The sequence below is a fragment of the Prinia subflava genome, chromosome 5, assembly GCF_021018805.1.
Source record: "Prinia subflava isolate CZ2003 ecotype Zambia chromosome 5, Cam_Psub_1.2, whole genome shotgun sequence".
Taxonomy (NCBI): Eukaryota; Metazoa; Chordata; class Aves; order Passeriformes; family Cisticolidae; genus Prinia; species Prinia subflava.
Genome location: NC_086251.1, coordinates 25,589,766 through 25,645,762, shown reverse-complemented (window position 1 = coordinate 25,645,762; position 55,997 = coordinate 25,589,766). Strand labels below are relative to the sequence as shown.

The window sequence follows — 55,997 nt, the reverse complement described above, 5'->3', positions numbered from 1 at the left end:
ATGTGGTGTGGCAGCTCCCTGGGCAGGCTGGAGGGCTCTGGGAACAGCTGAATAAAGAGGTGTGACAGCAGCTGGAGGGACAGATGTCCCAGTGTCCTGGCACCCTGCAATCACAGCCAGTCTGATTTCTGTTCCTCTGAACACAACAGCAATGTGTACTTCTCACACATATCCTTGTAAACAGTATAGGCCAATAATGCTGCAGACCTTTAACCAGCTGGGAAGGAACTGCAAACCAGGCACTGATAATATACAGTCTGATAGCCATTTATGATGCCTCAGCAGGTGAGCCTGTTTACCATGAATACTTTTCTGTGGGAAGGAGATGGTGCTGTATCCCTAGTGACGTCTTCCTCTGCAGTGCCATCACATCAAATACTGTACTTTTTGCTTATTATGAGCACAGATATTTTCTTTTATCCCAGAATTTCTTTGCTCAAATAATTTCAGATTCATGTCACTAGGATTTATACAGAATTTTTTGAGAGAGCTGGAGCTAACTTAGAGAATATAGAACAAAAATTGGAACTGTTGAGCCCAACTTTGGGCTGCAGTGTCATTTCCTGACCTACTGCTGTAAAATAATGGATGAGCTGCCTGTTTCTAGACCACCTCTTATCTGTGCTGGGTCCAGTGCTTTAGCTGGTAAATGCCAAACAGACCATCTCAAAGGGAGCTAACCCTGTAGCTGCAGGCAGTTTACCGAGTATGAACTGCAGCGGGATTCAATGCATTATGTATGGATCAGCCCTCTGGAATTGCACATGCATGTAAGTAATGCCTGTAGGAAAACAGTAATTTAAAACCTCCTTCTTCCCCACCTCTTGGAGCTGACTTGTGTTAAATATTAACAAACATGGTTCATCAATTCCCTGGTTCACTTGGCTTCTTTTAACAACAGATGTTATTACAACAGCTCTGCCTGCCTCCCTGCTCCTGTCAGCACATCTGATGGTGAAACCCAAGCGTCTGCAGCTGTAACTCTGCCTGCAGAGCCTGGCTGTTGCCCCAGCCCTGTGGCCACCCCTAACTCTCTCCCTAGGAGCACCAATGCCTCCCACCTTTGGTGCCTGTAACTAGCTTGTGCTGGGAGACACTGGTTGCAGAGAGGCTTTGGTTAAAGGAGGCAGAGAAGGTGTGAATGAGCCCAGAGGAAGGCGAGCTCCTGCTGTCAGAGGAGGAGGTGGTGAGGATGGCCAGCAACTCCAGTGCGCTGCCGCGGGTGACCTTCCAGACGCCAGAGAAACCTGGGGAGGAATCATCACACAGGAAACTGGGCAAGCTGACCATAAAGTACAACCGCAAAGACCTACAGCGCTGGCTAGACCTGGAGGAATGGATCAACGCCCAGCTGCAGGAGCTCTACCAATGCCGGGTGAGTAGCTGGGGCAAATCAGCCACTTCCTTGTCGGGTGAATGGATCTAGAAGCCCTGTGTGCTGGCACAGGGGTTTGCTTGCTCTGTCTCACTGGAAATAGTTCCTTGACTTCAACTTCCAGCAGGTATCTCCATGCCCCCTCTGCAGCACTGACTGTGGTGTGTTGGCAGGCAGGGAAGCTTGCACTGATGCAATCCAACTGGCTTTGAACTGCCTGCTATTGCACCCACTGAGGGGGTGTAGCTATTGCTCAGCATGCGTAGCACAACCTAGGGAGATGTACAAACCCAGGGATGATTCTTGTTGCTGAACTCCATGTGGTGAGTGGCTTTGCAGTGAGCAGTATCCAAGCTAGCTGGGTTAGAGGCATCAGAGTATCCCTGTTCCTTTTTGACACAACAGTGTCAAACCTGCTGTTTGAATGAGACATTTCAGAACGTGCTGTGTCTGTAACTGCAGAGTCTGGACACACAGCTGGCAATGGGGAAGAATGGGAAAAAACTCTTTGCTCAAAGTTAAAGATCTTATATCTTCATCTTCAACAATCCCCAGAGCTGTCTCCCTTGCCTGAGCTTCTCTTTGCACCAGGAGCAGTCCCTCCCAAATTCTTCCTGCCTGCCTGAGAGCTGACCCATTAGGAAAGATTCAGGTGTGCCCACATCCAGCACCCAAATGGTTCAGATCATTGCTTCAGCTGTTGCATTTTTCACTGGGTTAGTGACATTCAATTTCCAGCACTGCCTGGGTATATTGAAATTTTAACCCTGTACTGTAGCTTCTGTTCATATATTGTCCTGAGATGCACGACACTTATGCTGGGTGCTTTCAGAAGCCATAGTGCTCTTCTGTTTGAGATAATCCTTTGGAGTGCAGTACAGTAAAAGATGAAAGGCTTTCTCCCATTGTACATCATGATCTCAAACCCATTTAAATAGCTTGATTAAGAGTTTTGCTTTTCTCTCTAGGGCAGTGGCTGATACAGTAAGAGAACTTTCAGACAGCTTTCTTGACCCACAGAAAATCTCCATCTTCAACAGATGACACAGACAGGTTTAACAAATTGTGTAAAACCACTTATTTATATCCTGGACGAGGACTGACTAAATGAACTGCCAGGCCCTTTCTGTCCTGTATTCTGTATTTGCAGCCTAGTGCAGTGTTAAGCACACTTTTGAGACACAAGGAAATAAGAGCTGATGATTACTTAGAGTCTTCCGCTCTGAGCATCAGCAGTTTCAAATTGCAATCAACAGTGAAGTGGACATGTTAGAACAGGCCAGGAATGGTGGTTTCATGCTACTTCCATGATGGTACAGAGAAATTTTTGCCTCCCCAGGCTGATTTCCTGGGCCTGGGAGCTATAGAATGATGTCACCTCCACAGCTGAAGACCCAGAATTCAGAAACTGCTTCTAAGTCTGTCCTTATTATTGTTGTTGCTGTTGTTTTTTATTATTACAATCATCGTTATAGTAATTTTCTGTGTGACTCTTTCCTATTTGATATTTGTGGGAATGTGCCGGATTCTCATGCCATGTTGGGAGATAAAACCAGTTAATTTCTGTTTTAATTTATGCCTTATGCAAAGAACAGGCAGAAAACAAATATGGAGAAAAAGGTCCTTTCTTCTGCTGCAAGTGCATGGCTCCTCTGAAAATGGGTATATTACTGGTTCTGTTCTGTTAACAAACTTTTTTAGATTTCCCAAACATAGCTTGCTTAGTAAAAATTACTAATCTCATCAAGTTAATTGTGAATTTCCAGTTGTTCTCAATATCTTATTGAAATGTTAGTAATAAATTCTCAGCTGTATCTTAGGTCTCTTGATAATGCATTATGAAACATTATACAGTGGGAGCAGAAGTTATCAGCTGACCCGGTCAAACAGGCAAAATTCAGAGTGTCTGCAAAGTGCTAGCTGGGCAGTCCTGTGAAGGCTGTTCAAAAGAGTTGCAGTGGCAATATTGCTTCCCAACCATGCCTGCACTGGCATTTAAGGGACTGTCCCTGGAGCTGGTAGCTCAGTTCAGAGAGTCCCTTTCCTGACTGTTGAGGTTTCCTAGAGATAAGCAAGGAGAATGGCTGCTGCTTTGATTAACAGAATATCTTGCCCTTTGGAGAATTACTGCAGTTTTAAAACATTAAATTTTGGGCACTTTTTTTTCTGAGACAGACAAGAAGCACTTGGTATGACCAGTAACATGACCCAAGATGGGGTTCTCCACGGGCTACTCTTACTTGCTGAAGTGTACAGAGATAGACCTTTACACTTGTAAAGGTGGCAGAAAAACAAATCAGTTTATGTTATCACTTCTGTTTTGCAGAGAATTAAGAGCTGTTTACTGTCATCAGAGTAGCTGCCCAAAGGGGATTCCTTTTCACTACTGCAAAATCCCAGCAGGCACAAGTGAGAAACCCAGCCATGCCCTTACAGGAACAGATTGCCAGTGGACTGTCCTTGCTAATATCTCTTCAGCACAACAGATTTCCCTGCTTTCTGATGTATTCAGGCCAGCATAAGAGATTTGCTATAAGGAAGTACATAACATAATGCTGTGCCAGGTCAGAGACTGTTAATAGAGTCTCTTCAAATACATACATGTGCCACAGTAAATTACTTGTAATCACAGAGATGTCCAGCAGGTCACCCTGCTCTCTTCTGTGTATTGTGACAAGACTATCTAGTTGCCCTGCTTCTTTGGGTTTCCTTGTATCCACGAACTTCCATTACAATTGTCTCTGTTACCTCTGACTTTGCTCCACCTGCCCTTGGCAGTGCAATGCTCCTGGTTGTCTTCCAGAGATTCAAATGTCAGCAAGGTTAGTTCAAACATCTCCTGATACAGGGAATGCTATGATGTTTACTGTCATGAGGCTTTTTTTGCAACAAAACTAAGACTTTGTGATTTTCAAGATGATTCCTTGCATATGGAAGCCAGAACAGCATCCACACTAGGACTAAAAGGCACAGGGATTTCCTACTCTATCGCCCTCCCAGCCTACTTACCTTCTTAACCAAAGTCAGACTTGATCAATACCTGTTTTCTGAAAAGTCACATGAAAACTTTTAAGAAGAAATACTGTGTGGGTCACAGTGCAATATATTTGACTTTGGTTTATTATTTATTCTTAAGTCAGCTGTGTATCAAAGCTAAACAAAGGCTTTCCACTTCCTCTCTGGCTTAGTATCAGTGACTGCTCAGGAAAAGTTTCTTTTTTTCCTGTAAGTATTGCCCTTATTGTTTAATGTTTTACATACACGTCCATAAATTGCCACAACCTGGCAATCAGGTACTGTGCTGTTCACTCAGTATCCTTATTCTACTGATTACTATGCCAAAATATCACCAGTGTTGTGCTGTGAAAGATTCATTTTGCAAATACACTGGAAAAACACAGGCTGCTTTCCTTGCAGAGATTTGTGAAGCTGGAATGTGTCTGTGATCAAGTTTATGAATGTTTCCAACTAACACCCCCATGCAGTACAAGATTATTACTCCAGCCACCAAACTGGGGTTCCTCTTACATTAAAGGAGACTATTAAATGCCTCTCCTGTATATTAGAGAAAGCTGGCAAAATATTGTTAGGTTTTTCAACAGCATAATTATTTTCTCTTCATTACTGCAAAAAGCCTTAGTATAAATACAAAGGAGGTGAGTGCAATTAGCATAAAAACCTAAAATCTCCTCCTATTACTTATGCCTCTCTAAGATTAGGCTTGTTGGAGTTCTGTTTGGTGAACTCTTCATAGAGGAAGGGTGTCACAGGCTGGTGTACATGGCACTGCAGTTTGATATCCCTGAAATGGTCTTCCAATGATGGGTGATGATCCCTGAGCAGTGTAGTGGTTGGAAAAGATGAAGAATGTGTACATCAGGATGTGTGGCTGTAAGAGACACCACAAAGGGGCTGGAATCCATGCCCTCATTATAAGAAACTCCCTTTTTTGAGATGATTTATATTTTGACCTAATTTTGCAACATAGTTTTATTATAACTCAGCTGCTTAGTTCTTTAAAGATGGCCTCTGGAGTTCTCAGAAGTTTGAAGGTTAATTAACTCTTGTGATTTTTTTCCTTTTTAGCTAAGGGAGGAAACAGAGGCAGCAGCTCCTGAACCACAAATAGATCTTGAAGATCTCCTGGAGGTCCCTAATGAAGAACAGAAATTAAAACTACAGGTCAGATTGAGGGACTTGGTGACTTTAAGGTAGTGAAGTTTTCTTCATAAAGACTAGTGGCATGTGGGATAGAGAACAGGTGTTTGTAGTGTTGCATGATGCTTTCTTGTGCCTTCCTTTTTGTAGGGAGGGGGGAATTAGATCAACTCATAAAATACTAAAATGACAACTCCTTGTTTTTTTAGGAAATCCTCCATGAGTGCTCCAGCCCCACAGAGGTGAGTAAAGCACCATATAAATTTACATGTAAACATGCCATACTATTCTGTTACAGTGTCTTTGCTGCTGCTTGGCTGAGTAGCCAAGACACTACTGTGCTGCAGATTTGTTTAATCATGATGGGAGGTGTTTGCCACTTTATTCTGATTGTAAAATTACGTATAAATGCACATGGATGAGCTGAAGGCAGAGCACTGGAGCAAATAAGGATTTATGCTTTACAATCAGGGGAAGGTCTTTCCATGTTTTGGGTATCCTAAGATGATCAGTCTGAGTTGGTATTTGATCCTCAGTGTAGAAAAGCCATAGCCAGTGACATAGCTCACATAACCATTTTTTACACTGTTAACTAAATGCATTCTTAGCTTAAACCACTGTAGGGTTATGAGAATATGAATGTAGAATGGCCCTTAAGTTGGACTGGGCAGAGAACTGCTGACCAGTGGCCATGTAGGTTAGTTTTACACATGGATTTTTTCCCCCATGTAACTTTACAAGTTTTGACTTTGAAATAGACAGTGAAATCCCACAATGTCCAGACGATTGGAGGCAATACCGTGTGCATGCACCACACAGGGATTGCCTTTGCTGCACTGCACCCCTGTGCAAAATGCAGTCCCCATCACTGCTTCAGCCACGTGCACTGCATGGGAACGTTCTGCTTGCACATCATCCATCAGACTCCACAAGCTGTCGAGCCGATGTGGCTGTGCAGTGATGCACATACAGAAAATGAGATGAATGCATGACTGAAATCCAATCACTGAATCACAATTAATATCTGAATTTATTAATTAATTAGCTGAAGTTAAACTGGGCTGTAGCAGTCATTGCAGATACTCTCCTAGCAGAGGTTTCAGCAAAGCTGGCAATATGAAATAGTTTTCAGTGTCTGAATGTCAGATCTGAGGCAAGAATCCCACATTCCCAGAGTGATAACTGAAGAGAGTTTTCTCTGCTACGTCACAAGCCATGAAAGTGTTTTGTGGACAGCACAGTACCTGCTGAATGCAGATACTGCTGCCCCATTGACAAAAACACATACTTTCACCCTGGGGATCTCGAATCCAGTCCCCTTGAAAGATCACAGCAATCTAACTGCAGAAAGCAGACAAGAAGCTGAAGGGACTGACTGAAAAGGAATGTATGATCCTAGGCATTTACTTCCAGAGCATGTTGTGGCAACCTCTGATCACCCAATTAAGGACACTAGGCTTCCACACAGCATAAATGGTAACAATACTTCCAGTGACCTTGCCTAATTACAAGAACATGTAGCTATGTCTTTGGGTAAGAAAGGCTGCACACTTCTTTGTGGTGATGTTACTTGCCATGCAGAGGGTAAAGTTTGCACTACTCACATTGTCTTCTGCTTGGAACAACCAGATAGGCCAGTTTAGTTCATAGTCCTTGGCTGTGTCAGCAAAGTAGTCAGGGTTTGTCTCCATTAACTGCTCATCTATCTGCTCTGCCTGTCCCTCAACCCCTGCTCAACGTTATCATTAGTCCTACGTGTTTTGCTCCACCTCTTCTCTGCCAGCCACTTCCTTGTAGAACTGGCACAGTTCCAGTATGGTTTGCAATTCACAACATGGAGCTTTACTGGTCCAACAAGAGAAACAGCTTGCTTTGCCCTAGATTGGGAGGGAGCAGAAGTGGGCAGGAGGTTATGGTGGCAACAGGAAACAGTGCAACCTAAAAGAGAACAACAGCATCCTGAGGTCATCTCATGGTGGGAAAAGTAGGTACCTGGGGTGAAGAGGGTCAAGCTAGCTCCTGAGGAGAAAGTAAACATGGCTGTTCCAAAGGGAGACAGGGGAAGGGAAGTAGAGGAGCTTTTAGACCCTTCTCGTCCACCACAAAGTCTCCTTTTTGTAAGCTAAAAGATAGGTTTGCTCAATATATATCAGAATTCTGGTTTCTGCTCAATGCGAGGGTGAATGTGGGAATGATGGAAACACCACAGTACTCTTTGGGCTGGTGAGAGCTGGAATTAATACAACATCCTTCTCAATCAATTCTTATCATAGGACTTCATTACAGAATTGCTCAGTCGATTGAGAGGTCTCCGGAGAGTCACCAATCCTCAGAAGAAATGACCTTGCTCACATGGAACACCCAGCTTTGGTTAAAAGGAAGCGTGTATCTTCCTCAGAAAAACCAGGATCAGCAACAGAACTCCTGAGTACAGTTAGGATTTATTATTGTTGAGAAACATCACTAAGTTTGTGAACTTTGTACCAGTGGTTTGAAGTCTCCACTCCTTCCAGATCTACACACACAGCAGGGAGCTAGACTGTAGCTGATTTTCCTGATTGTTAAAGAGTGTGTTAACCTGAGGAACAGGAGAAGATGTCCCTCTCCTTTAGATTCTTCTAGGAATATCCATGCTGGCCAAGGAGCACTGAATACAATTCTCAGGAGCTCATCAAGACTTCTTTTCTTCGTCCACTGCAAGGAAAACAAGGCATTGGTTATCACTCATTCATCAGCATGGAAAATCAGCCATTGTTAAGTTGCAATCATTTCAGTCTGGCTTGGACCCAACTGTGATCTGCCTGTTACCGCTGTACCTGACTCTACAGCATTGCACGTACTTTGTAAGTTTTATTAAGCCTCTGTTGTTTATGAAGGTTGGACAGAAAATACATGATAAGATGGAAGAAAAAATTTTGAGTGCACCTGGTCTACCTAAGGGGAAGTTTGTCAAACAGCTTCTAAGGCTAATGGCTATTTTTTTTCCTTTTTGTGGAATTTAAGACCTAAGGTTTAGATGCCTTTTCTAAAGGAACAAGGTCTGGGAATGATTTTTCTCCTAGTTGAAAATTATGTTGGAAAAATACTTATTTTATATTAAAACAGAGAAATCTAGCCATGCACTGCTTGCTCTTGCTCTCTCTTTAGATATTAAAGAAAAACTGAAGTAAAAAAAATACCTGCTCCCGACTTCCCTTCAGGGAACATCTCAGAGTTTTTGCAGACAGGTAGGTCTCACAAATGAGCACTGAAGTAGGGCACATTACCTTGCTGCACAAACTCTTCTGGCTACAACTAATGTTTGCCTGGAAAAATACAGAGGAAACTACATCCAGCCTCTCAGCAAGTCAGTAACTTGACACATGTGACTAGGAAATAAGACAGCAAACAGAGGCTGATTGCTTAGGCAGAGCACTCTCACATTATGCCCTGTCCCCACGCCGATGCCTGCCAAACACCAGAGATGAGTCTGAGTCACATCCAGAGGGGCTCCTATGGAGCAGAATGTTCCAGGCCAGCTTTTGAGTACATCTATTGCTTGTTTGGTGAGCCGGGGCAGAAGGGACCAACCGTGGAACCAGAGGGACATGCAGGTTAGCTAACAAAGGCAAACAAGAATTCCTGGGCTGGACCAGTAATATCTTAAATGCAGTAGTCTTTCCATCTTTATCAGTAGCAGAGTAATGACTATTATCTTGTTCTTCCCTCCTATTTTCCAGGTGTCAGTGAACAAACTGTGGGTTGTGTCCTCTGAGAGGACAAAATCCAAGCTGCAGTAACAACTGTGATGTAAGGGCCTGTTTCCTTTCACATGCTGTTGTTGTATCTGACTGGAAGTTGACCAGCCATGGACCTCATGCCTTGTTCTAAGGCTACTCCGAGAACGTTCTAAGCCTCACCCACTAGGCCGGAGAAATGGTCTTCCTTTATCAGGTCCAATATCTATCTGTGGGAGTCCTGGGAATGTGGCATTTTTGGCTTAGGGGCTAGTGGGCCATGCCTATCCTCATGAAATCTCAACTTTATAAGTAAAATTAAAAAAACCAAAAACAACCACACACAAAAAACCAAACAACCAACCAAAACCCCCCCAAAAAACCCAAAACAAACAAACAAACAAACCAAAACAAAAAAAAGCCCACAATAAAAACCCCCAACAAAACAAAAAATTAAATCTAGAGCCACAGTGGTTGCAGATCTGGGATTGCTTATGGATGACACCTGCTAAGACTCATGTAACAAACCCCTTGAGAAAGTAGAGCAGTATATTGACAAAAACCTCTAAGCACTGTTAAAAACAGCCTGGCATCAAACAGAAGTTCAGGTGGAAGTTCTAGGTGGACCGGTCATGAAGCAGAGTGCCCTAAACTAGAGATGCAATTAGCTACACAACAGTAGTACAGGAGTTCAGATTACTTACAATACCCCACCAACAGGCTTAGTTTTATTCTGCTGAGCTGCCACAGCACAAAGACATGCATCTCCTCTGGTCCAAGAGACATATTTTCTCCCCCTTAGCCATTGGTCTGTGTTTCCTCAATATGGAGTGATGCAAAAAGAATTTCTGTCTGTATTTTAAGGTAGACATTGTTAGAAACCAAAGTCAAAGCAGGATCTGAAGACTTTGCTTGACTGAAGTTGTCTTTATGCTTATCCTGCAAGTAGTAGGAAAGGAGTAACCTGCAGACCCCATCATGTGCAGTTGGTTCTAATACATAGGGAATTCTGATACATAATGATACATGAGAGCACTTCAGCTGAGCACAGTGAGATCAGGGGAGCAAGGCGACATGTGGCCAGTGGTAGAGCATTTCTCAGCTCACTGGTGCAAAAGAAAATGTAAGGCAACCAGAGTAACTTCTTTTTTTCTTTCTTAAACAGTAGTAAATCATACTTGGTTTGACTTATATTTTAACTTTGCTGTTTCTCAGCACCATCACCTGCCTAAGTATGTAGATACTATCTAAGAATGTTGCTTGAAAGGAACTTTGCCCTCTTGATCATACCAAGATAACTCAAGGTATTAAAATCCATCAGCTTTTCTAGTTTGAGTTCCTGTTGGAGTGGAGACTACATTTGACAATTCACACACAAAACATTTTGAGAGGGAAAGAAAATCTCATTTTCTCTCATGACTTGCTACAAAGACAAAAGCAAACAAGTTGAATCTCTTTCTGAAGATGCCGAGCTGTTTTCTGTCCTTGAACAGCTATGACTGAAGTTGATCTGGCCTGTCAGGAATTGACTGATTATCAGTATCTTTGTTTACCAGCACCTTTTCAAAGACAAGGATAGGGAGTAAGCAACACAGCTAACAGTGCACTGCCCACTTGAAGGTGATGCAGCATTCCTCTTTCACAATACAGATTCAGCTAGGTGTGCTTCCTGCAGGCAGCCCATCTGGATACCCCTCTGCCCCTCCTACAGGGAGCTCACTGAGGCAACAGCTACAGCGGGAATGGCTTCTCAGGGGAAAGTGATTGGGCTACTACTAAAATGGCCCATTACATGCAGAAAGTGCAGCAGCCACAAAAATGTCCATTAGTGGTGCAGGGAAAGCAGCAGTATGTGTCGCTATGACTGAAGAGACTCTTCCATGCATGACTAAGTTCTATTTCAGGTAATGGGTTGGGTGCATTTCTGGATTCCTTGGGATGGCCCCACAGAAACCAACCTGGGAATCTAAATAAACTGCTTCTGGCTGCAGCCTGCTCCATCACTACTGATGTGAACAGGGCAGCGCTTACAAGACAGAGGCTGCCTAACTGCAAAGGGGCTCCAAGTTTTGTTGTGGCTGATGAAGCATTCAAAATGTGGCAAGTATCATGCCAGATCATACTAAGATATTAAAAAAACCAGCAGCTGTAAACCAAGTAATAAAATTACTACTAACTGCTTGGAGAAGATACAGGCTGAAGCCCAAAGGAGTGGATCAATGCAGGAGAGAAATAATAATAGATAGTTGCACCTTCCCCTGCATATGTAAAACATGAAGGATTTAACCTCGGACAGAACCAGGCCGTCTTACTATCAGACTAATCACCCATGTCAAATAGCAATGAAAAAGTGTCACTCCTATGATAACATAAAGAAAGAAGCATTTTGGTTTTGTTTTTAAAACTGCAAGCTCCTCAGGGCGGTAACTTACTTAAATTTTGTGTAACACAGGGTTACTTGTGAACTCTTGCATCAGAACAACTCAAGTAGTTTTCCCATCTACCTGTCCTAAGGAGACAGGAACTGGTGAAGCAAGGGCTGCCAGGAGAAAGAAGATCCTCCACACAAGTCAGGTTCTTCCCGCACTTCCTAAGAAAAGGTTTTGATGGCACTGCTGGATACACTTGCCATTTTTTTGTGTTAACCTAAAGTATTACTATTCTACATTGTTTGAATCAGGTTTCTGTTGAAGAGCCTGATCCAGAGCAGCATTAGCAGAAACCCATCTTGAACAGTGGTTTAATTCATTTGCTGTCCTCTGACCAGAGGTGCGGGTAAACACCGTTTCATCACTTCACCTTGGAGGCACTGACCTTAAGCACGGGGGCAAGGCAGACAGCTGGGAGTGGCAGTGTCAAACCAGACAGGCAAGATTCATTGGAAATTCCCTGACAAGGGCAAATCCTTTATTTTGTTGCAATTGGAATTTGTCAGCCTTAGAGAGCCCTCTCAGAAGTCACACGATTTGGAAAGAGCTCATCCTGATGGAATACTAGAGTCTATTTACAGCTGATTTAGTTGGGTATTTGAAGCAATTCTGAGTGTTCTGGGCGCTGGCAAGTGTCCCTTGCATCTGGATTGTCTCCCAGGAGGGATATGGACATATGCAACTGAGCTTCTCTGATAACCAGAGAAAAGAGCATCACACAGGTAACATCTTTATCCTACCAGGGGACGAAGTAATAAACAAAGTCAAATCCTGCTTTCAGACTAACACGTTGCTCATACAGATGACATGACCTTGGCACAGCCACTGCAGGCCACAACACTGTATCAGGAGCAGATTACCTTTTCAAAGGATCCTTCCTTTCACGTCAGTGAGCAACACTGCCCTGCATCTTTTCCAGTCATGCCACAGAAACATTTTTGATGACTTCACTATTCTTCATCTTTCCCTAAGCCACTTGACACTAAGACTAGCATACCATTATAAGAAAGCAACATTTTGTAAAGGGCTATCAGGCATATTCAGGAGAGACTTTAACCACAGGCCTCTGTAGATAATTTTTATTATGCTTTAAAGTTCTCATCACACAAGTGATCACAATGCAGACATTTTTCTCAGTGCAAAGTGTTTTGCTGCCTGTTGAACCAGTGTATAAGCTGTTAGTAAAAGCAGGAAGTCATTTATCAGGCAGTCAGTACTGCCTTAAACACACATCTTTTACTGCTACCCACACTGTATTTATGGACTTGTATCCACCTCCTCACATCAAGTCCTCATTTATCCCCCAGCATGCACAGCAAACCCTGCATTCTCAGGTGAATTTGTGAAGACAAAGTCACACGCCCTCCAAGCCTCTCTCAGATTACAGCACATCCTTTAACTGTCCAAAACATCACTCGTTTTGGCTGCAAATCCACTTGGATTCTTCCATCTGGCTGGCTCCTCTGTTTTCCCATTCTCCAGCTCCTTTTCTGCCCATCACACACTCTGAAGAGTGTGATCACTTCTGTTTGCAAGGAAGATGATAGCGGGAGGTGTGGTGGTCCTTCAGGTCAAACTCCTCATGGCCTTCCCTAAGAAGCAAATACAAAGTGCAGTCAGAAGTAAATACCCAGGCCAGAACTCACCCTAAGCCACTGCACAAGATCTCACAGCAGACCTTAACCAGAACCTTATCCCCGGGGTTGGCTGTGAGGACCTGACTGACAGCCATGTGGAATAACTACTTAAGATATTTGCTCGTAACAGAAATTTCTGAGGTGCTTTATGGGAAGATCTGCTCATCCTTGTCAGCCAGATTTGAAAATGACAGCAGATCCTTCTGTTTCTTTCCCTTTTGAAGAGATTCATGTAATTAATTTTCAGCACTGTGTCTGTGATTCTAGGGGCATTAGCAACTGTGACAACAGACAAAATGACAGTCTCCTCCAGAAAACTCTGGAAAGTAACTGAAAATAATGTGGTGTATTGGCAGCTGTCTTAACCACACTCAGCAGCAGGCAGGACTGAGTAAGACACAAGCCTGCATCCACAGCGTGTGGCTGATACATTTACCTGCCAGATTGCCAAATCTGCTTTTATTGATGTTTGCTGTCACGTACTTTTGTTTGTATGCTTTGTTTTTAATAATCCAATACTACCAGTCATGTGTTTTCTGAACATTTTCATACGGTTTCCCCCCACTGCATTGGCATTTCCCTACAGATACATTTGCAGGAAATGAGAGAATATGCACAAAAGCATCTCTTGTTATCCCAACCACATTTTTAGCAACCTGCTGTCTTAATGTCATCCAGCAGTAATCTGAGAACCAAGCCAACTACCCAATGCTTTTGAGGCATGAAAACAGGTCACTCAACCTGCTAGGAATAGCTTTCAAAGGAATTAACCCTCCAAATCTGAGACATGAAAATTTTGTCAAAAATCAAGCTACATATGTTTAAGAACCAAGACTATAGCTGCTGCAAGGCCTGACTTATGAAAAAAAGCTCACACATACGTGTTTCAACAAAGAATTTTTTAATATCGTTTAGGATTGCAAAGTCTCAACCCAAGAAAACCCTCAGGAATTCATACTATCTGATCTCCCTCTTTAAGGGAATTCAGCCCACGTCATCCATCAATGGCATTAACAAGCCACAGGAGTCACTGAACAATGGTCTCATTTATCCCATCCCACGTAATGCAGCGCATCAGCTGCTCCAGAGAACACTCAGACAATGTGCCCAAACATGCACTGAAGCATTTCTGCCTAGGACCAGTTTAGTCCCTGAAGCCTGGGACAACTACTGATCACACAAAGTGTTCCTGTAACAACTAGCATTCAGCTCAAATCTGGATTCTCGGCCTCCTACTGCCTGTTTTTCTGCCCAATGAGAAAAACATTCAGAAGGGGCCCAGCTTACCTTCGAGCCAGAGGAATTGTGAGACTCACCAAAAACAGCGCTGGCAGTAGAGGTCCCCATCACAGCCATGGCAGCGCAAAGTGGCATCTTCGTTGCAGATGCAGCACCAGGGTAACTCATCCTCATCACTATCCTCTGCCCTTGCAAGAGCTGTGGTGGCTGGAGTGTGGCTCTAATTCACAAGGAAACAAGAGAGAGAGAGTTCAAACCCCAGCACAGACAATAAAGGACTTTAACTGTAATGCATGAAGGCCACAGTGACCTGTCCCATGGTCCACAGTTTCCTCTCTGTTGATCCTAAGTCTGTGAGATGAACTTGCCCAGAGCACAGGGACAGGCTCCATATGTGTCTAGATTGTTAAATAAAAACCCAAGATACTTGCTAGAATTTGGGTTTGAGTCTGTGTTGCTTGGAACATAAACAGGTATTCAGCCTCATTTAGTGTCTACAGTGACGTACACCCACATTGTGTGTGCTCTGTTAAGGGCATAAAGCCCAGATATTCTGGCAGGCACCACAACAATACCATGTGACACACAATTCCTGCTGCAAAAGCAAGAGATCAAACAGTTTTGCTGAAAGGGGCTATGTGGGAAGGGAAAGGAATGTGGAGGTGGGGTGTTGTTTTCTCCCTGTTGTAGAAAGAAAACTGTGGGACAAAGGAAGTGCTTTGCCAAAAGGCCCCTACTATTCATTTGTACCTGAGGCTGGAACAAAAAGATCTTCTGAAATCAAAACCTAAAAATATTCATACAGCCAACTGTGATCTCCTTCTCCCTTACAGAGAACTCCTGTTGAACTGAAAACACACTGAGACATAGTGCCTGGACACTGGCAAAGGCAGCTTCCTGACACAATCTTTTCCTAGTACTATCTTTTGCATCAGTAATCCCAGAAATGCAAAGTGTCATACCTGAGATGGATGTTTTTGATAATGCTTACAATTATATAATTTCTTCCACTGGGAGCAGGCCTGACAGGTGCCTGTGAGTCACAGGTGCATTTGATTCTTGTTATATTCCATAGTAGGCCAGAATCCACTCTGAGCATAGGATATCCTGCTACTAATTCCTTCCTCTTAAATTATATGAGAACATGAACAGTAGAATACTATCTAGAGGTTCTGTTCTGCACATGCTGAAAGCACTGGTACACCTCCCATTTACTCTGGTTCAGATTGTAAGGTACTAGACCATGGCCTTGTTGATCTAATAACACATATATATACATGTACAATTATCTAATGGTCATATTGTGAGGTGTCTACCAGCTTCTCTTGGTTTACATGACGTTGGAACATTCAACACAAAGCCAGCCTAAAAGGAATTGTATTTCAGGGAACAATTCCTTTTTTAAGTACAAGGATGATTCACAGCTGAGCTCAGAGCTGGTCAGCCTTGCAGAAGCTGTTTGGATTGTTTGCTCTGGAGAAACTGGTTGGTTATTTTTTTTTCTGCATCAAGCCTAGGATACAACAAACTTTTGCTGCAGAACTGTACTCTCCTGACATCCTGGAACATTTGTGATGTTAATTCAAGAGATCCTGACCGGGTCACTGACCTTTTGCTTTGCTTTCTTAAACAGGTTCTGTTGTGAGGGTCCTGGTTGGGTGGTCTGATCTGGGGGAATGTTGAATCCACTAGCTTCATCCAGGGCTGCTTCCTCTTTGAGCTGGTAACAACACAAAGCAAGAAGTCTCTTGTTTCAAACACAGCTGGGAGCCTCATTCTAGGCCCTAAACCCCCCATGCTTGTTGCTCTCGTGCAGTAACAGGAGACAAGTCTGAATGCAGCTGGTGTTACCCAGAGAGATGTAAGCTCGCTCTGCACTCAGAACACTGTGTGTCCATTGTGGACAGTCTGCAGCAGCAGGGGCCTGCAGCTCACACTCTCTGCTTTGCAGTGCAGCTAGCAGGCCCTCAGCATCATGCTAATCACATACATGTGACATATCAGACAAGCTCAGGTCTGCCTGCAAGACAATTCAGAGACATTTTAGGGAGAAATGTAGGCGTAAGCTGAGCTACACAGCACACATCTCATCATCCATGTTCTAACTGGCTGGAGGAAAACACAGAACAAGAAGTGACGAAGTACCAGCAAAGTGTGGTTATACAGGAGACACACGCAGACCACAAGAGACACTAGGCAGGAATGAGAATGACAATGTGACAGACTAGAAGTATTGTTGTCAATTGCCTGTCAAATAGTTAAACAGCCCTTGGGAGCTAGTATTGGAAAAGCACTAGGAAAGTAAGGAATGAAACTCTTCCCAGGAACAGAACACATGGTTTTTACGCTCACCAGGTAACACACACACGAGGGATAACCAAGAGGAAGGAAAACAAGGGCACAGCTGCCACTTCTGACCTGTTTCAGCACTCTGGAAATGGCCTCTTCCTCACCCACTTCCTCATCACTGTCAGGGAGCTTATAGGTTTCCAATGTAACTGTAGGAGTAAGAAATGTGAGCCTGTAACTCACACCTGCCTCAAGCCTTGTGCCCACTAATGTACCAGAGACAATTCTTTGTGGTGTGAGCTGGCTGTGGCATTCTGGCTCTGACCTTTCAAGGTGCAGATTCCTCAAAAAGTACATGACTGTTTATTTTGTAATACTTGGAAGAGAGAAGGAAAAGGTCCCCACCAAAACCAGAGGTTTGGTTTTAAATGTTTTGTTGACCTCACCAGAGCATGCTAGAATTATCCCAAAAAAGGGTGCAAGACAAAGTAGTCTGACCTTACTGTCCCAGCCTCTACCCTCAACTTAGATCTTTCATGTTGATTTCATGATAAACCAACCTGTACAACTTTACAGACAGAACCAAATCTCAGCCCGTTTCTTGCAGAACGGAGGAACTGAATAGATAAACATGAATAAAGAATTTACTCTGTCATACCAACTTGATTCCTCTCTTGGCACTGGATTCCCATCTGCTACCCACCTTTCTCTGGGTCCTCGCCTTTGAGGGCTGCCAGTCTCTTGGCAACCTGTAGGATCTTTTCCTGCCTAGTGTTCTCTTCCCGCAGCTCAGCAGCAGCCTCTGCCAGAAGTTTGTTCTTCTCTTCCTCTAGCTGTTTTGGGTCCAGGTTTGCAGGGCAAACACAATCCTCACTTTGCCGATTGAGATCATTCAAACTTTGGCTACTAACAGCTGCAGATGAACACACAGAACACACTGGTGACTCAGCAGCAGTGTCCCTTGGGCACAGAAAACATGACAAGTGATGCTATGAGAGCAGCTTGCTGCTCTCCATGGAACTGGATAACAAGAGGAATGGCATGCCAGTAGGATCTTCGCTGTACGTGAAGAGAAGAAAATGAGCTAATCTGTGGCCTATAGTGAGATTACAGAGAAAGCAATGCAGCCAGAAAGATAATGGTATGCCAGATTCTGATGTTTTGTGACAGTGCACAGGTGCATTAGGAATAGCAACAGCTCCCCCTCAGGGAGGAGTCACTTTAGAGAAACAGAAAATCTGAATAATACAACCCTGGCAGGAAGGAACCATCTCCAAGCAAGGACACCAAGACCCAGTGTGGAGCCAGATGGCTGCTCTTGGTCAGTGTGGGGGATTATAAGGGGAAGGTATGGACAAACTGGACACCCAGCTCACTTGTAAGTCACACAGGGAGGCACAAACTCTCTTCTCAGCATAGCACATACATTATTAGACATAAACAGGTCTTTAAACACCAAAACAGATACCTTGAGGCTGAATTCTTCGTCTGTAATGCTCATCAATGGCAACCTCCTCAGACAGCTGAGTTAACAGGTCATCTGTCTGCTGGACCAGACTTCGGGTATCGGGAGGTTGGTGCACCTAAGAAACCAGGGGAGTGGGATAAGGCAAATGAGAGGAAAGTGGCATGCTCCATCAGAGGAGAATTTTGGCAACCAAGACCACCCTAGATGGGAGCAGCATACAAAGATGCCTCCACTGACACTGACAATCTCAGTTTACAGTTACATGGTGTAAGATTCATAATGGTTTCCTTTTCAGAGGTGCTGCATGCACACAGCTCTAAGAGCAGTCACCCAAACAAGGCAAAGGGGTGCTGCCTGTGTAGGAATCCATGCTGCTGGGCTGGATCCCAGCCCTGCCACTGCCTCCAGGGTAAACAAAGTGCCATTCTCAACAGTGACAGCCAGCACTGACCCCACAAAGACCTGTGAGAACAGCTGGGCATGCAGCTGAAAGAACCATAAGGAAATGGAATCTTGGGGGACAAGATCATTCCTATAGGCTTTTAAGGCATATATCCAACTGATTTGTCTGCAGCCTCAGAAATCATGCTGGGCTTCCATTTCTGGAAAAATTAACAGGATTCTGCCCAGCTGATCTGCAGTAACAACTGGAAGATGTAATTAGAAGGCAGGGCTGATATGTCTCCAACACAAACAGCTCTGAAAAACTGCGACCACTCAGGTATATAAATTAATTCAGAGTAAAAAACCTTAGCATCTACTGTTAAAAATACACACATGAACTACATTTGGCATAAAGGAACACGTTGCATTCAAATTGAAGCAGTGAACTGGTAAAGGGTGGTGATTTGCTTCTGGGACAGTGACACAATCAGGAAACAGAGATTCCTGAAGGAAGCTACCTGGACACAAAAAAGCTGAAGAAGGAAGAATGGTTAGCATGCTGTGCCACCAGTTAGTGTGTCAGCTCAGAATAAATTGCTGACTAAAGGGCTGAGGGAGCTTACAGGTCTGGGAGCTTGGGAAGGAGGATCTCTCCCCTGCAGGACAGCCAACCGATCCTCCATTTCCTGTGTGGATGGAACAGGTCCTCGGCCATCCTCCTTCAGGGCTGCCAGCCTCGCTTCGATCTCAGCCTGAGTAGGGATGGACTCTGCAATTCACAGTAACCCAAGGGAGGAGATTATTCTGTTACTGAAAATGAAAAGCTACACTTTTTTTCCCCCGTTAAAATTGTGTTTCTTTCTGGAATCAGTCTCTGAACACCTGAGCAAAAACCTCAGCCCTGACATGAATGAGGGGTCATACTGCAGTGAATCAGAGACTACCCCGATGCTAACTGCTATCCCTTTCTTCCAAATCCTTGCCTCCTTCCCAGTTTATCTCCTAGCCATAACATAAGTATTAGGGTGATGTCACCTGGAAATCAGCTGACTTGGGATTCTAGGGACAGGCAGAGAAATGACTGTCATTTAGGCAGTTCAGTCCATTGGTCCCACCTCTCCTAATGCAATTCCAGCCTTATCAGACTGAAATCCTCCCCTGCCACATAATGGACAACAGGCAATGGCTGCAAGTTATTCCAGGGGAGGTTTAGACTGGATATTAGGAAAAATTGCTTCACAGAAAGGGTTGTCAAGCACTGGAAAAGGCTGCCCAGGGAAGTGGCTGAGTTACCATCCTTGGAGGTATTCAAAAGATGTGTAGATGTGGCACTCTGGGTTATGGTTATGGGATATGGGTGGTGGACTTGGCAGTGCTGGGTTAACGGTTGGACTCGATGATTCTATGATAATAAGGTAACCACTTCGAAGAGTGTTCTTTTTCTTTTAAAGACCACATATAACATTTAAAATAGTTTATTCTCATGCAAGCACCTCAAAGCAGTCCCAGCACCTGACAGCTGTGGACTGGGGTGAAAATCCTTTTCCTTCTCTCTGAGACAAGGCTGGTCAGAACATGGTCCCACACAGACTGGAACTGCTGTTGCCAAGACAATGACTCACAGGAAATCTTCTTGAAAATAGTTTGGCCAGACTTTCATTTCATTCTACTCCAACGGATTTTACACAAGTTTTTACCACAAAAAATGGAAAATGAGAAGGTGATTTGACAGGTAAGACACTGCTGCAAAACTAAGTAGTAGTTTCAAGAGAAACCCCAAGAAGCAAAATGAAATTGGAACATTGACCTAAAATCATTGTAGAAATTGGTCATTATGGCAACAGAACTTGGGTGCTCTGTCCTGTTTTAAGCCTTCATCCCCCTAATATCACAGCCTCTTAAAGCCCAGCACTTCCTTCTCCCTCCAGGCTCCTTGTTTCCCAAACAGTTGTATTCCCAGCCAAGATATTCATGGTATTCTCTAAAACTCACTCGGTTTCCTTTCCTCCCTGAGCCTCTCCAGTCTCTCTGCAATAGCTCTATCCTCTTTTGAGAGCCCCTGGTATCTGCAGCGTGCTTGACCTGGGGGTTTTGCAGCTGCCTTCTGTTGGTCTTTCAGCTGGTTTTGTTTAGCCTCAAAAGCTGCTACACGCCTGCGACAAGAATGGAAAAAATACACAACAATTGAGAACAGGCATTTTAACCTGGAGATAAGAAAACATCCTCTGTCAACCCAACAGGCTGTCTGAAGAATGCCAGTGCAGAACAGAAATGAAACCACTCTCTCCAATATCAGCACAATAAAGTATTCCTAAGAGTAAGGAAAACCTTAGCTCAAAAGAACAGCACACCTGGCAGTGCTTCCCAGGAGACAAGGAACATTGCACCTCGAGGTTCCTGTTTCCAAGCCAACTCTGATCAGCCACAGATAATTGCAGTTCAGGAGTCTATTCAAAAGAGCACAGCCCCCACCCCTCCAAACAAACAACCCAGACAGCAAAACAAAAGCTCCATCCTTAATCTAACTCTGAACAAGCAAATACCCACACCACAAGCCCCACTTTTGCTGGTTTCCATAGGGGAAGAGGAGGGTCTAAAAGGCTCATCTGCAGTATAAAGAACTGCTTTGCAAGTGCAACTCACTTTTTGTAGTTTTCTGGTGGTGACCATTTTGCTGAACTGCTTTGAGATCCTTCTCTGAAAGACAAAAACGATTTCTCTGAACTCAACATACTGAAAATACCTGACAATACTTAAAAATCACCTAGTCTCTGAACTCAAGAGGAATCAACAGATGTTTCTTGACCTCTTGGTACTGCCCCTTTCTTAACCTCATTAATACTGAGAGGAATCAGCTTATGCAAGGTATTAAGATAATATAGCTGCCCAGGAGCCTTCATCTCTGTCCTTTGGTCCAGTTGTTTTGCCTCTGGACAGAATGTGATTTAATTTGGTCACCAGTGATCTAGAGGAGGTGCGGCTGAAATTCCCTTGCCTCCCACAGCCTGCACCTCCCAGTCCAGAGAGCAGGTGGAGAGTACTTAGGTAAGACTCCCGGTGTAATTAGCTTCCATGCAGCAGGACACTCTGGAAGCAGCTGGGGCATGCAACAAACACAGTATTATATAACATACAAGTAAAACAAAGCATTACAAAAGTTATATAATACCATCTTCAGAACATTTGAACACTGCACACCACAAACACGAATAACTCTTCTACTTTGCTGTATTCAGACTGAAGGACTAAACTAGACACTTATGTAAGTCAGCATATTTTATTTGTTCTTAGAAATCACAGCTAAGGCCCATATGGTAATGACTGAATGCAGCATTGTTAGAACACTTTCCAAAGTTCTAAAGCTTCAATTCTGAAAGCTATTTGCATGAAGAACAACAACATATGCAGCCTACAGAACTGCAGCCTGCGTGTATTACCTGCAGGGCAGGATGCCATCCAGAGGGACCTGGACAAGCTCAAGAAGTGAGCCCTTGGGAATCTCATGAGATGAAGTGCAAGGTGCTGCACTTGGGTTGGGGCAACTCCTGGTATCAACACAGGCTGGAGGACAAACGGATCAAGAGCAGCCCTGCCAAAAAGGACCTGGCAGTGCTGGTGGATGAGAGGCTGGACATGACCCAGCAATGGGCACTCCCAGCCCAGAAAGCCAACTGTGTCCTGGGCTGTACCCAAAACAGCGTGGCCAGCAGGGCAAGGAGGAGGGGATTCTGCCCCTCTATTCCTCTCTCATGGGACCCCACCTGCAGTGCCGCACCCAGCTCTGGGGGCCTCGGCACAGGATGGACATGGATCTGTTGGAGCAAGCCCAGAGGAGGCAACCAAAGTGATTAGAGGGATGGAAAACCTCTCCTGTGAGGAAAGACTGACAGAATTGGGATTATTCAGCCTGGAAAAGAGATGGCTTCAGGATCACCTAACTGCAGCCTTCTAGTACCTGAAGGAAACTTCCAGGAATGACGGAGAAGGACTTTTTTAGAAGAGCACATAGTGACAGGACAAGGGGGAATGGTTTTAAACGGAAAGAGTGTAGGTTTAGATACCAGAAAAAAAATCTTTATTTGGAGAGTGGTGAAACACTGGAACAGGTTGTCCAGAGAAGCTGCGGATGCCCCATCCCTGGAAGCATTCAAGGCCAGGTTGGATGGAGCTCTGAGCAATCTGGTCTACTGGAAGGTGACCTTGCCCACAGCACAGGGGCTGGAAATAGATGATCTTTAAGGTCCCTTCCAACCCAGGCTATTCTATGATTCTATAATCTACCTGCTCATACAGTCAGGGAAGACTTTTTCTGGTGTGGCTCTCTAGTGCTGATATTAAAATGATGAGAAAAAAAGACCCAGAAGAAACGTCAAGACAGGCAGCTCTGTTTGCTTAATGGCTATGAAGTTGTGAAGGGAAATCACAAAATTTCAAAACTGAAAAGACTGAATACTGTCTTTCACTGTTTCCAGCAGCCCATGAAGATGACCTTCATTAATGAGGCTCTTCTCCTTTAGACACCTGCAGGGGCAGAAAATTCCCCCCTTGCTGGTAAAAATTCCTTGCTATAGGAGAAAAGGGAGGAAAAGGAACAAGAGAAATGCAAGAGAAAAAGGAGAACATGGAAGAATTGGTTGACAGAGGGATTCTGTTGTACACCTGGGTTCTTGTCCTCTTCAAGGAGGATTTATGTCATTGTTTGCCCACAGCAGTAATAACACTGTGAACATCTTATTGTCAGGCTATTCAACTATACACATCTGAGCAGACTGCCAGAACTGTTAAAGGGGTGTAGATTTCTGGGCAAAAACACAGTGTGGCTTAACCTCAGCCCATCTAGTTAAGCTGTCCACAGGAATTCAGTGTCCATCCATGAAGATTTAAACCTGATGCTTTCAAACTTCTTTGTCAACCACAGTGAACAAGCACAAATCCCGATTCCTATTTTAGGACTGCACAGCTCATATAACAACAAGTTCAGAGATGTCCTGTCTTGAAATTCCGGGATAGAGGCAGCATCCAGTCACATATGGACGGCAGAGCTCTCCTGCAGAAATCTGCAACACCTCACGGAATGTAAACTGAAGGGAAAAAAAAAAGCAGGAAACCATTTTTGGGTGAAGAAACACTCCCATCTTACCCAGTTAGTTTCTCATGGCACTGCTTGCACACCTTCTGCTGAGTGTTTCCACAGCGGGGAACAACAGCGCTGAAGCTCCGGCAGCCCGAGCAGAAGGACCGTCCGCAGTTCTTGCAGCCACACTGCAGAGACACAAGAGAGGGGCAGGACAGGGCTTCACCACCTCGCCACCACACACCTCACTCCTCTGCCCGGCCGCCTGCGGGCACACAGGCAGGCACACACAAAATAATGCTGGGGTTATGCTGGGGTTTTTGTGACAGAACTGTTTCACCAGCTGCTGCTGAAGATATGGAGACTCGAGAGCCTTGGAGCATCAGCACATAACTCCTGCTGGGAGCTAAGTCACCACTTCACCCCACACTATAACGAAGTGTGTGTGTGAATTGTCTGAGACCATAACAAAATACTGGATTAGAGTGATGGCATTCAATTACTTTTTTTTTTTGGTGGGGGGTATGTGTCAGTAATTTCCCATATCTGAAGACATATCGGAATTAGGCACCACGAGAGCTCAGTAGGCAAGGACCACAACGCCAGGATGCTGGCCGGGAAGCGAGTCTCGGCGCAGGGCGAAGAAGCTCCCGGTTCCCTTCTCAGCCCCTTGCACTGCGGGGAGGCACCTGCGGGACCGGCCCGCTCCTGACTCCCCGCAGCCGGACTTGCCTCTTTCTTGAAGACAGAGAACTTGGACGCGCACCCATAGCAGCGGCTATCCATGGCGCTACCGCCCGGCCCGCCCTCAGGCACGGCGCAGCACTCCCGCTATGCCCAGCTCCATGGTCTCCCCGGTGCTGAGGCTGCCTCAGGCCCACGGATCGCCGGCGAGCGGGGCTGTCACAAGCCGGGAGGCGCGGACACCACCCTCCCGTCCCCTCAACACGGGGCTGGCGACGCACGGCCTCACGGGAGTTGTAGTCCCCTACCCCGCCCTCCCCGCCTTCAGACGCCAGGCGGCTCTCCGCAGATAAACTACACTGCCCAGTGCTCCGCACGGTCCCTGCGCCGGCCCGGCTGCGCTTCCATCGCCGCGCGGTGCATTGTGGTACGTGCAGTCTGGTGCCCCTGCCCGCCCCCGCCGGGGCCGCATTACCTGTTCTTGGGTGTTAAAAAGACAAAAGGTGTATTCTCTAAGGCTAACAGTAATGCGCTCAAGCTACTCAGGTGTTTTTTTTTGGTTTTTTTTGTGTTTTTTTTTTTTTGTGTTTTTTTTTTTTTTTGTTTTTTTTTTTTTTTTTTTTTTTTTGTGTCCGAAACCTGTGGTGAGATCCCGGTTCAGAATAGCAAGGATCAGATGAACTGCAAAACTCCGGTTATTGGCAGCCCATCCTTCTGCCAGTGTTGATCCGCCTGCCCTCAGGAGAAAGTGTCCTGCAGTGTTTGTAAAAAGAGTCACGGAGTGCAAATGAGTCATCCTGGTAACCGCGTGGGTTTGCAGGTACATTGTGCATTCTTTCCAGTTTAATATATAACCCCACGTTGTAAAGACCTACACCATTAAATTAGGAAACTGACTGGTTTATTCAAGGAAGTAAAACATTATTATCTGAATAAAGCTAAATTTAAAGGGGAAAAAATGAGGGTTCTCTCTCAGTCTTTCATTTTTAGGCCTTTGCTTGTTGGGGTTTTTGTTTGGTTAGGTTTTTTAATGGTAAAAAACTTTAGAAAGACAACTGGAAGCTAACTTTTGCACCTGTGCTGCAATTGGGTTAGAGACCACCCGGACATTCCAGGTATTGTGGGCATACAGCAGGGAATCGAGACAAACATAAACTCAAAAGGCTTCATTGTCTTTGCTGTTGAGCTGCTCAATGGGAAAACAGGAACAGGAGATCTCAATCTCGATGTTACAGTGCAGCCTACTGATTGTCAGGTGGAATCTGGAGTGCAGCTCTTTAGGAGAAAACACAAGCCACACCCCAGGGAAAGCTTCCCAGCCGTGGGGCAGCGCCCGCAGAGGTGCGGGGGGATCGCGTTAGGGCTCCGAGGTCCCTGCAGAGAAGTGCCGGGGCTGCCCAGCCGCGCTCAGGGCGGGAGAGGCGCCTCCCTCTCACCTGGCTGCAGAAACGCCGCACGCTCCCGTTCCCGCTCCCGTTCCCGTTCCCGTTCCCGTTCCCTGCAGGTGTCCGCCAGAGGGGGCCCAGCCCCCGCGGTTCTCCAGCTCCTGAGCCGAAGGCTATCTGGCAGCAGGGCAGCAGCAGCTTTGCTTTATTTCTCTTTGTTGCCCGCGGATGTTTCCCGTGGTGAAAAATCCTATATGACGACTTAGCCTATAAGGTTTTCAATTTCTATTTGAAGTGCAGGAGAGATTAAGTGGGTTTTGGTTGGTGTATCTTCTTGGCAAACTCAGTTGTTGCACAGTAAGGTGTACATTCTCTGCCCTACATCGTTATAGCTACTCTGCTCTGGGGAGCTCCCGCCTGGAGTGCTGCATCCAGGTCGGGAGCCCTCAGCACAGAAAAGATAAGGCTCGGTTGGAACATGTCCAGAGGAGGGCCACAAAGATGATAAGGGAGCTGGAGCACTTTTCCCATGAGGACATGCTGAAGGAGTCGGGTTGGGTCGAGTTAAGAGACAAGAAGGCTCTGGGGAAACCTTATTGCAGCCTTTCAGTACTTACAGGGGGCTTATCTGAGATAGGAACAAGAATTTTAGCAAGGCTTGTTGTGATAGGACAAGGGACAATGGTTTTAAACTAAAAAAGGATATAAGGATAACATTTTTATGTGGGGCTGGTGAGACACTGTAACAGGTTGTTCAGAGAGATGGTGGATGCCCCACCTCTGGAAACATTCAAAGTCAGGTTGGATGGGGCTCTGAGCAACTTGGTCTAGTAGAAGATGACTGCTGATGGCAGGGTTTTGGACTAGGTGACCTTGACGTGTCCCTTTCAACCCAAACTATTCTATGATTCAATAACCGGGGTTGTGGTCATGCAAGTGTCGTCTCAGCCACAGTTATTTATTTATGTAAGGGAAATGTGTTTTAAATTAAACACAAAAATAGACCTATGAGTAGTACATTTTTGTGTGCTTCTGTAATGCTTTATTCCAGGCTGTTTTTTCTCCTGCAGCAATAATTGACAGATCTCTGTTCTGGTTCTTACAAAAGAATAGCACTCTCTGATTTGCCTCCCAGGTAGGAACCAGGACAGTCTCAAAGCAGGTGAAAAAGAAATATGTGGACACACATCCTTATTTGTTACACACAGGCTTGTGGAAGTGGGTCTCTCTTTAAAAACGTCTAGTTTTGTATGCATGTAAGGTAATATCTGTTACTGTCATGAGTTATGCACATTTATGAGAATGCATATATTCATCACTGCTAGATACCTCTGTGTTTTAAGGTTAAATTCTTACATTTTGGACTTCAAAAGTGTGTTAAGTGAGTGCTGAATTTTAATTAGAACTTCTGAAAATTCTCCTATTGTGATATTTGAATCCTAAACTTTTGACTATACTGTCCCTTGTGTCTACTAGCTGGTTACTGTTCCGTCCTATAGTTCAGAATATGAGTGTATTTATACATGGGCAATGTCCTACTTAGAACCATGTTTCTAGGGACACATTGCAAGACAAGTATTCCTGTATGTGGTATATTGCTTTTGGAATATGCTGTTCATGCTCTTCTAGCAAATATGGGTGAACATCTAAAACATTGCAGGTATTTAGAGCTCCACATCAGACCAAGGGAAGGGAACCTAAGGTAAGACTCAAGTTACAAAGCTGTTCAGCATTGTCTTTTAAAACAGGGACCCGTTCAACTTTGTTACAGAATGAGAGTTGTCACAGGGTTGTTACTTTTGCACCTCCATCAAAGTCCTCAGACTCAAGGAGAAGAATTAGCATTTTTACAGTCTGAAGCTGAGCTTAAAAATAGAAGTAGAGTTTAATTTTCTGTCATGCTGATGAAATGGTTACATTCTCCAAAAATATGTCAATCTAAATAGTGAGCCAAATTAACTGAAGGAATACTTTTTATAGCCAGAAGATTGGAGCTTGTAAGGAATACAAATATTTGCTGCCTGCTGTGCATGCACTTTCCCACCATGATGCAAGCAAGCTCTAAACTCTGATGTCCCCAACTTACCAATTATCATTCTTCTGATAATTAACCAGTGCTTTAAAGCAGAACATTACAGATCTTAAACCCCTCTCCCACACTGCTACAAAGCCATCATAATTCAAAATTTTCTTGGCTGCACCAGGAAAGCAAATTGGCAATTTCTCCACACTCTTCTTCACAAAGACATAATTTCAGCAAAACCTTTTATTATTCATTATGTTTTGGCATCTCCCAGTTTGGCATTAGCATTTAATTCTGAATATATCAAGTCAAGGCAAAGTGTTAGATGTTTATAGTGGTGATTTCTTTATCCACTCCAGCCATCTCCTCCTCCGAGGAGGATTTCTCTTTACAGGCAAGGTGCTTCACACCTAAAATGCTCTCCAAAGAGAATATTCTGTGGTCTTTTGTTTTCAGGCCTCATTTTAAAAAAATGTTTTGGTAACACCTTATGGACAATTTCAATACATGTCTTGATTAAATCTGTTCTCTGACCTGGTCCATCTCACAGAGGAGTAGTGCAAATCTTTGAGTTGAGGTACTCTATGTCATACTGTACTATGACACCACTTGTTCAGTGTCAAGTGGTGATTTCCAGGCTAAGCTCTGGTGCCTGTATGAATTGTGTGAGTGAGCTTAGCTTCAAAATGTAAATAAATGTGTCTGAAGATTTTTCTGCATGCATCCTGGAATGCACATTAAGGCTGGGTAATAGCATTTGCCAGAATGCAGATTAAAGTTGCTACATAGCCATGTTCTGATTTTTTTTTTTTTTTTTTTTTTTTTTTTTTTTTTTTTTTTTTTTTGGCACAGTTTCTACCACTAGAAGTTCTTGAAAATCTGCTTACATAGTTTCAGTTCTGCTATTGTGTTTGGCCATGCAACACCAGAAATGAGAATACTATAATAAAAAGCATACAGTCTCAGACAAAAGCATCCCATGGGCAGGAACATTTCTGTCCTTGATTCACCATTGAAATTACACCACTCTAGATGCAAGACTAAGAGGTCAAACCTCATGCTTGTTAAAGGTATTGGACTATATTTTTTTCCTGAAATTGGTGGCATCTTGACTTTTATGTGTGGCTAGCTGGACTCTTACTCTCATTCTGTGTTTTTCAAACCCCATCTATATTGTACTTACCTAGCAAATGTATAACTCATCACAAATCCAGGCAACTCCCACACTAAATCACTGTGGAATTCAACCAGCACAAAGTTCCCAGTGGAAGTAAAGTCTGCAACCTTCTCTGTCCCACAATAAGGACCAACTGCAGGTGACGTGGGGCGGCTTCCATCATGTATGAGCAAGTAGTCATAGATGCATCTGTCACTATATTCCACCTCAAAGGACAACATTTTGAGAGATATCTGGAGAAAATACAACCAAAGCACTTTGTTTCCAGGTTGCAGCCTTTTCTCTTACCCATCTTTTAACAATGACAAATACTCTAAACTCCTTGTGTGCAGGCACCATTCTTTATTCTATGTGTGCATCACATCCTGATCCCATAGGGCAATGCAAATTAGTAGCAAATTATTTGCTTATTTCATCAGTATTTGGATTGGAAGGGGAAGCAAGGGACAAGATTGATCTTCTACGCTTCACATTCTTTCCTCTTGGGAAATATAAAAACAGCACCTGTGTGATGTTTCAGTTTTCTAGTGGGAGCTCTTAACGAGGGATTATTTTGAACAAAGCCTTGTGGTACAGGCTAGATTCATAAGAGTTCACTAGCACGTATAAAGGTTTTCCCTTACTGAGCTATACCTCAGATACCAAGATCCAGCACAAATTCTTAAAATTAATTTTTGCTTCCACATTTTTACTCTGAGAATTTCTGCTGAAAAAGTGACATAACAGCTCTTATTCTTCAAGGGAAACAGAGGTTTCATCAGAGAACAGCGATGAAACCCACAAATTATTTCATCTGTGCATTACCTTGTATCCTACTGGAGAAGTGATGACCCAGAAACATGCTCGGTTTTTGGGGTATTTATTGGGGTAGTTTGGAGAGGTGATGACTCCCTTTGAATCTCTGAAAGTGGCTCCACAATTCACTGAGGAATAAAGGAGAAAACCAGATATATTAACAAGAGTGTTTTGTCAGTAGAAATGAGCTTGCTTACAACCTGTTGTATTATTTCTTCAAACCAGGAAAAAATGTGCTACCATGAAAATCTACTGCTGAAGTACTTTATTTCTTCATGTAGTATTTGTATCAGCAGCTGTACCAAAGGAACTAGAAATGCCTGATAAATGTTCTTTGGAGGACAGGGAAAAGCTGCATCTAAAGGTGTATCTGACTTTCCAATGAACTGTTCCCATATTGGCATAGCATTCTGATGGCACTAACTGCCCTTCAGAAAGAACCAGCTCAAGTATTCAAGATTGCATTATCAAGCTAGAGCTAGTGCTTTCTAGAAATTACTCCATTGAATAAAGCAAAAAGAGTAAAAATAACACTTTTCTAAGACTCCTTCAATCTATGCTCTAAAGAAGTTTGAATTTTCAGTTGAAATAAGGCAACTTTGAGCTACATGCCTTCTTGCTGAAAGCATGTCAAAGCACAACAGAATTTGGTCTGGTGGTCCAGAATGCATTTGTGTGTTTGCAAAATAGACATTCCTCACATGACTACAGGAAGCACTGTGTTTTGTGTACATAATGAAAGATTTTAATTCAGGAAGTGTAAGGTACCCAAGGTCAGTACCTCCCCTGCTCCATAAAATCCCACAAAACCTTGAATAATGTCGTGCCCAGATACTGACTTTGTATCTCATTGGTTGGGGTCTCTTGTTGATTCTGCAGTCTCTATGCTTTTTGGCTGCACTGCTCCTATGAATTTCACTCATTGCATTGTTTTTATTTAAAGACATTGTTCTGGAGATATGAAGAAGCCCAACAGAGGCTCTCAGAAGAATGTGAGTGAGATCTCAGGATAACCAACCTGAGACCCACGCAACATCCCATTTTCTGTTTCCTAGGAACCTTCAGCCCCATCCTTGCCTAGGCTTCTGCATTTCCAGTTTCTGTGAAAGTGTGAAGAATGACAGTGAAAAGAACTACTCTGTAGTGCATCGAAAAAGTTCTCAGCTCCTCTGAACAAATACTGCTAATGCTGCTCTCCAAGCTCTGTAAAGGAGTGTTCATACCCCTGTTGTAGGAGGCTCTGAATCCTGTGGCTGTAATGCTCTCATCGCTCGCAAACTCTACCAGCATTGTCGGTCCAGATGCCACTAAGGAGGGCAGGGGACCCTTCCCACAGTACTTGTCCAGCAAGACAGGGGAGCTCTTGCTGTTCCCATTGTAAATCTTTATGTAGTCAGAAGAACAGTCTGAGGAACGTTGGAGATCAAAAGCCTCAAACTGCAGGAAAATCTGGAGAAACAAAAAAGCAAAACTTGGGTTTAATGTTACACACAGGGAAAGTCTCAAACCATCCACCTGAATATGAAGTGTACCTTCATATTCATTTTACTATCCATGTATTATTGAAACCTTACTTTCTATATAAAAAGAGCACAGAATTTCAACTAGCTGTCCTATTACTGACATCCCAGAGACTGATATTTCATTAGTGCTTGTCTTTGAAAAGCTGTCCAATCTGGATAAAAATCCAGTGAAATTATCCCTCTAATAGTCTTAATTCTTATGCAAATCATTAAGACTTTCATCTACTGCATAACAAAATAAATGTCTTGATCCATGCACTGACTCCCAGGGGTTACTCATGGTAACAAAGTAATGCTGTGTAGCCTGGATACTGTGGTTCAACCCTTTTTTCTCCTAATAAAAATTACCTTACTTCGACGGATGCGGATCAGCCACAGACAGTTGGTATTGTTCGGGTATGGAGATGGGTAATTGACAGAGGAGAACGAGCCTTTGGGTTTAGGCAACACAGAGCTGCAGCAATCTGAAGAGAACCAAACAGCGTTGAAGAGAATGAAAACTGCACAAAAATATTCCCATAATGCCTGACAAGACTCTCTAACCATTTGCAGCAGTCAATCTTGTATAAATTAATTATAATGCTTACAGCTGTATTGCTGTTCCTGGTGTAAAAGTTACCGAAAACTTGCAAGTGAAATAAAGGTAGTTAAAATACTTACCTGTTTAGCTACTAATCGGATTTTTTAAAAGACAATGGGGCTTTGCTCACATATTTTAGTTTACTTAAAAAGGCCTGGATCTTTCATGAACTTCCTTAATTTCAATCACAGAAGTACTTTCAACAACAGCAGTACATCAGTTTCCATCAGCAACTGTGTGTATTCATAAGTGTGCACAAAAATCAAGTTTGAAAACAAGATTTTTGTCAAAGCAAAGAGAGGTAGTCACTGAGGGAAAACAGTAACAGAGAGCACTGAAGTCAACCTACTGACCTGGTGACTGGTAAACAAAGTCAGATCTTGTCTGTCTTTTGTTTTTCCACATCTTCATTTTTTGCATTTTATGTAACTCCCCAAATTACAAAATATGAATATATGACATCTACTCATAGGAATTTATGGCATTTTTCTCTTGGTTCCTACTTTTCCTGAGACAACCAGAGATTTTATGGGTTTTTTCAGTCCCTGAGTTTTTCTGGGTTTTTTTTTTTCTTTTAATTTAGTCCTTTTCTTCCAAAACATACAGATCTAATAATGAAATTACGTAGTAATGGTATTGAAGTGTGATTCATTCCCAGCCCCACTGTCAAGAGTAAATATCACTAAATACTTGTTATCACTATCTTTGAGACACATAAATTGTAAAGTTGTCTTATCTGCAGTTGTGAATTTGGAGGAACCACTCTCAGCAATGATTTCTGTACCTAACAATCCAACTGAAGGAATGCTGATTCCTTCTAAATTCTAATTATTTAACTGAGTTCTAACATAAGAGCAGAATTTAGTACACTAATATTTAGGTCTTGTTAAGCTTCTTGCTGTTTTGGTGGAAACTAATTGAATAACATCTCAGAAAAGTCAAATACTACATAAATCAATTAGCCTTTGTCCTAGGAGTTAAAGGAAACCCCGTGCACTGCAGGAGCATGATGTTATACCTGTTTTGTGCATCTTAGCTGAAGTGTTCCAGTTTAGAGAGGAATGCTAGGTATTTCTAGATCTTAAAATACCACAGGGATGAGTTAAGAAATGGATGTGGCCAGAAAGTAGATATCTATACAAAATTCCCATGGTTTTCTCAAAGGTGTTCTCATCAGGCTGAGTGTCACCCATACTTACAGCTCTGCAGTCATTTTGTAATTAAGAGAAATCACAAATCTGCTGGCACTACTGATGCATGTGACTCTAGGCTACACTCATGGTGAGGAGAGCTTACATGCTTTGCAACCTTCAGAACTTTCCCAAAATGAGTTTTTGACAGAGGTAGCAACCATGAGTTCTCTGGTGGATTTTGCTTATCTCAAAGAGCTGGGATTATGTGAGGATATCTCAAAATGAGAGTGAATTATTGAAAGTAAATTGCCCTTTCCAAGAAGGCAGCAGTTTGGCACAGGGACAGTCCTGTTTTCCTGTTGTAGAGTGAGACAGATGTAGTGAAAGGACTTGGGCTGCATTCCTTTGGGGGATGTCTGCCAGTGCCTGCAGACATCAGCTGTGTTCACATGCCTTCTTTCTACAGCACTTACTGCACTTGTAGAGCTTGTTGATTTTAGCTACATCCAAGTTACTCAGCCCTTCTCTCTGCCCAATAGGTATAGAGGGGTCAGGAACTGGTACAATAGTTGGTTTTCCTGGAGTGCTGGAGAAATCGTACCTGTAGAAATCATGAAATCACATTTCTAGATTGCTTTTCATAGACAGGGAAGTTCTCTTACTGCATAATCATTTTTCATGTACCACATAAACAACATTTTAATGGAAATGGATAAGAAGCTTCTCAGAGACCTGGTAGCCTTCCCTGAAGAGGACCAGCATGGCAAATATTTGGTGTTCAGCAGGTAAAAGGAAGCAAGCAGAAAAAGCTGCTCTGTCCTGAGTGAAAAGGCCTTTCAGTAATGTCCAGCAAAATGGACTGAATCCCACCTTCTTGGTTCCTGAGGCAGAGGAGCAGAAATAGTTCTGTCTCAGTTACTAATAGTCTATTTGCTATCTGCAATTTCCTGCCTTCTGCTAGTGCAGTTTTATTTCATGGTTTTGTTCAGAAATCGTTACTTGCTTGTGGAAATAAAGCAGAAGGTACATGATAGAATCTTGAACATTATGGACTAAAATGCAGCCTTAGACAGCATTTCCATGTTAACATAAGGCAGCATACATCTCAATGATATCAAAAATTCCATCATTCTTGCCTTTATACTTGAATGTTGTTGTCTATTGATCAGCTGTTATTATGTTTATGAAATACTTTAAACTTCAGAACTGGTTTAGATCAGTGATTCAGTAGAGTTAGACTTTGGGCCAAAGCCATGTGAAAGGCCTTTAGCAGGAGGCAAGAGTACATTGGAAGAAAATGTTGTCCTATGTTTTGTTTCTGTCCATATCAACTCTTGTTTTCCAGGAGTCCTGCTGACAAAGGAATTATGCTCACCCTTAATTATGTCCATGCACTCAATTTAAATGAACATCAAAAGTCACTCCCTGCATAGAGCAACAACTTCTTCCTAAATCTGAGCAGATCTGAAAGCTGTTTGCTCCTTTGAAAAGACATCTCCACAAACAACTTACGCGCCATAGTGCATCACTGAAGAGTAGTCATAGGGAAGGCCCAGGTTTTTGGAATTCATTTTTCCAAAGTTCCCTTGTTCCCCTGTAAGGTAGGAAAGCAACATTTCAGTCAGAACAATTATTACTGCTCTAAGAGTACACTGCCTGCTGTCATAATTCAGAGAGTAACATAGAATACTAATATGTGTTCTCATGAGATTTTGGATCTTGGTATCAAAACCACCACAGGTTTTTGAAATCCACGGGAACCCATTTTAACAGTCTAGTAGGTTTCAGAATATGAAGTTAATCAAATAAGTTTTGATATAATTAACTTATACATTCCACTCTTAAAGCAAAAGTATTCCTCTCCATCTTCATTAGGGTGTCTCCCAATATATTTCAGTGCATTATATTGAATACCATAAGCATCCAACCTCTGTCCCCAAAGCTGCATCCATACCTTGAGACGCAAATCTGGCTGACCACCTAGATGAAAAATTCAGAGCTATGCATGGGTGATGTCTTGCTGAGTCCTTCCACCACAGGGTTATAATGCCACAAAAGAAAGGAATACATTTTCCCTGTTACTTGCACCAGAGCCCGTGATACCAGACATGTCCTGGCTTTGTCTCTGCTCAAACACATCAGCAGTGACTAGAGTGAAGTGATACGACTCACATGAAGCAGAAAAACAAATTCTGTCAGAGCAGCTGCTCAGTATCTCATCACTTTTCATCTCTTTAGCCTTAAAAAGCCAATATGAGATAAGAAGGTGTTACACGGATACAGGGTTGTGGCCCAGGGACAGAGACTGGATTTCATGTCACCCAGCTTTATTTCTCCAAGTTAGGCATAGAAGCTATACCTCAAGTCTTCCAGGATAGTCAGAGGAGAGGGAAAGAAAGAGAGGCACAGTTGGAGGGAGTTTCATGTGAAGAAGGCCCTTCTTTTTCTCACCGACTGGAGATCATGAATATGAATTACACGCTGGGTCTCTTCTCCATGGTGAGACAGGCAAACAAGCACTGTCAGAGCAGGGAGCTGAATGCAGCCAGCCTGGCATTAGGACTAAAGCCCTAGGCACTGAGCGTTCCTTTCCAGTTCTGTACCTTCATTATTGTAACTACAAATGTGGTTTGTAAACCACAGACCATCTGGACAAGGTTATGAAGTTGGACATCCTTGAGATCTATACAACTCAGCTGGCAGCTTGCAACCAGAGCAAATCTCAGCCAGTAATGTCCTTCAGCACTGGTCCTGGGCTGAGGACTAAGAGATGCAAAAAGAAGATTTGAAATCCCAATTAATAGAAAATTTGGGGATAAACATGAAGTGGGAGCTTTTCATAGCTGTAAAACTCAGTTAAGGCTTAAACTGTTTCCCAACAGCATTGGCCTTCCTGACTGTTTCAATCTCAGTCCCTCTTATCTGCGGTACTGACTTCAGAAAGAATTATCAGTAAGTGTGCAGCTTGTTTTGAGGTAATGAACAGAGAACACAGTTCAAACGTGGTGAAACATTGAAGCATATGGCTACTGTTTGGCACAGAAGTGCTTTGCTGAATTAGTTTGCTAAATAATGGAAAAGTGACAGCATCCTGGCTGGACTGAGGTGCTGCCAGCAAACTACTACCTACCTTATCACATGCCAAAGAGATCTGGCCGTCTAGGACCTGCACATGTCTGGGGACTTACCCCATCTTTTCCACTGTTAAAAAAGAAAAAAATCTATCTCTGCTAGAATATAAGTGTGATGACTCAGAAGACCTGAAAAGGAAACGATGGCTGAAGACTCTGAATATATTCTTTTTCCCAAAAGTGTAGGGAAAACAAGCTGAGTTTCAAGTAGCTAAGTGGACAGCAACCGATCAGGCAGCATTTTGTCAAAACAAAGAAGTAGGATGGCTTCCAAGGTAAATTGCTGGATAAAAACAAAACCCAGAAAACATTCACAATATGAAAGTCCTGGCAGAAGAAAAACAGCTTGTGTGAGAGAGCTGAGATGCCGGAAAAGGTCCTGAGGTCTAGTTCTGCACCACAAAGGTCAGCAGGAGCTCTGACATCACTGTTAACAGCAGCATGTTTTAACATTACAGTGCTCATGAACATAGCTCTTTCTCCATTTCTTTTTCCCTGCATATCTTTGCATTTTTTCCCTACAGTGCTTGAGCTGCACACTCTGCATTCCAATTCCTTGCCACACCAATCACCTCATTCTCCACCCATGGCAAACACTCAAAACATTGATGATATCCCTCATCTCCTTTGGCACAGCCTTGTCCTCTTTACCTCTTCCCTGTCATTTATCATTTCACGATACTGTGTCTGAATCAGAGCTTGGTTACATCTGTATCCTTCAGGAATTAGGACATCTGAACCTGTGAACTTCCCTTTACAAAACTAGTGTAAGACTATGTGTGTTTAGTGTATATAACTTCATGTTTTCAACTTCTCTTTCCTAGCACATCCTTTGCTGACATTTCAAACGTGGTGCACCCTTGTTGTACAATGGCAAACTCACAGCAAAATTACACCTTAACACTAGAGCTGAAACCTCAATAAAGAACAACACCAATGGAATTTACTTAGGATATCATGGGAATAGCTGAAGAAAGCTTGGAGAACAGTGTGTTAGGAATTTGCAATAAAAACAATCAAGTTCCATCTGGAGAAAAAGATGGATATATTTTTAGCTGTGCATGATATTGAGTAGGTGAGTGTGTTATTTGTTGAAGAGACTTAATAGAATTTGGTATTCAATTGTTCAGCCTCATTTACTATTATTTGCTATAATAAACTAAATAGACTATTGTGTTTTTACAATTGTTATGGATTACTCAGCTCTCTAACAGCTGTCAGACAAGTGACTCCCTGAATGCATTATTCTGGTATTTTCCTTCTATTTACCACTTCCTCACTTTCCCTTGGATCTCTTGCCATTCTCTCTACCCTTTCCTCCCCAGAGCCTGGAGCTCTTGTATATTATGAGCCCATGTTCCCAGCACACAGTTCATGGGCATGTGCCCAAACTATTCATTCTGCATTCCTTTTGGTAAATAGTAACAACTTGTTTTTGCTCTACAGAATTACCACTCCTGATTGCTCCCCATGGCTCCTTCTTTTCATGTGTACATGATCCTGTCCACAAGGAGGAAATAATTTCAGTCTTCCCTCTCACATCAAGTCAGGTCCAGAATTTTGCAAATGCTAATGGTTGCATGTGTGTCCAATGCCTCTGCATTGAGCCCTGTGTTCATACACATTTTAGGATGTGTGCATTTCACTCACTGCCAAGGTGCTTACTGGCCACCTTCTCCTATTTCCATGGCTTTCATGGGATAAAATTGTTGTGTGATTCCTCAACATGATCTTCAATGTCACACTTCACCCCCCTCAGTCAAGGGTCCCATAGTCTCGCCTCCTGGCCAAGTCTTTGCAACAACATTTTGTAAGCCTGATGATCCTGGTATTTTGGGGCCTGAAAATAAGAATATTGAGCCACTTTTGGGCTGCATCTTTCACACTGCCATAGGTGTAGCCACAGAAATTCCCTTAGTACAAACACTGAACAAGAAATTCCATCACACTGAATGTGCTGTTGCTGCTGCTGCAATTCAGCCAGGATTAATCATGGTTCTTATTTGCATTCTTGTTCACAGGAGAAACATTCTCCTTTAACTGTAAGTATATATTTTCTCTTAAGATTTAGTGGACATACCTGCCATTATGTGCTCCCACATAATCTTGACAAACCTGTCCCGATCACTCCGTGCCTGTTCATGGATGAAACCCAGTGCATGGTTCATTTCATGCTGAATTGCTCCTTTATCCATGCAGCCATTTTTCACCAGGCCTACTGCTTGACGTCCTCCAATCTTTCCAAAGTAAGACCAGCAGCTAAGAATAAGCAATCAATAGGATCACATTTAGCAAATACAAATATATAGGTATTGATTCTGTCACCAAGGTTCTCTAGATATGCAGCCACAGCAGGGGACATGCAAATATTCACTGGCATGAGATATCTAGACTTCTGAAAGCTGCCAGCTGACATGGTAGGAGGGAAATAAAGCCTTTGTGATGAGGATGGCAAATTTTAAACCATCAAATTGCCTATATCAAACTAAGGCGAAGCAATATAAAGAGTTTAGTAAAGAACCTGAAACAATTATACTTATTAAATTTTTACAACAATTAAGGAAAATTTCTTATTTTGAATTACACCCAATTATCTTTAAATCCACACACACATTTATTCCCGCAGCCTGTTAGCTGATGCAACAACCAGCATCTCTAAAGAAAGATGAAAACTTACACCTTCTTTTTAAATCTTTACTTCTAGGATGAAAAAGAGACACCAATTACTTAAATCCAAAACAAACCAGGAAAGAATCTGAACGACCTTTTTAGTGCTGCCACTTTCAGGAGACAGGGAGCTTACCTCTGCCCTCGTTCAACATAAACATAGTCTTTTTCTGTAGTGCGATTTACAAATTGCACACAGGTCAGTGTGGAGATCTCTTGCAAAGCATCAGCAATCCAAGACCTCTCTGTTATTGCTAGAAAGAGAAGGGGGGTAGGAGAAATCTTGGTTAATGAAAAAGCAAGGTGTATTGATGGGGTGCATTCTTTCAAAACCTCACAGCACTCATTAGCTCTTTATCTTACAAATATAGTAAAAAAGGGGCACTAAACATTCAGAGATCTTCAAACTGATTGGACTTTTAAATGGAAGTATAACAATTACAGCTATCCCATATGCACATTATTTAGCAGACAGCTGATGGAAAGCAAAAGATTGGCATTGCTCCTTCCATTAGAACAGAAGAAATGAGGCAGTTTCAAATGAGCAAATGCAAATAGTTGAGTAAAGTATCCCAAATGAGCCAGCTGATGGTAGCTAAGCACCAAACCCCTGTTTTGTTTATCAGAAAGAGCAAATGCCTGCCCCAGCCCCCTTGGAATCACTTGAGACAGTCAGGGCTCTGAAGATCATGGTGTTTGGCACCAAACAAAGATCAGAGTGTTTATCTACTTTGGAACATTTTGGCCTAATTTGGCTTCCTCAGTTATGAATCATCTACCACTGATGTGTATCTCAATTTCCTAATATTTAAACTTTGGAGAGAGGGAGATGAGATAGGGGGAATAACCCTCAGCTACCCACAAGGGTATATACTGCAGTTCTGGAGGTGCATGGGCAGAGAAGCAGCCTAGATAACACCAAGGTTGAGCTTTTCCTCAGTTCCTTTCCCTGAGGAACAGGAATCAGGCTCAGGCTATATTTTACTTCCATGCCATTTTCACTCAAGTTAAGATCTTTGAAGAAGGGTCTGTATGGAATTCACTCCTGCAGCCTTTTGCACAGGACAGAGCTATTGACTGACTAGAGGGAATCAAAGGAAAAAATATCTCAAAGGATTTTTTCCTCCATTTTTGCCTCTACAGGGGTTCTAATGTGAGAATATTTCTACAAGACATTTGAAAGAAAATTACAGAGTTCAAAAACATGTTCCTAGTGGCAATTTTGACAAAAATTTATAATGTGAACAAATTATGCTTCTTCTAATATACTTGCTAAATATCAAAGTACATTGTAGCTAACAGGAGCAAGTTAATATTTGAAATTAATTACCTGGCTATTGGCCCAAGTAACCACATATTTTAGTGTGATCTGTTTGGAGTCTTAGCCAAACTTCCATGAGGTTAACAGGATAGAAAAAGAGACGTGTCAATAAATTCTCACTTGTGCAAAGGTTGCTTTTGGTGCATGCCAGAGAAACAGAAAATTACAGGTAGTACAGGGACTGGAAAATCAAGGCTAACTTTAGAGCATCCATTTGCATGCACTCACAGAAATCAGAAGAGATGTTAACTGGAACCTTGACCAGTCCATCTTGTGACTTGGGCCATAAACAACTCTCACAGTTAATTGCACTGCGTCGCCCTCTTCTCAAGAGGATGTCTCCTTCATACACAGCTATTTCACTACCTGGCAGGTGCAGAAAATAAAGAACATACAAGGCACTGAAAGGGCAAATACGTGTGCAGAAGGGGAGATGAGAGGTACACCCTAACCAAGATTTTGCACCTTTGGAAATTGCTTTCACTGAAGTTCATTTCCTAATAATGTGAGGAAGGATTAGTATGCTAACACTGGTTAAGTCTGCCTTGCTTCCTGGATAGAAAAGCTTAGTATTAATATAAATGTCATAATGCTGCTGTAATCAAAGTTGTGACTAAATAAACTTCAGCTTAAGAAGCTTTGGGAGCTTTTAGAGGGGAGTGCTAAGTGTTATAAGTCACTGTTCTCTTCATTAGAGCTTGTGGAATTAAAGAAAAATCATAACTGACCTCTGTAAAAATAGGATTAATCATACAAAAGAAATTATTATTTTTATCATACACGTTGAATGTATGCAAGCTATTAATTTGACACGAGACATTGTGACATGCTCCTCAGTTCTGACTCTAAAATACTGGGAATACATTTCTCACAGACTAAAACTGTTATTAGGAAAAAAAAATTATAGAAGTCTTGGGTGTAGCAGACAGGACAGTACCATATATCACATAAGAAAGAAAACAAAGTGAAAAATATTCTGATTTGCTAGGGCTACAAATGGAAAAGAACATTTCATGTAGCAGTTGTTCAATAATTCTTCTTAATTTCTTTATCTCAACAGCATAAAAAATCACACTGAATGTGACTTTAAAACACATTTGAGTTCTGTGAATTGCCTTCCACTGATGGTGGAAAAAACACATTTTCAAAGAGAAAAATATACCAGATCATGACATTGAGGTATACAGATGCAGCTCCACCAAAAACTGTAGTTATTTATATAACAATTACAATCAAACTCACCTAAGTCATTCTTTCTTGTAGCTATCTGGAAAAAAAAAGCATATATATTTTAGTACATGCTCATCTTCATAGCAGAAAACTTTTATCAAGTAGAATCACAGCAGGAGGAGTTTCTAATTAATTTTAAGGTAGAGTAACTCAGCAGCAGCAATGTAAATTCTTAACATCTCAGAGCAGGGACACACCTGGACGGGTTTACTTAGTGCAAAGCTACAGAGAAATGCTAAATGAGTTGGCAGAAGAAAGTACTTCATCTTCAAATTTCCAAGATGATCTTCTCTGCTCTGCAGCTCAGTTCTCAAAATTGTGGTTAGTTTACTTGGGGCAAGTTTTGTGGGAAAGCTGCTGCTGTTGTTAACAACCGTAACAAAATTAGATAACAAGAAGTACTTTCACAAAACAAACAAGCTGCAGGACCTCTCAAGAGAATTTCCAGGCTCTCATTTCTTATTTATCTTTGGAAAACAGAGGAAGTGGAGCAATAGGAAAGAAAATTCAGTAACCTTAAAGTGACTCATCTTTAATTCTAAGAAGAAGCCATGAGCTGCCGCAGGTCCCCTCACTGCTGACCAAGGGACAGGATATCCGGCAGCAGTCTGTTTACAGCAAAACTCCATCTCAAGGAGCTCTTTGATCCATCCACACTGACTACCTGTGATAGCAACTCCTTAGCCTGCTGCAGGAGACACCCTGCCCTGCAGAGCCCGTCTATCTGCCTGGCCCCTCTGTGCACAGCCCCCAGCCAAGCATTTCTGGCCACGAGCACTAAAAACCTGTTGGAGTCAGAGATGAACCTGATTTGACAGAAATTGTTTTTCCAACATGGTATCTTGCAATATAATCGTTGCTGACAGAAATTGTGTGTCTTTCTGGAGTCTGCAAATACATGAAACCACCAGGTCACAGTTTTCCTCCTTCCTTTGATGTGCATGAATAGAAACAAGACTAGAAAAGCAGGCTTAATCCCAGAAAACTCACACCGTAAGAGTAAGCCAAAGAATTAGAATATTCATGCTAAAGCCTCATGAACATCACCATAGGCAGGCAGATCCTGTTTTCTTCTCCCAGCTTTAGCCCCTGCAAAAATACTGAGGAGCTATAGAAAATCATAAAGATTTACTCTATCAGATCTTTAAGAAACAAGTGAGAAAACCTTTGACATTTCCCGGAAAAATTATATTTTGTGTAACCTATGTAGTCCACAGCAAATCAAGATGGCAAATGCCTTTCCAGAGAGATATATGGGCTGGTCCTTTGTTTTTAGGGAGTATTTTGCTAGGAAAATTTTAGCTGTAAAGCTTTGTTTATATGTAAAGCTTTGCTACTAATATTTTCATTTTACCCTACTGATAGTTTGCTCCTCAACTTTCTAAAACATTCCACATTTCTGTGACTTCCACAATTTATCTGCATTTATCATTTCCATGTGGAAAAATAATGAGATGCAGATAAAAAGGACCCTTTTTTCTTTGGCTGATCAGAGGATGAAATTCAGAAGTCTTCATTAGTTTGTTGTATCATTAACCAGAGTTCCTCCAGTACAGTTCCAAGCAACCTCTGTGTATTCAAGATCAGGCTCAAAAGAGAGACAGAGGGAGTCACAGGAGCATATTTCTGCTGCTACACATCACAAAATGACAGAGGAGAGAGCAGAAGTTATTAGGCAATAAAAGCAAGAGAACAAGACCAGATCACTGTGGAGAGCCTGCAGCAGGGTCACTCCAGGTGTGCAGCAAGCAGGGATGGGAGGGCCCTTTGATGTTCTGCCATGCAGTTTTGCACATTCATTGCATGGGAAAAAAAAACAAACCCTGAAATCAAGAGATTTATCCCATGGTTTAATTAGTTTTCCTGACTGCCAGAAACTACTGGGTATTTTTCAAGGCTAATTTGTAGACCAAAGTATTGTATCACCTGATAACACATTATCAGGAGTTGTCTCATAGATGCAAATTTCCTTTTTGATGCTGCTTGTCAACATTATCTGCTTTGATATTCTGCCAGAATACTGTTCAGGTCTTGGTTTCATTATCTATCCAAATAATTTGACTGCACAGCTGTAACTAGCTTTACTTCTCCCATGTGCCTTTTCTTACATTGCATTTGACAGTTCTCCTTCTTGGCCACACTGTCCTTGATCTGCCACATATTTTATCACTGCTATTTGTTAGAAAATTTAATATTATGTGTATCACCTTTTCGGGGATGCTTACTTAGTTTCACTTTTATTCCATGACAGAGAATGGGCACTTCTTCCACCATGTAATCCAAATCACTTCTGGCAAAATGTTAAAAGACAAAGTTAGAAAAAACAAATACCTCTAGGTGTTTAAGTAGAGGGTTTTGTATCAGTAACAGGTATCATCACAAGCATTAAGTATAGTATGTCCCATGTTTTTTCCATAATGAGAAAATAGAGAGGCATTTTCCCTGGCTAAAGCATCAGAGGGAATGAACCTATGAAGGCTTCCCTTCCTGTGAAGGGAAACAAAATTGAGGAGGGTGAATGCCCATCTGATTGTCTAAGCATACAGTGGAATATCACATTAAAGCTCAGCTCCTCAGCTATTCACTCAAAGGTTATGCAGGCAGTTTCTAGTGAACAGTTGGCTCACAACAAACTCAATTGTGTGTTCACCTTAGGAAGCTTATTACTTTTAAGGAGGAATCACAGATATCTCTACAAGTTTAAAGAGGCCACCTGTTCTTCCTACATTAAAAATTCTAATTTTTAAAGTAACAGTTACAGAAAGCATTGCACTTACTACATGACAATTCTTTTTAAGGCTGTTTGAGCAACTCTGCATTTAGGGAGAAGCCAGATTCTTTGGAAGGGCATTTTAAAATAACTTTGTAGCGTTAAATGAAGCTATGATACCACACTATAACAGGCTGAAAAGAGTTAAACAATAAAAACAAATACAAAACTTCTTTTGTGTTTAAAATTATGATATTTAAGAGTTAACTGTTTACAGATATTGTGTCTTTCAGGATGGTAGGATTAGTAAAAACATGCAATTCATGCCTCATTAACTGATTGAGAGAAGAAAATGAGCTTTCCTGCTTTTGAGTTGTCAGTCAGTTAATCAGTTTAGAATAATTAAATCATTGACCTTGATCAAGTGCAAAAGTGTTTTGGCTTTTGCAGAAAAGATCAGAATCACAAAAATAAAATTTTAATCTGTTCCCTGGTCCTTACTTTGTCCCATTTACCAGGCAGCAAAAGCAAACCTTTTACAGGAAAGGTTTTGAGCAAAACATACCCTTGATACAAAAAACCTTTGAATGATAGTTTTAATATAGTCATTTGAGGTGTATGTTACAGCATTTTATTCCACTGCATATATTGACATATTTCCACATTTTAAGTATGTTTTTATTTAAAAGAAAAATTTATTCTTTAAAAGAAAAAAATCACCTGTGTCAGTACTGAACTATGTAGAAATCAGTTTAAAACCAACATGTGTGAAGACTCTGTTCCTCCCAGAGCTCCTGCAGCGGTGTGAGCTCTGCTATTTTACCCCCACTTATCTTTTACCTTTCCAGTTTCAGAATATATCATCATGTTAGAGAGGAGAGGTGCAAGTCCAAAGGCTTTGCACTGGAGAGAATTCCAGGGGTCAATGAGCCTTAACCCCAGATGATGCCTAGAGACAAGGAGCATTTACAGCAGCTGTAGCCTGAAGAGAACTTTACTACAGCTTTTGAAGTTGATGCATGAGGAAAGTTGTGTTCCTAGAGACAAGCTACAAAGGTTGTTTTCAGTATTTGAGTATCTACATACCCAAGCACTGAGCCACATGGGACTGGCTGGTCTATAGCTTCCCTGGTTCTGGTAGAACCTGGCCTGAAGCCAGTATCCAACTGCAAACATCACACTAAAGCACTGGTTTATGTTCAGACATATAACAGAAGTCCTGATTTAATGCTGCTCTCTAGTGGTTTGCCATTTGTGCAAGTGGGATGCATTTCCAAAAACGGTCAGGCATGCCCCATCGCCACTCACAGCCTGTTTGCTCCTTTGGTCCCTGTCCCAGCAGGGACCACTGACTGCTTCCTGTAGAAAATGCTTAGAGGCATGAAGAGTCTGTCCTGTAACCTGTGCTGAGAAATGATGCATCAGTTTTAGCCTGAACCATCTCAAAACTTTGGTTTAGCTTCTGCAGTGTGTGACTGCAGTACACACCTGTTGGAATCCTGGAAGATGAGAATTTTGGGCTTTCTGTGCTAACAGGCACTGACCCTCAAAAGAGCACTACATTTGACCTGAGGCCGTGGAACAGGCTTCCAAAATTGAGTGATAGCACTGGGATTGTGGGTGTGTAGTTTGAATAGAGTTGTGTAATATCACAGGGTGTAAAACTTAGAATTTAAGGCTTTAGACTATAGTAATATATAAAGCAAGATGGAGGATTTAGGGTGTAGGTTAACTTCTTCTTCCTTCACCTTCTTCTTCATGGGTTTGGGTGGTGTATTGTAATTAGGTAAGAAAATCTGCATTGCAGACCACAGGTGTTTGGCTATTGGGTTAAAAGTAAAAATAATATAGGTGTCATCTTGAAATTGGACAATTTATGCTTAAAAGACCTTGGAAAGGGTTAGAGAGACAGCCATTTTCTACCCTGTTAGCTAGAACACACAACTTGTGAGACTATACTATGGATAAGAATTAATAAACATCTGAGTCCGAACATGAAAACTGCATCTCTTGAGCATTTAATCCTGGCTCTAACAGAAGAAAAGAAGATCAAAAACTCTCACACACCTCCTCCAGATACTTACAGATTATACATACAAATGTCACAATGTGTTTCTGACGTGATTTGATGGCCCATTAGGAAAATGAGCCATTTAACTGAACCATTTTCTCTAAAAGATTCTCAAATCTCAAGATTTGTTTTATTGATGAGTCCTTCTAGGAGCTTTTACAGCGGAATTCAAATAATGCTCCTACTCTTTTCTAGCTCCACCTTAACTACACAGCATAGGTCATTACTCTTTTCTTGATTTTCCTTGAAAGAAAACCAAGACAAATGGGCCAGAAGGGAACAGCCAGAAAAGGGCTGCTCTATAAGGGGGATTCCCTAGGAGGGCACAGCCTGTTTGATAGGAATTGCATCCAGAAGATGAAGGCAGACACAAGACTAAAAACAAGGACACAACATAAATCCAAGGCCCAGGAAAGAGATCGAGACTAGGTCAAAGATACAGTATGGAAGAAATGCTAGATCCTTTTTAAAGTTTGATGGCACCTTTCTGTAGCTCTGGCACTGTGGTGATTTAAGCAGCACTTACTGAGCTCACTCAGCAGCCCAACAGTTTCATATGTGAGCTGCCTCTGAACTCCTGGGTAAGCATCATCTGCTCCTAGTAAGTTGTTAGGATTTACTGCACTGATTTGTGCTAAAACCCTTTCTTGTCAGCAGTGATATTTTCTCTGAGACATTCTTCTTAAATGTGATATTTTCTCAGATCTGCTCCTGTAAGAATGCTTTATCAGGAACATCCCTGTTCTACTTTGTAGCACACCAGCCTAAGGGATACACAGCTTTGCTGAACTAACCTCATCTTCTCCTTTCCTACTTGCTTATCTACTGATTCCATCAACTTTGATTGATTTTTGTTGGTTTGGGTTTTTTGGTTTTTTTTTTTTTTTTTTTTTTTTTTTTTTTTAATTCTCATTTAACCCATGTTATATAATGCATTTGTCAGAATTTACACGGCTTTTTATTTTCACTATTCAGATCTTCCATTCTTTATTTCTGCTTCCTTTGTCTAAGCATTGTTGTATTTTTACAATGTCTAGTACACATCTTACTTCCATTTCATATAATGATATTTTCTTGCCATTTTCAAGTTTTTATTCTTTTAGTTGCTCCTTTTGTCTAACTTCTTTGCTTTTTGGGAATCTTTTAAAATCTTTTACAAATGTGCATTTTTCAGGTCTCTCTCTGCAACCAGAATTTGGACTTTATAAAAACACACAAACATATGTGTACATGCATTTCCACAGCAGCTTTCAGGGCAAGAAAGACAAATGGTTTCATACACAAGAGACTACTTTCAGATAAAATTTCTTACTAGGTAAGCATTGAGCACTGGGGGGAAAGCAAACATTTCTTTCATAAATCTGTTGGGTTGATACTTCAGAAATCAAATAGGTTCGGTTTCTCTGAGTATTTGTAGGGACAGTATATGTTTTGGGACTACACTGATAGGCTAAAAAACATCAAAAAATGTACAAGTAGATAACAGTGTTCAGAACTTTCTTAGCATATCTCATCCCATTCTTATGAAACAATATTAAAATATTACACTGAAAAATGTGGTGAGTAGCTGCATTTCATCAATAAAGAAATTCAGATGCTGACTGCTGGAAAAGCATATCCAGGATCTCTCAGTAGTAGAATAAGAACTGAGTCCCATTTCCTCACTCTCTATGAGGATAGCTACACATTCCTGACAAGCAATATTTGGCAAAAGAACAGAGCCTCCAGTTTTCAAGCATCACTTGTAAGCACTTACAAATCATCTGCATGCTATTATCTCATTTCTACAGAGAAATTAAGGTCACACCTGAAACAGGGAAATCTGAGAACCTGCTGTAGTATCGTAGTGATGGTTGATATTTAAGTCAGATAATTTAGATGCCAATGTTCTATTATGAAAAAAAAAATTCAGTTGGTCACTGTCGTTCTCCTGGAAATTAAAAGGAGCTGAAACTACTATATAAGGGTACATTGCTGTCTTTGTCAGCTCAAGAGCTGAATACCTCATGAACAGTAAAACTAAAGCAAGGAAAGAAGGAAGAGAAAAATAGGGTGACAGAATCTGAGTCCGTTGTATCGGAACCTGTGCTTTCTGACAGCTGTGGGATTGCCCCAGCATTTTATGCTGTTCTGCTATGCAAACTTAGCACTTTCCCTGCTGCAGTGGAGAACTGAGACCTTTAGCATTTTGCTTTTTAAGTAGCTCATATATTTTTCAACAGTTACTAGAATCCATATAACTTGCCTGTGCTTTTATCTCCAGGGCAATGCTGGTAGCCTATCTCCATGGTAGCTCTACAATAGGCAAACAGAAGTAATTTTTTTTCCTTTTAGAGCTATAATTATCAAGGCACAGCCCATTAGTGGAGAACAGTACGAAGGAGATGAAAGATCTCTTTCATGGCAGTAATGGTCCCACCACATTTCACTAGGCTCAGAAAAAGGATTAACTGTACGTGCTAATCCCCATAGACAGGCATGAAAGCATAAGTGCATAAAGGCAGAAGCACAGAGTTTTACATAGGGGCAGTGTCTCCTGCAAGCACCTAAGCAAACAAACACTAACAAATATTTACTCTGCAAGGGGTTTTTTAGGAGTGTATGAAATCTGTAACATGCATTTAAACAATCTGTGCAAAATACTTCTCGTCTGGTTTTGTGGTGAAGCCAAGGTATGAATGTCCCTCCCCCACCCCCTCTAACCCACTGCTGTGAATTGGGTCTGAGATGGAACTGGATTCCTGTCAAAATGATGGTTATGTATTATATTATCAGCTCTGAAGCATTGTTTTCACTCACTTTGTGTGCAACTCCAATTAAATATTCATAAATACATGAGAGTGCATCCTTTGACTAATGGACTGCCAGGCATTTTTTCAATATGTGTGCCCCCATCATTCCTGTTCATACAGCATCCCCAGTGCACGGTTTAATTCATGGTAAATTACTCCCTCTTTCATGCAGCTTTTGCTTCATGTAATTATCTGGGAGCCTCTGTTCTTACTAAAGTGAGACCAGTGCCTACAGAATGTCAGTCCTCTGGAGTTCATTTATCATCGAAAGACTGGGACTTGCTCTAACCCTCCTGTATAAGAAGAGAGTCAGTCACCTGTGGCAGCTTGCAGTGCCTGTATTGACTGTAAATTGCAGAAAGCACACATGGATTGCACATTACACCAAATAAGGGAATGTGTAACCCTATTCGTTGTTTATTACTAGTCATTCTGGGATTACTTACAGTACGTATAGTTGGTTTGAAGTGTTCAACACCCTAGACACCATTCCAGGTGCTGACATCTGCCCATGATAGGCAGCTTGAACACAGACCTGCCTCTGAGGACGCTGTCTGGGGGATTTTTTAGAATTTTTTTTTTTGCCTAGTGATTGGACTTTCCTATCAATATTAGTGTGTGTTGTCAGCTGCTCTTGGTGGAAACTTGTTTTGAGCAGAAGCTGTTGAATGTGGGTAGTTTTAAAAGCTACACAAAGTGTGCCTGTGTGAGAAGTGAAGCATCTCTGGCAGTTTGTCACCACTGTGTCAATGTGGTGGCACTGACTGTCATTTTTCTTTTTGCTATAGATTGCCAGGTAGACGGTCTCTGCCTGTGTCCAGTGTTGCAGTTCAACAACACTGTCACCATTCCAGAGGGTGTCTTGGAACATTAATATGGATCTAATGCAAGGCAGTGGATACTTTGTGAATCACTGGTCAGGTTGGAAAGATGACCTGGGAGAGGGAGTAAGAGGGCAGGACAGAGACAGCTGGCTAAAACTGCAGTCGACAAGCAGATCTGGACTTAGTTACAGCCCAAAGTATACCTGTAGATCTTAGGAAAGTTCACACAGTGCCCAGCAGAGAAACAAACCACTGATGTTAACCTCTCACCTCTAAAAGAACAGGGGAAAGGAAAATTCCACTTACTCAGTAGGAACACAGAAACTCAGCAGAAGGTTAATCAAGTCAATATTTCATTACATCTTAACACTGTGAGGTACAATTTATGCTGGAATAAAAATGTATCTCAGTTCAGTGCCACAAGCATCCTTTCTGGACCACAGATTCTAGGCTTGATGGCAGCTAGTTGATTTTTCATCCCTATTGTCAACATTGAGAAGAAACTTTACTCTGGAGAGAAGAGATCACATAATGGACGATAAATTCATTAGAAGAGGTTGGCCAGAAGCACAGGTTTTAGGAAACACCATAACTCTGCAAGCATTATTATGTCAGTGTCTCCTTCCTGTAAAATAATTTACTGTCTGTGTCGGTGGAAATAATACTTAAACTAGGCAAAAATATCCTTTAAAGAGAGAAACCATCATATGAATTTTATTGTTCATGATAGGGGTGAATTATTATCAAGAACCTTGTTCTGACATCCTGAGAAAAAATCACTGGTGATTCCAAATGTCAGCAGAATCTACCAGCAGAGCTTTGCTGTCTGTACAGTTCCAAGTCTTTGGCATGAGTTCAAAGTAAAAATGAATCTGAAAATTCCTGAAATCTGCAAAGTCCATATGTGAATCCAGTTATGTATCTTGGCATTTTGGCAGAAACAGTTTTTTATTGCAAGACTTTGAAGCCTACATAAAAATTAAACTGTCTTCACGCTCTATAACTTAAGGCATACGAAACACAGCAGCTTCAAGTGAAGCCAAAAGTTCAAACTTGCTTATTTCAGTTTTTTCCCCCTCAGTAAAATTATCAAAACCTGCTTTTATTCCCAAACACATAGCTTTGGATGAAATGCACCTTTCGGTCACTTTTTAGGCTGGATTTCACAACCAATCGAGTTTGAATTTTAATTTTGGAAATCTATAAATATAGATGCTTTCACAGTTTATTTGGTATGAAGTGATTTCAAATCTTGTTAGCTTATTTTTCTCGGTGATTCAAAGCTAACCATATACTACATGAACAAGCTGTTTACCTTTATTATATTTTAAAGCTAAACTAAAATTAGTATCTTCTCTGTTCACAAAAATCATGAGTTCTAATTAAAAAGAATTTTGTTTTCAGACAAAATAAAATTCTTCACCAGTTCGAGAGTTAAATAGATGGGATATCTAATGTATTCCTATTGTACTGAAACAAAAGAAAAATCCTATGGAAATTAGTGAGATTTTTTTATGACCTCAATGATGAAGTCCTAAATTTAATACCTGAATGCTCCTATAACTATTATCTAATGAGCAGGAGGTGCAACCATTATAGTTATGCTTCTATAATGGCTCTCCTTATTTCATCATTTATGCCATCCTTGCAGGTTATAGCATTTTCAGCTAGTGTTTGCAGGGATGTGCATGATATAAGATATAGGTGAAAGATCAGGTTGTAAGAATCCTTGGTTTCCCACAATGTGCCTCTTTTCATACAACCCATTTTGTACAAAATCTGACTAGAAGATGCCGTCCTCTGTTGGTGGGGTGTTCGTCCATTTAATAGAAGCCTCATGAAACACCTCCTGCCATAATGAAATAGAAACCCATTCTTTCTTGGTGCTCTGAGAACAAGCAGACCATGTCCATAGTTCAGTGACTCCTCATATCATCTTCAGTGTATTTATTTTTTTGTCATGTAACAGGCTGGGAGAGGCTCTGACACAGGCATTAAACAGCTTGCCTCATTTAACAATGCTCCTTCAAAGAACTATAAAGAAACACAACAAAGAACAAAATAATGACACAATAAGCCAAGCTGATATTTGGCGTTCAGGATTTTAAGCAACTGAGCAGAAAGCATTTGCATTCAGAAAAGTGGGCAGACTAATTACAGCTCTACAAGGTAATGGGTAAGTGCTCTATCTTTGTACAGAAGGGTCTTTAATAGAGATTTGAAATGGATTTCAGATAAGAACTTTCCCAATAAGAGGGATAGATGGTCACAAAATGTTCTTGATACATAGTAGTGTAACACATTATTATTTTATCACAGAAATCAAAATCTCTTTCTTCCATGGGCAAGACCCTGATGTTATGTGCACAAAGCAATATGTCAAATCCAGCTATAACCAATTTCAGAAACTATTAATAAATCTCCTATTGTTACCATCCCCTAACAAGGCATTCAGGAACGCTGACTACTTGTCTACACTTGATTCCATTTCTTTTCCTGATACCTATTTCCTGATAAAAACACTTCCTACTGGCCAGGGAGAACTGTAGCTTATCTTTATTTCTTGCAACACTGAGCCATTCTTTTGCTTTTAAACATACCTGTACACTTTGCACCTAATGCTAAAATGCCATGTGAAACACTGAAATTTGCAGAAGGGAAAAAGTCCCTTCTGCATATGAACTTTTGGCATGTCAAATTCTTCAGCTTGAGTACCATGGGCCCTTCACAGGAGAGGGCAGGTGGAAACTTGTGGACCTCTACGTGGTCTTTTCTACAACTATGAATCCAAAGATACAGCCAAATCCCACGGCTGTCTATGCTTTTCTATTTCTACCATTAGGATTCAAGGGTGTTTTAAAATTAATAGGAACTCCTTAAAATGAGTCAGTTCCTGAATTAGGCTGTTACCAGTCCAGGATGTAGGAGGCTAAGTGATGCTCTGTCACAAATGTTTTTTGTGGCAGCTGATACCTTGTTCAGATTCCAGTGTAGGGTAGTGTTCAGGCAACTATCTGCTGTAGGTATACAGCTTCACTTGGTTTAGTTAGCTTTATGCCTTCAGCTGAACTTTATATCAGTGAGAATTTTATTAATTCTCTGCTGGAGTTGGAATGTTCTCCAATATCTGCCTACCCAGTGCAGCAAGTACCTCCCTACCTTGCAGGGATGTTGTAGACGTGGTTAGGAAAGAGAGACTCAGACTCTGCTGTACTGACAGAGGCCTGTAAGGCATACAAAGCAAGGGTAGGTCTCTCAACACGAGTCCTTCCCCAAGATGTAGCATGAGGAAAACTAATGCTTATGTATTTGCAGAATTGTGGCTAACTTGTTTGTTGGGTATTCTTGGGATGCTTGAAAAGGCCAATGGCAAATTTATTTTCTCAAGGTAGGGGAAATGTTTTTCATCTGGAACAGAGATGTCTGGAGGAGTTTTAAAAGCTCCAGTCACTACTAACCAGCAGCTTCATTGTCTGGAAATAATTTCCTTTCTAGCAGGACCCTTTAACACATGAGCCAACTACTGCCACCATACTGTGACCACCTGTCCCAATGAATTATTGCTGTGTATTATTTTCCTGTCTTACACCACCTGGCACTTTCCTTTTGCTGCATTATGTTTTCTAACAGCAGGCAATGATAAGGCTGCTCAAATGTCACATAGGGCAAGAATATGACTTAAAAAACTAGGGATGAAAAAATGGAGGTAAACAGGGGTAACAAAGCATTCTGCTTGATGATGCCAGCCATCTGTACTGAAATTGAACCTTGCAGCAGTCTAATCCAGCATCAATTACCTCTGTTTTAATGTCTCTGTCCACCTGAGTACTTTAAAACAATCATTAGTTATCTCAGTGTTTTCAAATGCATCTAAGGGAAAGTTCTATCATTGTAGGGATGTGATTAGGGACCTCAGTTGTTGATTGGGTTCTTATCTCTGAGCCAGTGTGTGGTTATCAGCACAGGCAAAAAAAGTGCTGAAATCTCATCTCCTAAAGCTAGCAAACATGTCAGGGAGAAGCTGTTAGTAATTTTGCACCTGAGAAGTGGACTTTCTAGTCTACACAGAAAAAATGTACCTGAATACCACTCTTTCACACACACTCATCCCTACACAAAACATGGCAACCTTTATAAAACTGTTTGTCTAATAAGTAGTTTGGGAATGTACTGAGACCAAATCTGAAGGTAATTTTTTTTCCCTAACTTCAACACCTTGGAGAAAATGATAAATGAACAATGCTTTAGTTAAGATGTTTGAGACCCCAGTCTTCAAGGAAAATTCTAGGTAGAGAATTCTAGGAACTTCTTGAAGGCTGGGAGAGGAATTTCTCCATGGAAAGACATCACTTTTGATTTACAAACAGTGGAGTTTATGGAAGCATACACTTTAGCCATTTTGCTTCAGTAGAGACATACTTTTGAGGTGCATCTCACCAGACCAGGACTGGAGTGGATTAAGTGGACTCAATAGTTTTGGATAAAACTAAGTAATAATTTTGGTGCAGCTGAAATAGTTTCAGGAATACTTTCTGTGCTTAGCACAAAGTAAACAAATTGCTTTCTCATTCTTTGTTCCCTCCCTCCCATCCCCTACTTGTCTATCATCCAGAATATTCTGATTTTTCAGCTGGAACATTCTTTAAATGTTCTGCAGACATTGCAAACATTACAACCTAAAGTTAACTTACTTAAAAGATTGCATTTCAATCTATTTTATTTCATAGGCTTAGGAATTTGCTGAAAAAATTTTATGTTCATCTGAAATTCACTATCTTAAATGTAGAAAGTTGAATTTTGAACTTCACTAGAGTGAATAATTTAACCTGGATAAGGGAAAAGATATTTTTCTCTTTAACCCTTTATACTTTAGGCAATATTATTTTATTGTTAATCAGGCTATAATTTACATGTTAAACTCAACACAAACCTTATATGACCTTCTTTCTACCCACCAAAATATGGATTTGCATTACACAATTAAAAACTTAATATAATTCTACAAATACTATTGACAGGATTATTTGATATAAATTTTGCTTGGAAGGAAGGACTTACATTTTGGTTATATTATTACAGTTAATTTTATATTTCTAATATAGAGGGTAGTATCTTGCATACGTTGTAGGTGTGCTTATATATGCACACATATATATTCACACATCTGCAGAAATTCTTGTGGTATATGAAACCTTCACTGAATTCACTGGCTTCCACTACTGCTCTTCTGAGAAGATTCACAGGCTTGAAGTGAAGTATCTTTATATGTGCATAAGAAATTATAAATTCTGCTATAAGAGTCTGTGCCAGGAAAGGGCTGCAGAACACTTCCTCTAAGAAGTGATGCAGATAATTATGTAAGGCATGGATTGTGTTGTGAAAAGCAAAGGAAATTAAGCTTTTTAATTGTCAGCCCATGTGAGGTGAGGGAATTACTTTGGTGTTGTTCAGGAGTTTCCTTTTTAACTGAAAAATAGAAACCAGTCTTATGGTACCACTCCAAGGAGGTTCTGCAATTTGAAATGACAGTAAGGGACAAACACAAAATTAACTGTGCACTGAGAGAAGATATTCCTAGTCTTTAAGCAATGTAATTGTTCTTTTTATGGTTTCTGATTAAATAGGGTTCAGTGTATTCCTTAAAAGACATATATGGGTGCCCAGGGCACTTTTTTAGAGAAGAAATTGCAACATTTCTTAGTCAAGAAGTTTAAAAAAGGAACAAAAGCAGGCCTTCCTCTTTGGATTCAACCACTTGTTGAGTTAGTTATGTTCTCTCCATATTAACTCAGCATCATATGTAGAATAATATTAAATCAGAGAAAAATGAACTCTTAATCACTGTCATTCACTTAATGTTGTTTTCTCTCCCTATTTCAGGAATCATTACTTCACTTTTTGTTTCATTTTATCTGGTTTCTATCATTGCACCAAACCATCCACTAGCAGAACATGGTTCTATCCATGTGTGTGGTTGTGCTCAGTGATAATTTTAAAGCAATACAAGAGAAAGAAAATTTCAGACACCAAAGCTTATGTCCAGATTCTTTTATCTTTGCCACCAAAGCGTACTCGGTGGCGTGAGGCAGCAGCCTGGGCGCAGCCCCCACGCTGCAGGTGGAGCCACCTCCGCTGGTGAGGGTACCGGGAGCAGAGGGCTGGAGAGCCCCCGGTCACCCAGC

At 41.7% G+C, this 55,997-nt stretch overlaps 3 protein-coding genes across 4 annotated transcripts; 1 reads left to right on the top strand and 2 right to left on the bottom strand.

Annotated features, from left to right (window-relative positions):
- The first annotated feature begins 884 nt into the window (after nt 1-884).
- Nucleotides 885-12,606, top strand: PPP1R14D (protein phosphatase 1 regulatory inhibitor subunit 14D). Of its 2 annotated transcripts, XR_010080539.1 has the most exons (6): nt 885-1,375; nt 5,462-5,557; nt 5,743-5,775; nt 7,807-8,376; nt 8,681-8,760; nt 9,253-12,606. XR_010080539.1 is itself a non-coding variant. In XM_063398515.1 (4 exons), the coding sequence occupies exons 1-4, from the start codon at nt 1,142-1,144 to the stop codon at nt 7,873-7,875; spliced, it is 432 nt and encodes a 143-aa protein (XP_063254585.1). In that variant the 5' UTR covers nt 885-1,141; the 3' UTR covers nt 7,876-8,647. The 2 variants fall into 2 exon arrangements, 1 of the variants encoding a protein (XP_063254585.1); XM_063398515.1 differs by lacking the exons at nt 8,681-8,760; nt 9,253-12,606 and having other exon boundaries at nt 7,807-8,647.
- Nucleotides 12,607-12,742: 136 nt separating this feature from the next.
- ZFYVE19 (zinc finger FYVE-type containing 19) lies at nt 12,743-24,731 on the bottom strand. The gene is made up of 11 exons (XM_063398514.1): nt 24,502-24,731; nt 23,836-23,957; nt 21,339-21,392; nt 20,688-20,848; nt 19,319-19,464; nt 18,312-18,426; nt 17,547-17,756; nt 16,973-17,052; nt 16,164-16,274; nt 14,632-14,774; nt 12,743-13,270 (listed from the first exon to the last, which is right to left on the bottom strand). The coding sequence occupies exons 1-11, from the start codon at nt 24,553-24,555 to the stop codon at nt 13,198-13,200; spliced, it is 1,269 nt and encodes a 422-aa protein (XP_063254584.1). The 5' UTR covers nt 24,556-24,731; the 3' UTR covers nt 12,743-13,197.
- Nucleotides 24,732-26,834: 2,103 nt separating this feature from the next.
- LOC134551202 (embryonic protein UVS.2-like) lies at nt 26,835-41,750 on the bottom strand. The gene is made up of 11 exons (XM_063398512.1): nt 41,616-41,750; nt 41,431-41,455; nt 40,417-40,554; nt 39,004-39,121; nt 38,281-38,459; nt 34,582-34,663; nt 33,543-33,670; nt 31,705-31,820; nt 31,057-31,282; nt 29,843-29,961; nt 26,835-29,271 (listed from the first exon to the last, which is right to left on the bottom strand). Exons 1-11 carry the CDS (start codon nt 41,682-41,684, stop codon nt 29,041-29,043), a joined length of 1,431 nt encoding a protein of 476 aa, XP_063254582.1. The 5' UTR covers nt 41,685-41,750; the 3' UTR covers nt 26,835-29,040.
- Between the last annotated feature and the right edge of the window lie 14,247 nt (nt 41,751-55,997).

What these genes read in the sequence shown, in the direction of transcription:
- ZFYVE19 (XM_063398514.1), bottom strand. Translation starts at nt 24,555, where the DNA reads ATGGATAGCCGCTGCTATGGGTGCGCGTCCAAGTTCTCTGTCTTCAAG. An exon ending in CCACCAGAAAACTACAAAAA is followed by an intron (nt 20,849 to 21,338) that starts GTGAGTTGCACT and finishes TTCTTGTCGCAG; the next exon opens with GCGTGTAGCAGCTTTTGAGG. An exon ending in CAGGGAGGAAAGGAAACCGA is followed by an intron (nt 19,465 to 20,687) that starts GTGAGTTTTAGA and finishes TGTGAATTGCAG; the next exon opens with AGTCCATCCCTACTCAGGCT.
- PPP1R14D (XM_063398515.1), top strand. Translation starts at nt 1,142, where the DNA reads ATGAGCCCAGAGGAAGGCGAGCTCCTGCTGTCAGAGGAGGAGGTGGTG. An exon ending in AGGAGCTCTACCAATGCCGG is followed by an intron (nt 1,376 to 5,461) that starts GTGAGTAGCTGG and finishes TTTCCTTTTTAG; the next exon opens with CTAAGGGAGGAAACAGAGGC. An exon ending in AGTGCTCCAGCCCCACAGAG is followed by an intron (nt 5,776 to 7,806) that starts GTGAGTAAAGCA and finishes TTCTTATCATAG; the next exon opens with GACTTCATTACAGAATTGCT.
- LOC134551202 (XM_063398512.1), bottom strand. Translation starts at nt 41,684, where the DNA reads ATGAAGTACTTTCTTCTGCCAACTCATTTAGCATTTCTCTGTAGCTTT. An exon ending in TACAAGAAAGAATGACTTAG is followed by an intron (nt 40,555 to 41,430) that starts GTGAGTTTGATT and finishes TGCACCTGCCAG; the next exon opens with GTAGTGAAATAGCTGTGTAT. An exon ending in TAACATCTCTTCTGATTTCT is followed by an intron (nt 39,122 to 40,416) that starts GTGAGTGCATGC and finishes TTCTCTTTCTAG; the next exon opens with CAATAACAGAGAGGTCTTGG.